Genomic DNA, 72,089 nt, shown 5'->3' with positions numbered 1-72,089 from the left:
TTTGTTTGTTTTTACTAGTTTGATAAAACCATATCTGACCAAAAATAGCAGGCCCAGTGTGAGATGGGGGTGACAGCATTTTATGGCATATAACATTCCACACACATGCTTTTCAGCTATGATATGACACAGGTTATGCCATATCACAGACTAGCAGTATCATGGAAAAGACCCAGCAAGTCCTTCAAGCTTGACAATCCCATGACTTCATTAGCCATTCTATTCATGAAGGGCTTTCAGGATTGCACCACAGTCAACATGCTCAGCAAAATTCATAGGTGTGACAGGTCTCTCACTTTCCTGTCTTGCATGATCTATAAAAACAAAATATTGTTGCAAAATGTTGTAATCCATAGCAGGGTTGATTATTTATGAGGCCATAGACAGAGTGATTTAGGTTTTCCCTTATGTATCCTTAAAAGGATTTATTCGTGCTTGTATGTAATTCAATCCAACTAAGAGTAAGTTTTGCTACATAGGGCACAACGCTGACTCCTCCAGTACACACATAGGCCTCTGTAACATCATGGAATTCTCATGCTACCGGTAAGAGTAAGGCTTTTTTCAGAGTGTAATTTTCTTTCTCCTCATCCACCAGTGTCTACTATTCCTCTGATCTAAATCCCTCCTTCTGGAGTGCCGCGTGTCAGCCTCATGAAGCTCCCATCTACTGCTAGCACGAGCAATGTGGAATAAAGCTGAAAACTCACCAATCACCAAATCATACTGAAACCCACCAACAATGTGGTGAACAACAATAAAGCATGAAGCTGTAGGTAACTATTATTTCTGTAAATATCTAGGTTTTTTTTTTTTCTTCTTCCAGGTTTTAACTCCACGGGGAGAGAGAGAGAGAAAAAGGCATGGGGTCTAATCCTGAGAAGTGTTGAGTACCCTGAGCTCCTCTCGACTTCTGCTCAGCATCTTGTATGGGTAGGCTCAAGAGAAATGTCCATGCACATAAAATAATACTTTCTAGGGTACAGATTCAAATACCCTTACTTAAAATGAGTAGCACCTTATTGTATGGCTTGTCCCACTGAAGTCAATGAGATTTCTTAAGGAGAAAGGTGCTACTTAACAAGAGCAAAGGTATCTGGCCCTAGGGTAACAAGAATATTATAGCTTACCAATACCTGTCATTTAAAATTATTTTGTAGCTAAAACAGAAAAATTTAGCAAGAGAGGAGTCTAAATATTTTATATTTACTTTTAACTGACCATTAGATATTACAGAGCCAAACATCATGCTGTCTTTACTTACAATTTCTTTGGAATTTCTTTGTAGTCATGAATTTGTTAGTCTAATGTTCATTCAGGGCTCAACATACCATCCTTTCTCACACTGAGTAAGATTTTTTAAAAGCTCTTAAGTGATTTAGGCGCATAACTCCCATTGAAAATCAATGGCACATATGCTCCTAAGGCACTTAGATGCTTCTGAAAATCCCAACCACTGAGTAGGATGTTACTCACATAAGTAATCCCATCAAAGTTCACAAAGTACCCAGTATGAGAGAGAAGAATTGTAGGAATTGGTCATTCAGTGAATTTAGAAGAATTGTAGGAATTGGTCATTCAGTGAATTTTTCAGCTAGGAAGAAAGTGAAATTTACAAGTCCTTTTTTGCTTTGAGTCTATATGACTCTTACAGTTTTTTCGTCATAACATATTTCATTCTTGATGTGTTATATCTTTTCTAGCTCAGTTACATTCAATATTTGCCCAACTATAGCAAACAGTTTGTGTTATAAATACAGCAAGAAAGAGAAGCATGTTGGACAGATGACGACAAGGGAATAATGCTGGACTCTGTGGCTTTACACATCACCAGATGTAAGTTAACATTTCATTTCAAAGGCTGCACTGATGTCAAATGTGAAAAACAATGTTTAAAAGTTAATTTCCAACTTTAACAACTGATAGAATGAAATGCTGATGTTTATGAAGATTTTGATTAAAGAGCAGCTCCTGTAAACAAAATCTGTCTGCTGGCAAATATCCTTTGATTGGTACAGGAATAGGAACCCACAGTATCAGTTTTTCTCTCTCTAATCTAGATAATGACCGTCTCTTTTTTTCCTTCATTCGCTGTCTAGCAGGACTTCAAAACGTAAAGCCCCAATTGTGCCTTAATATACACAGTTCTTATTGTATCTGGTATTTCCTAGGAATTTAAGCAAACAAATTGGGCAAATTGTATTTCTCAGTCAAATTGCAGTGTAATTAAGTTCTCTCAGATGAACTAATGTGCCAAATCATCCCAGGGTTAAAAGTACAGAAGGAAATCTCTTAATGGATTACAACATGAAGATCCACCATGTCACTCTGTCAGGGCACTGGGATGAGATTTTACTGAAAAAAGCCATGGAGTCTGCTTCCAAACCTGGCTGATCCCCAAAGATCTGCAAGGATTCTGGCCTCCCAGTTGCTCTCTCTGGCTCCAACTGAAACTCTCATGGACCCCTCCCAGCACAGCTGTCCCACTGGGGAAAATGTGGAAAAGATAAAACAAACACGAGCTGTATTCACTTTCCCAAGAAATCTCTATAGGTTTGAAGGATGTGTCTCTCCAGCCCCCCCATTCTCCCTCCCTTTCCCCAAGGATGGTGTCAGATCCACAGAGAGAATTCTATATGCTCCAGAGAGTGGGTGGAAAGATGCCCTGGAGGCAGATTAATTCCCCTTTTTGTCTGGGAAAAAATAGATCCACATGTGGGTACAATCCAGGCCATTTTCAGGGATTTGGGTTAAAAAAAAAAGTACAGACTACCAGATTTCCACAAGAGTCACAAATTTCCTTTTCTCCCAGAAAATATTCAGATAAAGGTCCAAATTCTACCTTAAAATTTTCACCACAGCATCTAGTCAAGAGGATGATTTGGGGGTGATTTTGCAGCTCACAACAGTCTATCAAAATCTTGATATGGCTACATTCTAACTGGCTGAATGATAATGGATCTCTGTCCTCCACATTTGTATTCTCCAATCCTTAAAAGGAGGTATGAGTTAGGAGAAAGGATTGCAAACTAAATGCACAACTTCCAATGCTATCTACCTTCAAAAAACACCGTTCTCTGCCTACTATTCAAGTATACCTTTTGGAACGGACAACTAGGTTTCTGTAGCCCCTTCTGCTGTGGAGCTACTGGGAGATGTGAAGTTAGTAATGTAAAATTTACCATGCAAGTTTCAATATTTAATAGTTTATGTTGGCATGGGACATTAGAGATTTTTGCTTCATCAGCGAAATGCTAGCTATTATGTATTGCAGAGGAAAGGGTAGATCAGCACTGTGCTACTGTCTTCCCTTCAAACCACCTTCATTTCCTATAGAGGGCTGTGTTCCTTAAGGTAATAGCTTCACTGTAGAGTTAACTTGGATGATTGGAACCTGGGTCTGAGCATCTAAGTTAGCCTAGCCCAGGTGTGAGCAGCCACACTGCAAAGCCCTGCCCGAATTACCAGGTCCTCACTGGTGCTGTGCTCATTAGGATTCTTGGGGGTATATCCTGTATTGCTTTTATGCTGCAGTAAACTGAATCACTCTATCATTTTTTCCCCAGTGAATTGTGAGAGAACTTGTCCAGATTTCATGTTGCACTGGGAGGAATTGTGAGAAGGTACTAGAAGACTATCAGCCTCTGAGCAGTTTAGCCTGCATCTTCACTACCACGAGGACAAGTTACCAGCCCACCTGAAAGTGGAACTCAAGTGGTTGCCTCCACTCTCAGCCAGGTAAGTTAGCCATTGTTGAAAGCACCATTTAACTTGAGTGAGACATGTCTGTGTGTGGAACAGAGGAGAGATAGGACTAACACCTGAGCAAGAGCCTAGGGAAATTGCAGTGAAGACATACCCTAAGAGTTCAAGCAACTCCTAGGATCATTCACTTGACACTAAGTGATAGCCCTCTCAAAATCTACACAACACTAGCACAGATTTCATCCTTGACAAAGCACTTGTTGTCACAGAGTTAAGAAGTGAGCAGCACTTCTATGTCTCATTCAGAAATATGCGTGATTTTCATGTAGTCTTACACCCAAGTGTCTTTCCCTTTTCCTCAGCTCTGTTGCAAGAACACCAACTCTCTAACCTTTTCATAACTTACACTTTTGTCTGTCTCTCCTCCCCTTTTCCAAACTTACTATACAGTGAAAATATCATTGCTTGTTTCTAACCCTTAGGCGTTTTTTTCTAATCGCTCTAGGTACAGTGAGGTTGTAGACCAAGCTGGATGAGCAAGCATCTCAGACAGGTGATTAAGAGAAACCAGAAAGCCTACAAGGAGAGGAAGATGGGAGGGATCAGTAAGAAAAACTACCTCTTGGAGGTCAGAACATGTAGGGATAAAGTGAGAAAAGCCAAAAGCCAAGTAGAGTTGGACCTTGCAAAGGGAATTAAAACCAATAATAAAAGGTTCTATAGCCATATAAATAGGAAGAAAACAAAGAAAGAACTGGGACCACTAAGCACTGAGGATGGGGTGGAGGTTAAGGATAATCTAGGCATGGCCCAATATCTAAACAAAAACTTTGCCTCAGTTTTAATGAGGCTAATGAAGAGCTTCGGGATAATGGCAGGGTGGCTAATGGGGATGAGGATATGGAGGTAGAAATTACCACATTCAAGGAAGAATCAAACTCGAACACCTTAATGGGACTAAATCGGGTGGACTGGATAATCTCCATCCAAGAATATTAAAGGAACTGGCACATGAAATTGCAAGCCCATTAACAAGGATTTTTAATTAATCTGTAAACTCAGGGGTTGAACCGTATGACTGGAGAATTGCTAACATAGTTCCTATTTTTAAGAAAGGGAAAAAAAGTGATCCGGGTAACTACAGGCCTGTTAGTTTGACCTCAATAGTATGAAAGGTCTTGGAAAAAAATTTGAAAGAGAAAGTAAAGGACATTGAGTCTCATGGTCATTGGGACAAATTACAACATCATTTTACAAAAGGCAGATTATGGCAGACCAACCTGATCTCCTCCTTAGAGAAGATAACAGATTTCTTAGACAAAGGGAATGCAGTGGATCTAATTTATCTAGATTTCAGTAAGGCATTTGATATGGTTCCACATGGGGAATTATTAGTTACATTGGAAAAGATGGGGATTAATATGAAAACTGAAAGGAGAATAAAGAACTGGTTAAAAGGGAGATTACAACAGGTCATACTGAAAGGTGTACTCTCAGGCTGGAGGAAGGTTACTAGTGACCTCAGGGATCGGTCTAGGGACCAGTCTTATTTAACCTTTTTTTACTGACCTTGGCACAAAAAGTGGGAATGTGCTAATAAAGTTTGCGGATAATAAAAGGTTGGGTGGTATTGCTAATAGAGAGAAGGACCGGGATATCATACAACAAGATATGGATAAATTTGTTAACTGGATTAATAGAAATAGGATGAAATTTAATAGTGGAAAGTACAAGGTCATGCATTTATGGACTAATAACAAAATTTTTTGCTGTAAACTGGGAACGCATCAGTTGGAAGTGATAGAGGAGGAGAAGGATCTGGGCATATTGGTTGATCACGGGATGACTATGAGCCGCCAATGTGACGTGACTGTGAAAAAGGCTAATGAGGTCCTTGGCTGCATCAGGCGAGGTATTTCCAGTAGAGATAGGAAGGTATTAGTATCGTTATACAAGGTGCTGGTGAGACCTTATCTGGAATACTGTGTGCAGTTCTGGTCTCCCATGTTTAAGAAAGATAAATTGAAACTGGAACAGGTGGAGAGAAGGGCTATTAGGATGATCCAAGGAATGGAAAACCTGTCTTACGAGAGGAGACTCAAAGAGCTTGGCTTGTTTAGCCTAACCAAAAGAAGGCTGAGTGGAGATATGATTGCTCTCTATAAATACATCAGGGGAATAAATACCAGGGAGGAAGAGGAATTATTTAAGTTCAGCACCAATGTGGACACAAGAACTAATAGATATAAACTTGCCATCAGGAGTTTAGACTTGAAATTAGACGAAGATTTCTAGCCATCAGAGGAGTGAAGTTCTGGAATGGTCTTCCAAAGGATGCACTGGGGACAAAATACCTAGCTGGCTTCAAGACTGAGCTTGATAAATTTATAGAGGGGATGATAGGATGGGACAACCTAATCTGGCAATTAACTGATCTTTGACTACTAGCGGTAAATATGCCCAATGGCCTGTGATGGGATGTTAGATGGGGTGGGTTCTGAGTTATTATAGAGAATTCTTTCTGGGTGTCTGGCTGGTGCGTCTTGCCCACATGCTCAGGGTTTAGCTGATCGCGATAGTTGCAGTTGGGAAGGAATTTTCCCCCAGAGCACATTGGCAGAGACCCTGGAGATTTTTCCCCTTCCTCCGTAGCATGGGGCACGGGTCACTTGCTGGTGGATTATATATGCCTTTAAACTATTATTTCAGGACTTCAGTAACTCAGTCATAGGTTAGGGGTCTATTACAGGAGAGGGTGGGTGAGGTTCCGTGGCCTGCATTGTGCAGGAGGTCAGACTAGATCAGGAGTGGACAAACTATGGCCTGCTGGCCGCATACAGCCCATCTGAGCTTTTCATCAGGCCCTCCAGTTCAATCGACGGTCTGCGGAAAGGTTGCGGAAGAAGCTGTGCGGCGCGGTGGCAGCCGCTCCTCCTCCCAACCCCGCACCTTCCCCCCACCCCTCTTGCACCACATGGGCCCAGCAGTGCCCTGACTGGAGCCGCTTCCAGCCCCAAGCAGCATCATACAGTGGCCGCTCCCCCCACAGCCCTCCCTCTTCCCCCCCGTCCCTCTATGTGGCCTTCCATATAATTTCTATACGCAGATGTGGCCCTCAGGCCAAAATGTCTGCCCACCCCTGGAGTAGATGATCATAATGGTCCCTTCTGACCATAAAGTCTCGGAGTCTGAGGTATTGCACTTTTTCAAGTCTCATGTCTTTGGCTAGGTATACACTAGAAAAGGATTTCTGATAAATCTATACTGGTATAATTATACCAGGAAACACTCAGTGTAAATACAGCTTATACTGGTAAATAAGTGTTTTAGGTAGTATAGCTTATACTGGTTCGGTGACTGAAACAAGATATACCAGGAAAAATATTTTTATATCAGCACAATAGTGTCTATCCTAGGGTGTTTGCCAGTGTAGAAATGTCACAGATTAATCACTCCCCAACCAATATTGCTATACTGGCAAAAGTTTCTAGCACAGACATGGCCTTTAGCACTGAGGGGGAAATTCTGCTGCAGTGGAATCAATAACCAAATTCCCACTGACTTCAATGAGAGCAGTAGTAATTTCCTCCCCAATTCAGGCTGCAGTTTGTTTGCAGAAGTTGTTTATTGAATAACTACAAAGAGAGAACTCATTTCTAAAAATCAAAACCTATTTGTGCATCATTCACAAACAGAGAAAAAGGGATCAATTCACAACAAGTATGTCTACCGATTGTGCTGCTGCATCTCAAGCGATAGCTTTAATTAAGCTTATTCCTTGTGATGACTGGCTATCTTCCCTGAGCTTGCCCAGAAAGAGTGTCACAGTGGTGACTTCATTGAAAGACATTTCAGATAACATACAAACCCATATCAAATGACCTGGGTTGTTGTGCAGCTTTAAAGAGCAAAATAATTGTTCTGGCACTCCCTTTTCTGTACAGTGTAAGCGCCTTTCTGTTTCAGAACTTTGGTATGCTGGCAGATACCAGTGTTAAAGGCAAGAATTTTGTCAGGTTTTAACAGCTCAGCCAAGAAAACAGGTCACTGTTCAACATGCTAACTAAATTGTGTAATTAGAACTCACAATTTAAATAAATTATAGTTAAGCGACTTTGCTGTAAAAGGGAACAATCAGTTATCTATTAACACCGCTACTGCACCCTGCCTTTTCTATGCCAACACTGTCCAAAAGCCTTATTCAAAATTCATGGGAATCTTTCTAGTGATTTCAGTGGGCTTTGGACTGAAAGCCAAGTTTTGCATTTGGCACCCTGCTCCCCTAGAGTGTCTCCCTACAGGTTCTCCTGAACTACAAGTAAAATTTTCTAGAATCAGCAGCAGCATTCCCTTTGCCGCCTGCAATCACAGAACACAGGATCAGATTACAGCACAGCAGCTGACGCCTAGCTACTTCACTCTATCCATTGGTGCCACAAAATACACAGCTGACTAAGTAAAGGGTGGAGAGACAGACAATAATTATGAGAGAGAATAGAATGAAAAGAAAGATAAGTGGGAAGGAAAAGAGACAGAGATTGAGTCTGAGAAGAGGTAGAACAGGAGGCAGGGGGAAATTATTCCAGCCAGTAAAAGGGAAATAAACACCCTAAATTTATTAAAAGAGCTGAACAGAGGAGACCCAGAAAGGATCGATCAAATATAGTTTATGAACACAGAAAAATCAGAAGCATTTCTGCATGTGTCCAACTATAGTCTGTTTACTAGAAAGTAATGACAATGACTCACTCTTCCCTCTCTGTACTTTCTACTTCTCAACCATACCCTCTTATGGGCCCCAGCCCTGTAAACACTTAAGCATAAGCATAACTTTGTAATTAATGGGGTTACTCACCTGCTTAGAATTACACATGCCTAAGAAACAGATCTGGATTCATCTCCTGGATCTGCCAGATGTACTATGTGAACTTGGGTAAGTTACTTCTATACAATTGGGATAATATTTCCCTATCTTAAAAGAAAGTTGCTGTACAGTTACATTCATAAAAATGTTTAGGTCAATAATGTTTAGTTACATTCATAAAAATGTTTAGGTCAATGATGAGTGCCATAAAAATGATCAACAAGAAATCAGGAAGCTCAGCATTGGTGGTAACTGAAAGTACTTGCAGGAGTTATGACTGACCTATGTGAATGTTATACGCATTACAAGAGCAGGTCCAGCAGACAGAAGTTTCCAAGGAGCAGAGCTTCTGAGCACTCCTTAGCTCTAATGGCTGATCCTTCTCTGGCTGGGCTTGGGGAGACAAGAGTCACTGCTGCTCCCTGTCAGCGCACTATTCCTGTATATGACCCTGCTCCTATAAATGCTTATGCGTGCGAAATCAATGAGATTACTCAAATGAGTAAAGTTACACACTTGCCTCAGTGTTTGCAGGATTGGGGCCTCAATACTACACATGGGTCTATTATTTAAATAATTTTAAATGGAAAGGAGGTTTTGCTTTATTTTAACTTAGAAATTATTTTGAGTAGTTGTAGAAATGTATTTCACTAACAAATGGCCCTAACAAATCATTAACAATTGCATCAAGGTTCTGCTTGGCCACATCACAGAGCGGGAAAAATCAGCAAAATGTTTTGTAGTAGTCTATAGTCAGGGCCCAAGCATAATTTTTTCAGGCCCAGTACGAACTTGCAACACGGACCCCCTTCCACATACATACAATCTCATGAGCCATGAAAAATGTTTTCCTCATGGTAATGGGGGTTGCAGCTTGGGCCAGACCCCTCAGGGTTTCTGGGCCCGGGTGAAGTGTACTCTTTTCCCCTCCCATGTGGAGGCCCTGTCTATAATTCAGCAATTGAAAAAGCTTTCTTTACGGATCTTTATCAACATGAGACACTTTCATTTACATTGTAATGATGCTGGAGCTCTCAGACTGTCAATCATAATATACCTAGAGCTTTGAATCTGTGTGTATCTCACCCATTTAAAAATACTGCATAGGCATACATATTATTATATACTGTAATATTATTAATATTAAGGGTTTAGGTCCTGCTCTCCAAAACATGCTATGCATCACTGCACACCTTAAAAATTATAATAATTTCACTTATATTGCTTCTTTCATTCAAGAATTACAAATGCCTAAAATTGAATCTCAGCACTTTCACTAACATTAGATAAGCCTCAAAGCATCCTTGTGAGGAACGAAAATATTACTACATCAATTCACAAGTAGCTACACTTTGGCACACAGAAGTTATATTCCTTGACCAGCGAGACTGTTACTCATTGGCAGAGCTAAGTACATAACATTGCAGCCACCGTAGACACATGTGGTGTCTATGATTTTTTCTAAGTAGCAATACGATGTGCATAGAAAGGCAACAGGAAATTTTATAACACTGTTTCCTAAATCAGCAAAAGCAAAGAAATAAGAGATAACGCTAGTTCCCTTGCCTCATTTTACCACTTTGTGTCTAGCTATTGCAGCTGTCTCAGATGAGTGTATGGAGTTATTTACTGTATGTGCATGTACAGTAGAACCTCAGAGTTACAAACACCTCGGGAATGGACGTTGTTCATAACTCTGAACAAAACATTACGGTTGTTCATTCAAAAGTTTACAACTGAACATTGATTTAATACAGCTTTGAAACTTTACTATGCAGAAGAAAAATGCTCCTTTTAACCATCTTAATTTCATAGAATCATAGAATATTAGAGTTGGAAGGGACCTCAGGAGGTCATCTAGTCAAACCCCCTGCTCAAAGCAGGACTAACTTCAGCTATATCATCCCAGCCAGGGCTTTGTCAAGCCTCAGCTTAAAAACCTCTAAAGATGGAGATTCTAGGTAACCCATTCCAGTGCTTCACCACCCTCCTAGTGAAAATCTTTTTCCTATTGTCCAACCTAGACCTCCCGCCCTGCAACTTGAGACTGTTGCTCTTTGTTCTGTCATCTGCCACCACCGAGAACAGCCTAGCCCCATCCTCCCTGGAACCCCCTTTCAGGTAGTTAAAGGCCGCTATCAAATCCCCCCTCACTCTTCTCTTTTGCAGACTAAACAAGCCCAGTTCCCTCAGCCTCTCCTCATAAGTCCTGTGCTCCAGCCCCCTAATCATTTTTGTTGCCCTCTGCTGGACTCTCTCCAACTTGTCCACATCCTTTTTGTAGTGGGGGGGGGCGCCCAAAACTGGACACAATATTCTAAATGCGGCCTCACCAATGCCGAATAGAGGGGAATAATCACTTCCCATGACCTGCTGGCAATGCCCCTCTTAATGCAGCCCAATATGCTATTAGCCTTCTTGAGAACCAGGGCACACTGCTGACTCATATCCAGCTTTTTATCCACTGTTACCCCCAGGTCCTTTTCTGCAGAGCTGCTGCCTAGCTCGTCGGTCCCCAGTCTATAGCTGTGCATGGAATTCTTCCTTCCTAAGTGGAGGACTCTGCACTTTTCTTTGTTGAACCTCATTAGATTTCTTTTGGCCCAATCCTCCAGTTTGTTTAGGTCCTTCTGTATCCTATTCCTACCTTCCAAGCACAGAAAGTTTACTTCCCTTCTCAAATCCTTTTTAAACTTTCCTTTCCTTTTTTTTTTTTTTTTTTTTAAGCAGTTTACATTTAACACAGCACTGTACTGTACAGTATTTGCTTTTGGTCTCTGCTGCTGCACTACCTGATTGCATACTGCCAGTTCCAAATGAGGTATGTGGTTCACCAGTCAGTTCGTAGCTCTGGTGTTTTACTGTATAATGCAAAATGCTCCCAGGTGGCTATGCTTCTCAGAGTCTTAATTTAGTTTGTGATATCACAACTGGTTGCTTCAGAAATGATGTGAAAAGATATTTACCACAGTTCAATCTGACCTGATCAATACTAATTACTCAGCATCTATTAGCATAAAGGTGTTCCAATCCTTGTAAAAGAATGTGTGTGTGTGTATAAATATAATCTTAATCTTCCCCCCTGCCTCCCATTGGTTATCATTAGATTCTGGCCTGGTCAGTGCTAATCAATCAACTGGTGTTAAGCAGAAAGCAGTACCAGAAATGGATACGAAGGAGACAGTTTTCAGGTTATGGAACACAGATTAGGAGTATCAACATTGGCAGGTTGTGTTGTAGCAATTCTTCCTTCTGCTTTCCCATGAGTCCCTGTTTTTCCTGTGCGTTACTCACTAATGAAGTATTAATTAATGCTGCCTCTTTGTGACAGGATTCTTTGTAAAGTACACTCTGCTTGCTATGACTTGTGGTATGGTGGGGAAAAAATGGAATGAGTCCTTCCTATATTTCAAATCCTCATAGAAACACATCTGCAGCCAAAACCTGCCCAGAGATTAAAGCATGACTATATTTGGAGCATTCTTTGTGAAAGATACCAGTAGGCCAAAAACTGGTGGGGTGTGAGAAACAGATACATGTAGCAATCAAAGATCAAAATAGAAAACACATAAGGGCGAGTTTTTTTATCCAAACTCAGTACTGACAATGGTGGCGGGTTTTCTCCTTGTGTTTTGTCCAGATCCTCAGGGGGAAAAGGAGCTGCAGCACAAAACCCACTTTCATTAAAAGTGCTCGCCTTAGGAAGTCCCAAGGAGCGAACAGACAGAGGCTAAAACAACCCCCCTGCTCCCTATCAATGGTCCCCCCAGGACTGGATGGAGACATTGCGGTTGTGTGAACGAGCAGAGTCGGTCAGTGTCCGGGGCTGGCTAATGCGGTTCCCTTCCACGAGCTCCGCGCCGAGTGAATTGTAAAAACAAAGGAGCAGCTGCCTGCAGCGCTGAAAACTTGCTGGGACGGCACGGCACGGCAGGGCCTCGCCAGGTAAGTGGCTGCGCTGCGTGTGTCGCTTCCATCCAGGCACGACACGTCTCCTCCTCCTCCGCTCAGTGTCTAGCGTGAGTGAGCCGGAGGGACCCGGGGGGAGGGGGGCAGTGCTTGAGTTCACAGGGGATCGCCGCCACCTGGCGCTGGGAGTTTCTCTCTCCTCGGCCCCGCGCTTTATTCGTGTCTTCCCCCGCTAGGGCTGGGCAGGCGCTTTCCCAAGGCTGTGCCCGCCGGGGGTGGGGGGAGGATCTCAGCCCCGCTCCGTCACCTCTCTCCCGGGGCGTGTCTGCAGCCCTGCCCCGCCGGGAAGGGGAAAGTTCCCACACGCTGCTGCTGCTGCTGCTGCCCCTTCAATCCGGGGCGGGGGCGGCAGCTTCGGGCCACCCCTCGCCTCTTCTTAGTCCGCAGCCGGAGAAGCGGGGCGGGCTGCTTCTGCTCCTCCCTTCCCTGGAGAGCCTGCCTGGGAGGGGAGATCTCGCCAGCGGAGGAAGGCGGGGATCACCTGCCCCGCCCAGGTGTACAAATGTCAGGCCAGCCTCCCTGCACTGTAATGCACGGCACTGCCCTCCACCCCACCCCTCTGGGCTGCCTTTTCCGTCCTTCCCTTCCCTTCCCAATCCCAGCCAGCCCCGCGCACGCCGCCGCCCCACCATCGGATCAGCTGCCCTCCGGCTGAGTCTCGCTTGCTGGCAGCGGAACCCTCCCGGACAGAGCCTCCCCGCCTAGCCAGTCACCGGAGCGGGGGCGGCGGCTGCTTTGGGCACAGGACAGCCAGGCAGCGGCGCGGGGGGAAGGCGGGAGAGTGACGCGGCCATGGCGCGGCTCCCTGGAGCCCGAGGGCTGGAGGCGCTGCTGCTGGTGACGGTGAGTGGCCGGCCGGGTTGACAGGAAGAGGGGCTGGAGCTCAGGTGGGTGGGCGAGGGCAGGGAGAGAGCGGCGCTTCCCCTGGGAAGGGGAACTGCCCCGTGCTATAATAGGCTCCAAGGAGCAGGGTCCCCCCATGGGGGGTGGAATCCCTGGAGGGGGGGAGCAGCCCAAACTGCAACCCCCCCCCCCTATGTGTGTGTGAGGGGGCCTGTGTTACAAGTTTGTACTGGGCCCGAAAACATTCTGCTTGGGCCCTGCCAAGGAATGCACGGCAGGGAGCGGGAAGGGCGCCTGGATGTGGATCTTTTTCCTCCCGCCATGCCTGGCAACCATAAACTGCCTAGCCCCGTCCGGCTGTTACCAGCCTGCCTGTTATCGGTGTTTCCTGGCCAGGTGGAGACAGCCCTGGAGGTCGTTGCCTAACCTTTTCCCTAATGGAGGATTGTGCAGGTGTGCTGCACTGGTTAAAAACCGGTGGCAGGGTGGGTGGCCTGGTGTGGGTTTGGGAATGTGCCTGATCGGCCAGAGCGGTTGTTTTATGCTGTGTTCCAACTGTTCGGTGTGAAAATTTACTGACACCAAACCTGGTGAATCCTACTTTCTGCTCTGGCTGGTGGCTGGCCTGCCTTTAGTGTTTTGATAGGAATAGCCACCCAAAGACGCGTCCATAACCTTGCCAGTCCTATTGATTAAGGCTTTGTTTTCACCTGTCTTGAAGGGGTACTGTTAGGTTAAACAAAGCTTTTTAAAAAAGGAATTCCTTTTACTGACATTATTAATTCTTAGATTTTTTTTTTAATTCTGTTTTAATAAGCTAACATACTTTCCAGTAGTTTTGCTGGTGTTCGTTTTTAGTGAGAGCTGGTTGGAAACATAATTCCCGTTGGATGAAAGCTGTTGAGTTTTTTTTGGGAGCGAGTGGGAAATAATCCTGAATTGGGATGAAAAGTAAAAATTTTAAAAAATTCATGTTGCCAATGCCTAGGCTTCCCAGCTGGCAACACAGGACCCTTGCTGGCTTCATGGTTGCCCAGGCTCGCTGGCTATCTGGACTGCCAACCTGCCCAACTGGTGACCAGGCTGGCCACCCTGCTTTCTAGGCTTTCAGACTCCCCGTCTTCTTGGCTGGCTGGCCCAGCAATCCAGTCCAGGCAAGGAACTGGGTAAACTGGCCAGCCTGCCTTGCTGCCTGGGTTCCACTGAAAGTTTTGATGGAATTGATCTGTTCCCATGGAACATTTCAATTCTACTGAAATCTCCATTTTCAAATGGAAAGCTGTTCAGCTGCAAATTTTTTGACCTGCTGCTCCATTTATAGTTTCCTAAGCTTCAGATGGTAACAGCAAACTATAGGGACACAATCAATTTAAAAGTCACATTTGTTGGGAAATGTTTTACTCGTTGTTGTAAGAATTGCAATGGATGAACTTACAAAATTGGACTGGTTTGGAGTTTTCACTAGTTTTACCAGTGTTTCTAGTGGTCCTTTCCTGTGGTGCACAGATCTTTTGGACTTGGCAAGACTAGGAAAAAGGTGCTTTTCTCAATTGAGTTAGCGCATGCCTAGGCAGGACCATAGACTAAAAAGCAATTTGTTAAAATCAATATAATGGTATCTACATTAGCATCAGATCAGATATTTAGTCAAATAAAGCTAGCTCAGTTGAAAAAAGCACCTTTTTTCTACTCTAGACATGGCCTGGATGCAAGCATAGTGGTTCATCTGAGTAGGTCAGATTAGAAGATCAGGGACATTTTATAACTTTTTTTTTTAAATTTATGATGTGTGAAGAAGGCATGGAAAGGTTTAAAAGCAATAATATCTTTTTGTAAAAAATTTTATACGTCTTCTACCTTAGAAATATCAGGCATGTCCTATCTTCTCTTCCATGTGTTTGTTGAAGATACTTTTGGAGAACTGGAAATAATAGGAGCTCTCTTGGCTCTGAGTTGAAGGAGTTGGTTTATTGAATCTTGTAACAAAGAAAGCTTTTCTTTCAACGTTTTGTCTCTCATCTGAGTCAGTGAGGACTAAACAAAAACAAAATATGAGTTTTAAGGAGTGGCTAAATTACTTGCCCAGAACTTCCTTGATACCTGTATTGTCATATTTCTAAGGGCGCCAGGTATCCACAGAGTGTTGTGTGGTTTCTTTTTTGTTTTTTGTTTTTGTTTTGGAAAAAAACAGGATAACAAGGTCTGAATTTCCAATGTGAAAAACATTTGCTGGGAGCAAACTTTCAGGCCTCCTTCATACATCGCAAGAAAGCAAATATAGGCCCTTTCCTTCCCCCTTTTTGTTTGTTTTAACTTTGCAGGGCAAAGCTAGTTTTGTAAAAGATAGCTCTTACAAATTTTAAATTTGGCCTCATGCAGTCTCTTTAGTTCCTGTCACATGGGCTTGTAATGGGAGTAAAACATGATGACCAGATTGTCCCCTTCTGTGATGAAAGCCATGGGAGGCAACTATTTGCAAAGAAATCCTTGAGAGTTCTGTAGCACTTTAAAGACTAACAAATTTAATTTCAGCAGGCATAAGCTTTCGTGAGCTTCAGCTCACTTCCTCAGATGTAGTTGGTAGAAATGATACAGCAAATAGGTAACATATATAGGAGGCAACATATACATATCCAAGGGCATAGATGACAATGGGGTAGGTGGATAAAAACCGGGTACTTGAGGCCTAATGACAACCATTGAGTAGGAGGTGAGAATGGGTGATCAGAGCAAATTACTTCTTGTAATGAGAGAGCCATTCCAAATCCCTGTTTAAACCCAGTTTGAATGTGTCAAATTTGCAGATAATTTCTAATTTTTCCCACAGCATCCTGCCGGGAGCAGTGTTTTCTCCCCTAACCAACAGAAAAGCATCACACAGCCTGATGAATTTTCCCAAGTTTTGCCCAGATGCAGGGTGATATGTGGAAGGGCAGGACTGCCTGGAGGTCCTGAACTGCTTTGGGAGCTCTGGTCCCTGGCAGCCTGCCCACCTCACTCCTTGTCCGTGCAGCTCCACTGGACTTCCTCTTTGGCCACAGTAGTTCCCAGAGACTACAGGAGGATCCACAGAAAAGTTAATACAGCCCTGATTACATCATGTCAGTCAACAGGATGTAAACAATAGTAAAATTTGGCCCCCGACTAAGGATTTCAGAATTTGACCTACTATAAGTGACTGGAGCTGTATTAACTTTTTGGGCATCTTCTGTGGGGTTGGATGAAGGATGATGTACATCAGTCCTCCACTGTGACCTTGGCTACTCTTGACTTTTCTTACCAGCAGGGTACGGTCCCTGCAATAACTATTGTGAACAGATAAGATAAACATCCATCCGGCCTGGCTGAGGTGTACTTCATTCTGCTTCAGTGCAGGGGGGTGGAGATGTTGAGATCTCTTCTAGCCCTGCATTTCTGTTAGTCTATTTCCCTGGCTATGCAGTGTCCCAAAGGATGGGGAGAAGAGGAGCGTAAGCAGAACCAAGGCTTCACACTCTGGTCAGCAGAGCAACCTCGCCATGCAGCCAGGGGGAGGAGTTTGCTGTAAGGATGTAGCAGAGAGAACATTCCACTTACACAGCATGGAGCTCGCTCTGGTTTGCACTGCATCATCTCAACCCCAGTAAAGGGCTGTGCCTAATTGGCCCTTTTTATGTCGTATCTGAGATCAGAAGCTAGCCCCAGCTTTCATCAGTGTGAATGGGGAGCAACTTCACCACAGTTAAGTATATCAGCACTTCAGAGCTAAAACTGAAAGTGCAGATGGAGAGGTGTGGGCAAAGAGATGGGCTAGCTGCCCAAATAAGTACAGAGGGTCCCATGCAAGATAGTACTCAGGGCAGCTAGTCCATTTTATCCCCTGCACCGCCATGGCTACACTTTTGTTTTAAGCATACTAGCATGATCAAAGCTAGTGTGCATACCTGCACCCTAGCTGTGCCAGCTCCAGTGGAGACATACTGTAAGTGAGAGCTGAATGTGACTCACAATGTTTAAATAAAGGGCTTTGTTACAAGGGTGGAGTGTACCCATTCTCATCCTCCTAGAAAGGTAATTTTTCTGTTAGCAATCCCCTGGAGAATAATTGAGTCATTTAAATGAAAAGCCTGTAGGGGTATACCTAGAAAATATGCTCATGTTAAAGAAATCCTAAATTAACATGATGTACTTTAATTTTAATTTTTGATGCTTACATAAAGTCAGAGCAGTACATTATATTTTTTACTACTGAAAAATCCTTACATTATATCATGTGATGTGTACAGTTTTTCTAATCCTACCAAACCCTTGCATGCAAAGCAATACATTGATGTGAAAACAGAAATTCAGAAATCAATACCTATTTGGAAACATCACTCTTCACTAACACTTGAATTTATAAACAAAGGAAGTGCCAGTATTAAGCTAACAGTCCTCTCAAACTTTCTACCAATTAAAAACAAACATGAACATCAGGCAACCAAATCAAATCTCTGGTTTGGGCTCTTTTAATGAAAAGATGTCAAATCCCACTTGGCATACTTAACTGGCTGATGTCCTGTTTCTATTTTACTGCTATGCATTGTTTTAAAACTATCCAGGGAGGGGATATGGTTATTCCCTGTGGTATATCTTGACTTTAGTAAGGCTTTTGATACTGTCTCATATGACTCTCATACACAAACTAGGGAAATAATACCTAGATGTAGCTACTATTGCTGGAAAGGCATATCGAGTGGAATCCTGCAGGGATCAGTTCTGGTCAATATCTTCATCAACGAGTTAGATAATGACATAGAGTGTACACTTAGAAAATTTGCAGATGATACCAAGCTGGGAGGGGTTGCAAGTGCTTTGGAGGATAGGATTAAAATTCAAAATGATCTGGACGAACTGGAGAAAGGGTCTGAAGTAAATAGAATGAAATTCAATAAGAACAAATTAATACTCAGGAAGGAACAATCAGTTGCACGCGTACAGAATGGGAAATGACTGCCTAGGAAGGAGTATTGTGGAAAAGGATCTGGGGGTCTTAGTTGATGACAAGTCAACGGTGAAACACTGTTGGGGGGGGGAAAAAGCAAACCTCATTCTGGAATGTATTAGCAGGAGTGTTGTAAGCAAGACACAAGTAATTCTTCCACACTACTTCCACGCTGATTAGGTCTCAGTTGGAGTATTGTGTCCAGTTCTGGGCACCACATTTCAGGAAAGATGTGGACAAATTGGAGAAAGTCCAGAGAAGAGCAACAAAAATGATTAAAGGTGTAGAAAACATAACCTATGAGGGAAGATTGAAAAAATTGGGGTTTTTTAGTCTGAGAAGAGAGAACTGAGGGAGAGGTGGGATATAAGTTTTCAAGTACATAAAAGGTTGTTACAATGAGGAGGAAAAAATGTTCTCATTAATCTCTGAGGATAGGACAAGAGACAATGGGCTTAAATTGCAGACAGGGTGGTTTAGGTTGAACATTCAGGGTAGTTAAGCACTAGAATAAATTGCCTAGGAAGGTTGTGGAATCTCTATCATTGGAGAGTTTTCAGAGTAGGTTGGACAGATGATGTCAGGGATGTTCTAGAAAGATAATGCTTCATTTCACTTCTGTTTAAAGACTAATTACTTTCCAGAAGGCTCTTAAACACAACATTACAGTGATTGAGTTGCAGTTCTCACAGGAGAATATTTAGAAACCAAACAACAAGAAAACTTAACATTTTAAAGTTGAGAGAAAAAAATCAGGGCCACTGCAGACAGGAAAGGAAAATAAACAGGCACATTAGCTCTGGGCAGCTCTTCCTCTTTTTTTTGGGAGGAGGGGGGAGTTGAAGGGTCAAATCTTCCAGTCCTTAAGATAAAACTTCTATTGCTATCAGCGCCTCCACTCATAGATATCTCACATCTCCCTCTTTTCTGAATGTAACCTTCCTTGGATCAGATGAGTTGGCTGTATTTCTTCAGTCTTTTGTTTTCTCCCTTCCCGCTCCCCAGAAGGGGGAGGAACTTCCAGATGCTTAATTTAATCACCAGTCCTTAATCTAATCACCAGCCCTTTCTTATCCTAGTCATCCTGCCTCTGTTTGTAAACAAAACACTGACTCCCTGCCCCAGGGGGCACAAGCTGGGAGCAGTCCCTCTCCTGTACAGAACTCACGTTCCACACTCAGGTTGCCTGGCACTTGCAATCAGACCTGTACAAAAAGGGTGGGAGAGGGGGGCTCCTGCTCCCCCTTCCCCTGGTAAATGGTGCCCCTGAATGCTGGGTTCTGCCTTGAGTGCAAGGGACTGGATAGAAGATCTTGAGGTCCCTTCCAGTTCTATGATTCATACACTTCAGACATTTTATATAATACAATGGTTTGCAAACTTTACATACCAAGGCACAATCTTCCCCAAACCTTCCTATCTAGTCAAAAACTAGACAGGAATCATCCCACTTCCCATTTAAAAATATGGTAAGGGCAGTGTAGTCTCCCTCTTGACACCTATCTGTGATTTCCCTGTAGGGTACAACCTTCAGGTGGAAAACCAATGACCACTGGCCAGATTCTGTTCTCAGTGACATCATTGTCACTAGTGTCACTGATCATATTTGCTGAGCCAAGATGCAAAAGGTTTAAGAAAACAAGTTTGTCATACAGTCTAAGATTCTGTAGCTTCCATAATACACGTCCTTCATAGAACTTATTCTCTCACTGATGTGCATAACGCCATTGGTATGAATGATAGTTGCACTGGCCTGTCAAAGTTTAGAATATGCCCTTTGAATATATGTTAATATAAATGAGCCATGACAGTGCACCTGAAATCAGAGTGACTAAATCATTTGTGAACTCAAGGCAGTAATGCCCTGTAGGAGTTCCTAGGGGGTCTTTGTTAAAATTCTGCCACCAAATGGAAGAAATTATTTGGGTGAGTTCCCTAGCTTTAATGAACTTCATTCACCTTCTCTTTAGTTACAGAAAAACTACTCCTGTCAGTGGGGTTCATAAAAATACAGAAGAGCAAAGATTTAGTCTCTGACATGACCCTAATAGCATCAAATTGGAGGTATATTCCTAAGATGTTCCCAGGAAAAGATGTATCCAAAAATATCCTCCTCCTTCGACCATTTCAAATTAAACACAATACAAATTAAACACTAACTTATAACATCAATATATTCATTAATTTTTCAGGTTCAAATATGAATTTCCAGCAAGCCAAATATATAGGTTTGTTTAGTGATGTTGCCCTCTTACTTATTAGCAGTTTTGAGAAAGTGATACTGTTTAAATGGAAATTAATAGTTTCTTCAATCCTGCAGCCCTAGGAAATGGGGTTAATCACAGTGAAATTTTCTGGGAGCCCTACGTTAAAATATCACTGACTCAAAATGGAAGTAACACAGGTATTTTAATATGATATGAAGAATGTCAGCATCGGCAAACAAGAATGTGCCATATATTTGGCTAGATTTCTAGCAAGAGATTTAATATTTTCACTACTTACAACAGGACAAGTTGCCTTTCTCTTTGAATTCTACTACAGTATCTAGTAGTGTGAATGGTAATGTTTGGATGTCATTCAAAGTAATATTGTGAAAAGTAAACTACAAACTAGGGCTCCAATCCAGCGTCAGGCATCATGCAGGTAGACCTCCTGAGCCCATGAAGATTCCAGTTGATTTGAAAGGGGATGCCCACAGACATAGGAATACATTTGTATAGCAGAGAATGCAGGATTGGGGCATAGAATGGTCAGTATGTTGATAAATTTCAAAGAAGTAGCAGTAAAAGAACATTGAGAGTTCTGGAGATTAATTTCAAATATAGAATTTGGTTTCATTTATTTTTTAATAAAACTTGGATTTATATGAGTGTTATTTGAAACAACACTTTTTCTGTTTGTGATTGTCAAACAAGCAAATGGTGTCTGTGGAGGATGGTGTTGAGAAGCAGATGTAAAATTTCCCTATGACAGACTATGACTAATATGGCTACTAGTATGTGTAGCTAACTAGTTCATTTTATCATCCATTTATCTTTGTATTATGTGATGTTATGGTCAAGTTTTGTGCCACTTCATATATAACCAATGTATACTAAATAAGTATAGAACTGAAGTATTTAGGAGTGATCAGTGTGTATTAGGTATAAAAGTAAAGCATGGTTGAAACGCAAGGCCTACAGGCTGAGACCTGTGAAATTTTTAGCTTAGCCTTCCTAGGTCATAGGTGTAAGAATGCAGGACATAAATGGATGACCTAGGAATAATCCTGTGCCAGCAAGGTCACCTTATTACTTCATAAGATGTGCCAACTGGTAATGTTATGAAAAACTAGATTGCAATAGACTGCAATGTGTTGTCCAAAACCACTAGACACCTGGTTGTAACGTCTGAATGTCTGTCTGACCACAAGGTTCATGTTGTGTATAGATGCTAATGAGAATTGGGAGCTATGAAAAATGCTGCCTCCCAGTATTCCTGGAGTATGGAAGTACAGATAAGGATGAGATGATTAACACCTTCATGCATATGCCTAAGGTGTTAGGTGCGGTAAGAACTACAATGTAAAAGAGGGTTCCCTGGTTTGGGTAAATGCAGGAAGACCCAAGGGATGACGCCACAGAAAACCCCAGCTGGAGCCATCCCTCTAGCAATTATTGTCATTCAAGGGTCCAATGGACCTCTCATATTAGTTCTAATTATTACATAGGTTTTTATAGGATTTCTATATGAATGGGTAGTTGTAACTAATTGCTTTCATAAAGCTTGTAGTACAGTACAGTACAGACTTTTGTATTTGTGATTGTCTGTGGTCATTATCCTTGGGCTTTATATGTTCCTAGAGCTTCCAAATTTGAAAAAAGCACCAGACGCAATTTTACTCTGTTGAGCTTGAAACTGTAGCAACCGGAGCCGAATGCCTGGTGGTGTCAGATAACATCGCTAAATTCACTTTAAATAAAATAAAAGGCTACAGTATTAAATAACTTTGTCAGATAGGGACATCCCTAGAAGCTCAGAAACATGATATACAGGAAATACAACATCAAATGAGCTCTATAACGTTGGAATGCATCCCATGCGAGAATGTTCCCCATAGAGAACACAGAGAAGAAGAACAACACCTTAGGTAACAAGGGAATGGTTTATGTACCCCTGCTTGTGAAAATCAACTGATCATTTCATGCAGCTAGGAGATTGTCATGCTCACAGTAACTAGTAGAGGGTTTTTCCTGTTTTTTGTATGCTTGCTTATTGCGTCATTGTGTGGTTTCACTTGTCTATGTGATGTTGCAAGAACTGAGCTCAAGGAAAAATGTAAAGGGAAGTATTCTCTCATTAAGCTACAGGCATTAAAACTAATTAAGACATCTTATCCTCCCATAGCAACTGTCCAGGAAGTCTCACTTAGACCTGTAGTCAAGGTAGAAGGCCCACAGAGCATGACTTAAGTCCAACAAACTAATTTTAAGAGGTTGTCAAGGCATCTAATAGAAGCTGACCATCAGATCCAAATGTGCTGTACTGTGTTGCCCCCAAACTCAATTTCAATGATATAACAATCCAAGAAACCCAAAGGAAAGAGTGCATGTCACTTCACACTCTTAACCATCTTCACCAGCTACAGTCAGGAGACAATTTGTATCTGAAATTAATTATTGTCTGTGCCCAAAAAGCCCAACCCATTGACTCCCTAATTCTAGATGGGACATGATTCGTCAGCTAGGGACATCCCTGGAAGCTCAGAAGCATGATATACAGGAAATGCAGCAACATATGAGTTCTATGATTTTTGTATTGCCAGCCTAACCCATTGGAGTAGTTACTGCCCTATTCTGGACTTTGAATCCAGCTGCTTCTACAGATCATACACCCTTTGAGATAATGGCTGTTGTACTGTGCGAATGCCAGAGCACCTTTTGTGATATACCAGTGGTACACTGCTTGAGGGAGTGAAACTGGAGACCCATCTGCAAGCATTAAAGAAACCTCTTAATCAGATTCACTTGCAGGTAGCTGTTAAATTGGGAAAGTCTAAGCAGAAGGCAAAAGCCTGTTTTAATTAATGCCAAAGAGAGAACGATTGGGAAATTGGAGATCAGGTTATGCTCCTTTCATGTGCTGCACAAGAACAATTTATGTGACTGATGGACTGATCCATACTATACTAGAGAAAGATTTAAAAATTGGAGGTCCAAAAACTGGAGGAAAGTATATGCACTATTTTCCAAAAATCCCAATAGGTCAAATAATTTTTCCAACAACTCCTAATAAGTTTAATCAAGTCATTAAAGGGAATTTATGATTTAGCAACTGAAGAATGATTTATGGTATGTAATATGCATGAAATAACCAAGTTATTTAATGAAACTCAGATTAAGATTAGTCAATTAATAAATTAATAATGATCAGGGGGGAAAAAAAAGCACTATGTAGGAAAATAAATTATTTTTTCAACAAATGGTGAATATGTGACAGATGCTATTGATGATACCTTACAATTCTTAGAATTGACAAAGGTTCCAGAATTAATTTGAGATAAACAGATCTTGAATTGGTATTGTCCACATTGTATTAAAAAACATGGAGGAGAGTGAGTCAAATGCCACACTAAATGTCAAAGAATATCATTTGGTGCAATTAGAAACTTGGGATCTGTGACACCACATCTGAATCGTGATGTTATTTAAGTAAGGATTTTGAAATGTCACATTACCCATGTTCAATCCAAATAAGGATGTATTTGATCAATTAGCTCTTGTTCTCTCCACAAGTCACCTAGAAGACAACATCTACAGGGAGCGAATGAAAGTACCTCTTCTGGTGGTGTATCATCAAAATGTCCAAACATGAAAGTCCCACTGATTGCTTGTTGCTCTCAAAAAGGACATCAATTGATCTGTAGTTGTAATGTGTTTAAGGTAACAACCCCACTATGTGATCAGCTAGGAAGGTACCAATGGAAGCTACTTAGCGTCAATGTAACACCAGTATCATGCTCAGTGTAACTAAGTAGATATCTCCTATGGAGCAGGTGATCTATGCTGGATAGGGACATTACTGTGTAGTAACTAATCACAAATAATTTTATTTTGGTCAAATTGGGGGTGTTGTGACAAGTCCATATTTCTGTTTTAAGCCACAAGTACCTACGGTTATCGGACATATGGCAATATCTCCTGTATCTGTTTTTTGAAAATGAAACTGCCATACTTAGTAACCCAGATTATCAAGATTTAATTAAGCAAAGTACTCCAGTTTTTCATCCATATATACCATTACATCTGCAGCTAAAACAGTTGCTAGAAAGGAAGTATTCACATTTAATTGAAGTTAGTAAGGACAAAAATAAGGCAGAACAAGCACTGTCTGAAATTTTAGATTGCAGCACCCCAGATTAAGTATTCACCACTCCCATGGGGATGGAAATTGGATGGAAGGGATGAATTGATATCCACTGTATCCTCAGTACATTTACTATTTTTGCCTCATGATAGATGGGAGGAAAGATGAGGATAATAACTAAAGAGAAGATAAGAACTCAGTCAATCCAATTTATTTCCATGCCCATTTTAGCTACAGACAACTCACCAATAGCTCCTAGAGCTACTGTCAGAGAGGAAGGTATTTATGAAGATAATATCGCATAAACCCACATTCAGTATCAGAACCTCCATATGCTTCTGTACCAAAGTCCATAAAAAACCAGTAGATCCACCACTTGATGGGACATCTGAAGAAACAACTAACCCTAATAAGTACAGAATAATTAAGTTGCAGGTATGTACCTAGATTTAAGATACATGTAAGTTTTAAGTACATAAGTGTTATACAACAAACATTACAATTTGTAATTTATTATCATGTAATATGTGTGTGACATGGTTCTTATTTTTCATAAGGGGGGAACTGTAGCCTGTTAGTTTATTTTTATCATCCATTTATTGTATTGTGATATAATCAATTCATATGCTATTTCATATATAATCAATGTATAATAAATAGATTTAAATTGTACGATTATAGAAGTATAGGATTGATAAGAATTTAGGAGTGATGTGTGTATTAGGAAGATAACTAAAGCATAGGTAAACTGCAATGCCTGCAGTCTGAGACCTGTAAGATTTTAGCTTAGCCATACTAGGCCATAGGTGTAAGAATTCGTGACATGAGTGGGTGACCTAGGAATAACTGTCTGCCAGCAAGGTCACATGACTACTTGATAAGATCTGTCAACAGTAATGTTACGAAAAACTAGACTGCAGTGTATTGTCCAAAACCATTAGACACCTGGTTGTAATTTTAACGTCTTTGAATGTCTGTCTGATCATGTACAGTACATGGTGTGTATCGATGCCAGTGATAATCAGATGAACTACAAGCAAGCTATGAAAAATGTGGCACCCCAGTATTCATGGGGTATGGAAGTGAAGGTAAAGACAGGAGGGTTAAAAGGTGTAGTCAGAACTATAATATAAAAGAGGGTTCCCTGACTGGGTAATTGCAGGAAGACTCAGGGATTACCCCACAGGAAACCCCAGCCAGAACCATCCCTCTAGAGATAATCATCTATTGAGAGATCCATCAGACCCTAGGGATGGCCAAATCACAGGTCGTGAGCTGCATGCGGCTCTTTTACAGTTGAAGTGCAGCTCATGGAGCCTTCTGTGTCCCCTGCCCTCCATTCTCTGCCTATCAGACTGGTGTGGGGAGCTTGGGGCTTCTGCCTATCGGTGGGGTGGTGGGGCAAGAGGCTTCTGCCCTGTAGGGGGAGGGGTCTCGGGGCTTCTGCCCCTGGGAGGCACCTGCCATGACTAGGGGCTTCAGCAGGAGCTCAGAGCCCCATGACCCTGCCACAGGGCTGAAGTCCTGAGGCCCAGCAGGTGCACACTGCTTCTCAGACTTCTGAAGATTGTTGTTTGCGGCTCGGAGGGTCAGTACATTTGGCCACTCCTACCCTAGAATATCGTTGAGGATGTGAGTATGACTCTACGGTTCTAATTATCGCATAGGTTTTTATAGGATTTCTATATGCAGGGGTAGTTGTAACTTTACATATTGCTTTAATAAAACTTGTAGTACGGCTAAGACTTCATACTTGTGATTGTGTCTGTGGTCATTATCCTTGGACATTGGGTGTTCCAAGAGCCTCCAAATTTGAGAGAAGCACCAGAGGCAATTTCATGCTTGAGCTTGAAACTGTAGCAGCCAGAGCTGAACCCATAGTGGTTGATCATTACTAAATTCTCTTTAAATAAAATAAAAGGCTACATTTGACTTTTACCTATTCTATAAATATTAATGGTTTTAGTATTTAGAGTCTTAAGTTATTCTGACTGACATAACTTGCTTGTAGTTGAGATGAAAGCACTAGTTCAAGGCAGCCAGTGCTCTAGACACTTTTACTGGACATCATTAAACTGAGCAAAAGACTTGAGTGGTTCTGCATGCAATGCCAGGAGTGAGGCTGTAGAGCTCCAGACTCCACTGAGGTCAATAGGAAAATTTGGATCAGGCCCTTAAAGAGGATATTTCCTCCTTCCTGTTGGGTCTGAGACGAGACACATGTATCAGACTAAAATGGTTGTGGGCAAGGTGATGAAACGGTTTGATTATATAAGGGTAGGCTTTGGGATAGACAAAACTGGTTTCCTGTAAAACCAAAAGACCCACCCTGGAATAGACACCTACATTGGGGTGGATATGCATCATCTTCAAACATGCTGAGGCTTGAGAGACACAATTGGTCTGTGGACACACTGATCATGGTACTCAGCGCAGGGAGATGACAAAGGAACATGCTTTTATGTAGGAGATCAGTTTTCTTAAACAATAACCTGTAATTAAGGCTTGGCCACTTTGGATATGTATACGCTGCATCTGGGCGCAAGCCTCTCGGACCATGTCCACAGACCTGTGCTCGTGGGGCTGTCACCAGTGTGCTAGAATTAGCTGAGTAGATGGCTCTCTGATGCTTTGGTTTGGGCTGGAGCTTGGGCTCCAAAGGCCTCCCCAACCCAGTCTTCAAAGTCTGAGAGACAATATCTACACAACTATTTTTAGCACTTGTGCTAATGGGGCTTGAGCTAGAGTCTGTGGATGTGGGTGGAAGGCTCACTCCCAGATGAAGTGTGGACATACCCATGAGGCATTTTATTTTTTGTAGTGACCTGCTAGATTTGATTTGAATTCTAATTTAATAAAATATTTTTTGGTTTATTTAACCAGCTGTGATTTTTCTTTTGTCTTCTATTCTGCCAATAAAACTTGATGTAATTTCTGGAATTGGGTGTGGTAACAAAATAAGACTGTCCTGGGTGAAGCACCTCAGAGCTAGAATGTGAAGTTTGACCACAAAGTAAGCTGAAGGCTTGTCTACATTTGAAGTACTACAGTGTCTAGACATACCAACTATAATATACAATATAGACATTACCTACACCAACAGGAGGTTTTTTTCCATTGTCATAGGTAATCCACCTCCCTGAGAGGCAGTAGCTTGGTTGAGAAAGAGTTCTTTTGTTGACCCAGTGCTAGCTATATGGGAATTTAGGTTGGCTTTACTACATTGCTCAAGGTTGTGGATTTTTCACACCTCTGAGCAATGTAGTTGGGTAAATCTAATTGTCTAGTGTAGATCAGCCTGGGTCAGGAGTGGCATAAGCTTTGAATAGGTGTATGCATTGTTGCAGGTTGTGATCTCTGTCACCCAACAGGGCCAAAAAGCAACTTGTGCAAACCATTGAATACACAAGGAGAGCTGAACATATCTCTGCATTCAGAAAACATCACAGAAACATTGAAAACAGTCACAAAACATGAAAAGATGTATGCTTTACTTTTAAACCTTTTAAAGAACCACAAAAATGAATTAAGATTCTTAAACATGATTGGCTTGATCCAGCCAGAGAGAGAGTACACCACAATTCTCAGGATCCATCCTTACACACGCAGGTGGGTAGATATAAACCTCACATTAAATGCAGTTTAAAACAATCTGTTTATTAGTATGAAAATTTAAGAACATTAAAAACTTTTTTAAAAATTAAATTTCATCTTTAAAAGTGTATTGTTTAAAAAAAGTCTGTCCTCCCTTCATCCTCCCATTCCAAAAACTTAAAAGCCAAACTTTTTTTTTAAAAAGAGGTCTGAGGCATGCCTATCATTATATACTTAGTTTGAATTTCCCTCTACTTGCACAAAACCCAAGTATTCAGGCTCTATGGAAGTAGAATATAAAGCAGTTGGGGAAAAATCACACCAAGAGCTCAGGTAGTGCTGCATATCATAGAGTTGGAAGGGACCTCAGGAGGTCATCTAGTCCAACCCCCTGCTTAGAGCAGGACTAACCTCAGCTAAATAATCCCAGCGAGGGTTTTGTCAAGCCTCAGCTTAAAAACCTCTAAAGATGGAGATTCCACCACCTCCCTGGGTAACCCATTCCAGTGCTTCACCACCCTCCTAGTGAAAAACATTTTCCTAATGTCCAACCTAGACCTCTCCCCCTGCAACTTGAGACCGTTGCTCCTTGTTCTCTCATCTGCCACCACTGAGAACAGCCTAGCTCCATCCTCCCTGGAACCCCCTTTCAGGTAGTTAAAGGCTGCTATCAAATCCCCCCTCATTCTTCTCTTCTGTAGACTGAACAAGTCTAGTTCCTTCAGCCTCTCCTAATCATTTTTGTTGCCCTCCGCTGGACTCTCTCTAACTTCTCCACATCCTTTTTGTAGTGGGGGGCCCAAAACTGGACACACTACTCCAAATGCGGCCTCAGCAATGCCGAATAGAGGGGAATGATCACTTCCCGTGATCTGCTGACAATGCTCCTATTAATGCAGCCCAATATGCTATTAGCCTTCTTGACAACCAGGGCACACTGCTGACTCATATCCAGCTTTTTGTCCACTGTGACCCCCAGGTCCTTTTCTGCAGAACTGCTGCCTAGCTCGTCGGTCCCGAGTCTGTAGCTGTGCATGGGATTCTTCCGTCCTAGGTGCAGGACTCTGCACTTGTCCTTGTTGAACCTCATCAGATTTCTTTTGGCCCAATCCTCCAGTTTGTTTAGGTCCTTCTGTATCCTATCCCTACCTTCCAGGGTCTCTACCACTCCCCCTAGCTTAGTGTCGTCTGCAAACTTGCGGAGGGTGCAATCTATCCCATCTTCCAGATCATTAATGAAGATGTTGAACAAAACCGACCCCTGGAGCACTCCGTTTGTGACCGGCTGCCAGCTAGACATGGAGCCATTGATCACTATTCATTGAGCCCTATGCTCTAGCCAGTTCTCTAACCATTTTATAGTCCATTCATCCAACCCATACTTCCTTAATTTGCTGATAAGAATACTGTGAGAGACCGTATCAAAAACTTTGCTAAAGTCAAGGTATATCACGTCCACCGCTTTCCCCACATCCACAGAGCCAGTCACCTCTTCATAGAAAGCAATCAAGTTGGTCAGGCATGACTTGCCCTTGGTGAATCCATGTTGACTGTTCCTGATCATCTTCCTCTCTTCCAAGTGCCTTAAAATGGATTCCTTGAGAACCTGTTCCATAATTTTTCCAGGGATTGAGGTGAGGCTGACCGGTCTGTAGTTCCCCGGATCCTCTTTCCTCCCTTTCTTGAAGATGGGCACTAATTTGCTTTTTTCCAGTCATCAGGGACCTCCCCCAATTGCCACGAGCTTTCAAAGATAATAGCCAATGGTTCTGAAATCACCTCGGCCAACTCCCTCAGCACCCTCGGGTGCATTGCATCCGGCCCCATGGACTTGTGTATGTCCAGTCTTTCTAAATAGTCTTGGACTTGTTCCTTTAGCACTGCGGGATGTTCACCTCCTTCCCATTCTGTGCCGTCAGATCAGCCATTCTATGTGGCAAGTATTCCATGTGGTTGAAGCCACTCTGTATCAGTTTTCCAGGGTCCTGGCGTCACTGGAACAGTATAAGCTCCCCTCCCTGGTCCATCCCCATTGTAGCCAGTGCAGAGACCCTTTGCAGTGTGTAGGAGATGCACTGAACCTAAGGACTTCTCACGCTGCTCCTAAAGGGGGTTTGGTGTTTAGAGGGCCTGGTACTGGCCCTAAGTTGCATTTGTCTGTTTCACTATTAGTTGTCATGATAGGATGAAAGCATCAGCAAATGGCTAGCTAGGCAGCTGATATGGAAATGTCCACAAAACCTTATAAGTGGACCTCGATCCTCCTTTTTTAAAAGGGAGGGAAAAAAAAGTGGATCCAAAAGACTTTTGTCCTGTTTGTTATGCATTGGACAAGAAGGCTAAATTTCTCACTTTAGTTCTTGAAGAATCTCTATGTATCCAAGATTTTTGCAGCCCCTTTTTGGCACCATCTAATAAACTGACACATGGAGCACAGACTTCACTGCACTAAGTAAAATCATACAAACACTTGATTAATTTTACATGGCTAAGTAATCCCATTGACTCTGACCCTGAGCTGAAACCCAGTGAAATCAAGTTAAGAGCATGTGTAAGTATTTGCCATTACAGTCAAAAATTTTGACACACATGAAAGAAAGGAAGAATTTTTGTATTTATGTTTGGAAAGTTTTGTAATCACAATGAGAATTAGTTTAATTGTCTGTGTCCCAAGCTTAATTTTTTTTAGTTATCCTTATAATGCAAAACAAATATGAAAAATCTAAATGTTAGAAATGTTGGACTTCTAGAATAATTTAATATATTTTTAGGGAAGCATATAAAACTAAATCTTAATCTGAATACTCAATGGGAATTTTGCCATTGAGACCTATAGGACCAGGTTCTCATTCGTAAAGCAGTCATATTCTTCCCTTCAAAATGCTTCCTCCACAAAAAGCCAGTGATATGGCCTTTGATAGTGGATGCTCTTTGTATTGGGATAGAGTCTAGGGGTGCCAGTTGAGGATCAAGATCCTATTGTGCCAGGCACTCTACATACATACAGAAAAAATACAGTTTGTAACTCAAAAAGTTTGCAGTCTAAACGCATGTGACAAAAAGGGGTGATAAACCCATGGATTTTTGGAGGCTTTTTATGCATTTTTTTTAATACAAGGAAAAGTCTGTCGTGATTGAGGCACAAATTTAATTTTACTTTGTAACAGCCTACCCATTAACTGTACATTAAGCCTTGAAAGTGTACATTTTCTACTCATTGGGAGAAATCATGACATCACTGAAACCTGTGGAAAAACTCCCACTGACTTCTCTGGGGTTAGGATTTCATCTATCAGGTTTGTATATATGTTCTATGTTCTGTCAGTGAAGAGTAATTTCAGTGGGCTACATTCTCATTTGTTCTGCAGCAGATTCTTTTGGTTTGCAAACTAAACTGAAATTAGCAGAGAGGGTAAAATATTCCGCTCTATTAAATATTGTCTTGGGTCACTAAGGGCCTGATCCAGCTCCCATTGAACCCACTGGAAAGACTTCAGTATAACTGGATCACGCCTTTATGGCGCCAATCAGCAGCTCTCTACACAACCAGAATGCTATGTGTCTGCTGTGTGTGGTGATCAGGGAGCAAAGAAGTTACCCAAAGAGGAACTGTACAGCTCTCTCTCTCTGCCATAGAACTGAAGTCCACAGCAACCTCTCTGTTGGAATAGGGGATTAGTTGGGATAATAGTAACATAGCCAATGTGTCCAGGAGCTGCTTGAACATGCTAGACTCTATATAGAGAGAGGTGCAGTAGGCCTTGGTAGTCTACTCTAGTGCATGGGCATTGTCATCCAGTCAGGGGAGAGAATGCCACTTTCTAACTCAGCTCAACACATGCATAGTTGCCAACTGATGTTCAGACTTTCAGTCTTTTGTTCCTGTATTTAAAGTTTTTGTGGGGTTTTTAAGTGTAGGGAGATGTTCAGCTCTCTCTCTAGTTCCTGCCAGGTTTTTGTCACTATTCAGGTATTGTAATAGCCTCTTCTATTATCCTTTAATAATTACATTAGTGGTTACGCTTGTCCTGACATCCGATTCAGGTTCTTTCTCAGAGTGTCCCACCTTAGTTTATATACTCAATTTATGTTTCCGCATCCAGTTCCAGTTGGCACAAATTAAATCAGATTTCACTGGCAGAATTATCCTTCAGGATACATTTGCCAGGAAAGACCACTTCAGGAATAGATTTTTTGTTCTCAACCTGAGACAACATTTAGTCCAATCTCCTGACACCATCCACTAAATACTGTGCAGAAAGAAATAAAGCCTCCTGAAAAAGCTGAAAGAATAGTTGTTGTAAAGAAACAGAGCAACTAAGTCTGAATTAGAGAAGTGACTTTCCAGAGCTCAGTCGCAATCTAGAGCCAAGTGGAAGAGAAAATAAAGAACTACTCACCAAATAACTTTAATCTGAAATCACCTCTGAGATTGTCATGTCATGGGTACTAACAAGCCAAAAAGTATTCCAGGATGCAAAATCTAGGGGTTTGGAGGAAAAGAGGGAGTTAAACTCCTCTCATCTGCCTCTAAAACACTAAAATTTTCAATTTCCAAAACCAAAACAATCTTACGGTCACCAATAATTTAACTCCCTTTCTTTTAATTTCCAAATGTCCCATGTTGTTGCACCTGTTGAGAAATTTTGATTTCAGAATCTTTGGGACAGTGAAATAAATCTGGACAATATGGTGAGGTGAACATAGGGTCTGTGGTCTTTTTTGACTCAATCTATTAACACCAGTAAAATACTCAGCTATTTTCTGAAATGAAAGAAAAAAGTTCAGCAAAGCAGCGGTTTTAACATGAGGGGCCACATCCACAGCTGATGTAAAACATTGTAGCTACACTGAAAACATAAGAATGGTCATACTGGGTCAGACCAATGGTTCATTTAGCCCAGTGTCTGGTCTTACAACAATGGTCAATGCCAGGTGCTTCAGAGAGAATGAATAGAACTGTTAATTATCAAGCGATCCATCCTGTTGGCCGTGCAGTCAATGGAGCTATGCCAGTTAACAGCATCTGAAAATTGGGCCTAAAGTTCCTGGTTATTGGAACACCTGCCATTCTAGATCTCGGAGCAGATTCTAGAAAGAAAATATTTCACTATTGGCAAGCGGATAATAATATAATACTGGGTAAGACTGATTTTGTTCTCTCTTCTATCTATTTAAATATGGCTGGTAATAGTATCACACATCTTCCCGTATTTTAACCCAGAACTCTCATTGACTTCAAGATGAGGTTTTGCAGATAGTAGAATAGCTCTTACTGGATTTCAAGTGGGTGCAGGATCTTATTTATCTTTACCTAGACAAGTTTGTGAGGTGGATTTAAAACCAGAAAAGAAACTACATTATATCACTGTTAAAAAAACGTAACTTCAGAGATACTTAAGACCTTAGAATCTGTTGAATAATTGAAAGGGAAGAATGTGTGTGGACATCATTGCCCTTTCCATGTCCTTTGGGTAAACTTGATCTTCACGTCTGTGACAGATGTGGTAATTTCCTGCAAATAGCTTTGAAAAACCTTATTGTATTAAGTGGAAAGTTTGTGTAGTATTGTCTACCAGGATTGTTTGTAACCAGGGAGATGTGATATGAGGCCTTGGAGTTCAAAGGAGTGTATTGAAAATGTGCCAGACAAGACTTTGGGACAATAAAGTGTGAAGTGGATGGATGTCCTGTGAAATACCTAGTAAGAAGTGAATGCAAATTCTCTGGTAATGGAAAAATGCAGTCTTTTGAAGCTACACCCTGAGGAGTGAGTCATTGTCTGCTGGTTACCTGTTTCCAGAAATGAGATCAAAGACTCAAGTTGTATAAAGAAGCAGCTGAACTTTCTGGCCTGGGTTCTGAGACAGTTGTAACCAGTTGTGGATTTTGGAGAACTGACATGTACCAGAGCCTGAGATTGGAGATGGGGTGACCTTTGATAAGCTTTGCAGTGTGTGTGTGTGTGTAGTTTCTTTTTTGTTTGTTTGTTTGTTTCTCTGCAATGCTTTCACCTTAAGAATAATGTGTTTGCTTAGAAAGAGCTGTGTTGTGACTTGTATCTACGGGCAATTATGCTGTTCATAGCCTTCAGAGGAAAAGCAAAAATGCTGGGCTGTTTAGGGAGTCCGGCTTGCTAGAAATACCACAGTGTAATGCAGGAAGCTGTGCAACCTTTTAAAAAAAAAAAAAAAAAAAAAAAAAAAAAAAAGGGGGGGGGGGAGGTTGGGGTCTCAGCCCAAGAGTGAAGCCAGAGAGTCTAGAGTGGGACCACAGAGGGGGGAATACAGGTGCAGTTATCCTGCACTGTGACACACAGTATTGACATATGTGTTGGGAAAAAATATCTAATACATTTTAGAATGTATGATATGAAGCTGAAGGCTATTGCCATGAAGGTTTCTAGGTACTTTCACTTCATAAGTATAAATGAAGAAGTTGTTCTGATACATCCTTGCTTTCAGACAGTACTTGAAACCTCTTTGATGCTCATACATGATCCGTGGCCTAACAGGGCATAGGTACTCCAGGAGAGAAAGGTTCACCCTAATACTGCTGGCTTCAGTATTATGGGCCTGATCCTATACCCATCTGAGTCAATGGAAGGCTCTCATTGACTTACTGTTGAACCAAGAGATGATCACTTATTCGTAATGAAGAAAGAATGAATGAATTCTTGGCTGCTTACTGTTTCTCTTAAAGGGAAAGCATGCAAAAATCCTAACTTTATTTAATTTTATAATTATAAAATATTATGGATAAAAATTTATGGATTAAAATTTTCAAAAGCACCTAAATGAGTTGCAATATCAGACCCTTACTTCTTGTTTATATCTGAAGTTTATTTTGGGTGTGGTTGTATAAGATGTACCTTAAAGCCACTAAACTGATGCAGAATGAATAATGTTGACTATATCATTTATTTGACAGATCTTTTTGAACTTTGGAAATGGACTTCACATAGAGGTAGGCAATGGTGGGGCATTGTAGTTATTTCTCAATGTGTAAAAGAAGGGTTCTCTGAGCAAACAGTAAACAAAAACAGAACACTTTTTACTTGTAAATATGTTGGGTTGCTTTGATGTAGACACAATACAAAAGTCACATAGTATCTACTGCTTACCACAGAAATATAAGTGAATAGACCCAGTCCTAAACATATCAAAATTGACGCCATTTTCCACTGGGAGAAAACTCCCCTAAAATATTAGGGCTGTGATGAATCTACTTTGAGATTCTCTGAGTTAATTATGGTGACTGTTACTTTCTGGCAGATACCAAAGTGAGATTCACAAGGGGGACTTAGGCATTGCACCTCCACCATCTTCTGTGCAGTTTTAGGCATTCACAGCGCATTCCTACTGCACTGGGCCCTGAAAGCAAGATAGTGGAGGAACACCTAGTCTGTGAATTCCGCTGGGGCTTAGGCATAAGTGAGGCACCAAGCTGCTCAGTGGTGTCGAATTAGGGAGCTGCCGTCATGCTCCGCAACCAAAATTTAGGCACCTCTGGGACCTTAATGGAGCCAACTTAAGTGCCTGGGGAGTTTAAGCACCTACAGGGAGAGGCAGCAGCTAAGCAGTGGTTTTGTGAATGCCAGTGGTGCCTAAATGTTTGACTTAGACATCTAACTACCACTTCAGTCTCCATCATGAATCCCACCCCAAATCTGAATCTTGATACTGAGAGGCACTGCGTTGAGTAAGCCAGACAGTGGGAGAGAACAGGTGGGTCTCCATGGGAAAGAGGATAAAGTAGTGGAAACAAGCAATTTGGAAGTGTCTGGGGTTGACAAGACTATGGAGCAAGGGTGGATGAAAGGAGCCAGTGAGAGGGAGGAAATGGAGGACTCTCGTTCTATGGGCAGGGTGGAAGGAGCAGCAAAAGAGAGCAGATGGAGGTCGTTTGAGGTGAGGGAGTTGTTTGAAGTAAGGCAAATGGGACTAGGAGATATTTAAAACAGACTGCAAAGATAACTTTCTGCTCCTGTCTGATAGCCATCACTTAAAAAAATTCACGTTCATTCTGAGAGATTTGACTAATTCCCAGTTGTCCTATAATTTTCATTAATTAATTAATTTATTTTAAATCTGGCCTTTATAAATCTGTCTTTAAAAGAAATAGACACATTTCCTTCTTCCATGGGTTTTCGGGGAAGCATATGACCCTTACTATTAAAATAAACCATATTTATTAGAAAAAACATCTATAGTAAAATCAGAGTGTAAATTTAAACAGTCAGCTTGTTTAATTAAAATTACATGCAGAAAATGGCATTCAGACATTCTGGGCATAGCGGTGGTAAATTGAGAAAAGTATTACTGTTTAATGGCCAAAATATAATGTTTGATTTAAACCTGGTTTTTCATAGGTTTTTAATCAAGTTGGCAGAAATGAACATCTGTCTAATCAGAACAGTAAAGTTAGACAAAAGCGAGAATGGATTGTTCCACCTGCTATAATTCCAGAAGAGGATGACAGTTTGAAGATTAATCCAGTTGCTATAGTAAGTCAGAGAACAAGATGAAATGCAGTAAGATGGGTAACATTACTGAAAGTACATTGTAGCATGTAAAATATGGCTGGGTCCTGCTCTAAACACACAAACTATTAAGAACACCCTCCAATTCTTGAAGCCAGAAATGTAAAGAAAATGTTATTTTTGCAATGGAATGTTATTCTTACAATGGAATTTTGAGCATGAATGCTTTGCAGGATTAGGCAAACAGTAACTGTTGCTTTTATTATGCCTTACAAAATGGGGTTTTCTTCACCAGCATATCTGTTCAACACTGAATAATATGTAATAACTAAAAATCAAATTAATGCAATAGTTGCTCTAGGTCCTGTACAACACATGAACAACTTTCTTTCTGCATTACAGTACTTAGTATATATGTTGAGTTCCTGTATTTTACCATCTTTTTTTTTAAGAGTTGTCTTTTATAAAAGTGTCAGTGGACATGATTTAATGCTGGTTGCCCTCAATCTTTACCTATTTTTTTCTTTTTGCTTCATAAAGTTGATACTCCTGTTACCTATTTAAAAAAAAAAACTATGTTAAAAGTATATTAAGATTGCAAAGTCAAGCACTCCATAGTTAGGAAATGCCAGAATTGAGGTTGCATATGCCACCTTAATTTGCCCCTCCCCCCTTGTGTGTATGTATTATGATACCGTGTTTAATTACTGGATCACATAGTATTTTTTTCTACATGATTCCTGCATAGGAAGAGTAGTGCTCTATTAATGAACAGCTATTTGTGTATTATCTTCATTATTAAATGTGTGGCTTCAGGCCTTATTTGCTGCACATTGTTCAAACTCTGATCTGAAGAAGGAATTTTTAATTTCCGCCTGGACTTTTATATGGTGTTCATCACTAGAGTATCTCAGAGCTTCACAAACATTAATTAATCTATCTTCACTTTTCTGTGAGGTGTATGTGTGGAGGGGTGATATCCCCATTTTACAGGGGTACAGAGGCACAGAAAGATTAAAATCGAAAGTGTCCATTAATTTGGGTGCCCCACTTTAAGATGCTTAAGACCTAATTTTTCAGAGTACTTCATATTCGTTTTCTATAGCAACCAACTCCCATTGTCTTCACTTGCAACTGTGAGCGCTCAGCACTTCTCAGAACCCAGGGTGTCAAGTTGGGCACCCAGGAAACGAGGAATGCATGATTAGCGACTATGAGTGAAAATCTTGTTTTAAGTGACTTGCTTAGCATCACATAGGAAGTCTGTGGGAAAAGGAAGAGCAAAATCCTCTTCTCCAAGGCAGCATCCAGCTGCCTTAACCATGAAATCCTCAATTCTCTTCTTGCAGTTCCCTGCCTCATTCACTACACACTTTTCAATTTCTGCAACTTATGAGTCAGGGATTCTGCGTCCTCCTTCTCTACACCCAACCCTGAATTATCCTTGGAGAAGGTCTGGCCTATTCATTGAATGAGGTAGTGTTCCTATGATTAAAAAAAAAAATCATGTAATGAAATACTATCATAATGCATGCATCCAGGGGGAGCAAATTAAAATTGCACAGGTAACCTTTATTCTGCCATTTCTTGACTTCTGAGTGCTTGGCTTTGCATCCTTCATGTTCTTTTAACACAGTTTTCCGTGTAATTTCCTAGGATTTTATAAAGAGCAAACTTCAAAACCAGGAATTCCATCATGTGGCATCATAATGACAACCACATGGTTCATCAGCCCGGTTGGCATCTTTAGATCCACGGCACAGTTCTCTGGTGCTTGAGCTAAATGAGTAACTGATAACAGTGATAGTTTTTCATCCTCTGTGTGGCTCAGAACTAGAAGGGAATGAACACACGATTGAGAGTGGCGTTCACAGATATTTGCAGACAACAGAGGACTGGTCAGACTCAAGAATCTTGCATTCCATTCCGGTCTCTGGAGGGAAGTAGACCCTGCTGCTTGTTTTCCTTGCTCCCCTTCTGTCTTGTCTAGTCCAAACTGTCTCTCTTCCCCACCCCAAACCTGTCCTTATCCCAGTCTCCACTTATCACATTTTTCATCCCATTCTCCTTGCTCAGCCAGTTCTTGTCTCCCACTCCAGGCTCCCCATCTGAGTCCCAGTCTCCCTCTCCTTCCGGTCTCGGTCTTCTTACCCAGCCAGTCCCAGACCTTCCACTGCTCCCCCGCTTTTCATCTGACCTTAGTGTTCCCCTATCACTACCAACTGGCTTCTAAGCATCCCATCACCAGCTCCCAGTCTCCTTCATCAAGCAGTTCCCACACCCTGGCTCCCTGAGCCCAGGCTCCCTGCCCAGGCAATCCTCCCCTTCCTCATAACTCCTAGTCAGAGTTTCTTTCCCTCACCCGTGCCAGTCTCATCATTTCCTTGTTCTGATCTATTCCATTCCCTCCCCACTGGGTCTGGCTTTTGTCCCCTCTGCATTTGAGTTAAGGACTTTCTTCCACCATGGTGCCACAGTACCAGCAGGAGGGCTGGTCATGGAAACACAGGAAAGCCAGGCTCCCTCTTCTCAGTTACAGTGCCTGACATGATCCCAGCCCAATGGTTACAAGGGAAGTCTGGCTTTGCCCGGGTAGCGCTGGGCTACCAGAGCATGCTCAGTCATTCAGTAGTGATGGCACATGACAACGCTTCATCGTATGTAGGAGCCGTGAGGGGAAGAAGCATGCTTATTAAGGCTGGAATCTTCAGAAGGTTCATCTGTTAAACTCGAAGAACTGTCACCTGAGACTGGGCATGAACCGATCTTTTTCAAAGGCTTTTAACTTGGCCAAATTTGGGCCGATTTTCATAGGAACTGTAAAAGGCACATTCCTGACATAAACACAACACCCCTCCCCCGCCCTGCTAAATTTTATGCCTTTGTTGTAAAGCATGAGGGCACTAGATCTATTCAAAAATAGGTCTATGGAATTTTTTTTTAATATTACAAAATATTTTTCCAACCTTGTTCTCAGAAATGGCTGATCTGTTTTGGCTGAAACTTTCCACACAAAAAAAAAAATCAGCTGTTTGCAGACAGCCAACACGGAGAATTTCAGCCAAATGGTTAAAGTTTGCAAAGCTATAAGCCAGCGGTTCTCAACTTTTTTTTCCCCCGAGTACCACTCAGGTCAGGTACAGGCAGATCAAGTATCACTTGACCTGACTGTACCTGACCCGAGTACCACTCAGGAAAAAAAGTGGGGGGACTTTCGGCGGCGGCGGGGTTACATGGGGGGAACAATGCCCTCTGCCAAAACCCTGCCGCCGTTTGCCCCTTTTCAGCGGCAGGGTTGTGGGGGAGCGGGGGGGACTTGCGGCGGCGGGGTTTCGCGGCAGCGGGGGGGATCTTTCGGCGGCGGATTCGGCAGCGCGGTACAGCTTGTGTACCACCCAGCTTTCTTCGAAGTACCACCACCGGTTGAGAACCGCTGCTATAAGCAATTGAAAAGAGGAAGTGTTGGGCAATCTTAATAATAGTATGTGCTGTCAGCGCTGTCTATAATGACATAAAGCAAATATTTTAGGGTCAGATTGTATCATTTGAGTTGTAGGGGCAGCTCTTAGAAAGCTTGTGTCTCAGAAAGCTCCCAGAGGCACAGCAGAGTGCACAAGTTGCTACGTTCCTAATGATAGTACAGTACAATCACTGTGACATACCCAGTTAGCTCTCTAAGGACCTGCACAGCGTGTGGGAGGCCATGATTCTCTTCCACACCTATTTGGGGTGATTTGTGCTTCTCAGGTTTCGTAGGAGGGAATAGTACCTGCACTCCGTCCTTGCACAGGGCATGTAAGGTCCAGCTCCTTGCAGCATCTTTGCACCCAAACAAGTGCCAAACAAAAGCTAGCCCTTAATTTTTATTTATTTAGTTAGTTAGTTGTAAAAAATATGAATAACATCTTTTTTTGTCCTTTTTAAACTAGCATTTTTTCCTGAAAATTAAAGAGACAGCACCGTAGCTTCCTCTACATAATTAGGGCAAATACTACTACATAAAGATATATCTTGCTTGTTGACCGTGGTGTGTTTTTTATACATTTTTTTTAAAGGAAATTTTGTTTGCTGAGTGCAATTAACTCTGTTGTGTTCTTGTTAGATAAGTTCTGATCATAGAGATGATCCAGGGGTGGTAATTACTTACACAATTTCTGGCGAAGGAGTGACAGAGCCACCTTATGGATTGTTTGTCATCAATGGAAAAACTGGAGAACTGAACATAACAAGAAAAGTTGACCGAGAAAAAACTACAATTTTCCATGTAAGTTGAATTACCAACTATAACTTTCTTTTTTTCTATGTGTTCTCTCTTTAACTTTTCAAATTAATTGCCATCTGTTTTGCTTTAATATCTTCAAACTTATTCTCCAATGCAAAGTGATTAATTGACAATTTCTATCAATGTGGATATACCTATTTTCCTGTTTTTTATTTGTCTATTTCAGCTTAGAGCTCATGCACTTGATCAGAAAGGGAAAAAATTGGAAGAACCACTAGATCTGAGAATTAAAGTTAAGGATATAAATGACAATTACCCAGTGTTTTCAGAGGAGGTTTTTTTTGGGTTTGTTGAAGAGTCAAATGAAAAAGGTAAAATACTATTTTTCTAATTGTATTAACATATTAAATAATGGTGCTATGTGGTCACTTAACCTTTCCTGCCATTGCTTTTTTATAACAGTCCTGTCTGGTCTGCTTTTCACCACTTCCTAACTCAAGCAGTGATATCTTCTATATTGGATTTTACTTATTCTCTCAGGAAAAAGACGCTTGAAAGTAAAGGAACACAAACTTTTTTAGTGACAGTTAAAGCTGCATTACGACACACTCCATCAGCTCAAAACATGAAAAGCATGGAAATAAAGGAAAAGTCTCCTGTATTCCTTACCACTTTCATATAACCCATAGTACCATCAATAGTGCACTCTTCACACTACATAAGATTTTCATATCCATCTCCAAAAGATACTGAAAAACAATAGGGACTCTTGCTTCATTATGCCTGCAGTATCGCACAAAACCTTTACAGTGACCCCAGACACTTTTGTATCAGCAGATCAGCACTGTCATGCTGTCTGGAGTGCTTCAGGACCGGGAGGGCCAACCTCAGGGCAGACTGTCAAAAAGCAGAGTAGACACCCCAAATGGGTGCTGGTACCTCCCACCCACCTAACCACACTATGACCTATGAGTTGGAAGTATTAATAAATGACATTTCTATAAGTCTTAATAAAAGCAATAATTAGAAATATGACACAACAGTGCAATGCATCTGAAAACTCTCCATTTTGTATTCTATAAATGATACTTGCCAATACATGACAAAGGGCAATGTAAATCAATGTATGTATTTTTTTTTTATTTCTAAGTTACACTTGTGATGAAGATAAATGCAACAGATGCAGATGAGCCGAATAATCTAAATTCCAAAATTGCTTTCAAGATTATTTCTGCAAACTCTGGTCAGCAGACTCCATTCCAAATTAATAAAGGCACAGGCGAGATTCGAACAGCATTGTTAAACCTTGACAGAGAGGTAAACTATGTTCTTATATTAGTTCTTGCCCAGAATTTCAACACCATTTCAACCCTCTTCCCTCACTGCTGCTTCATCCTGTTCAATAGACGAGAGCTGGATGCATAGATCTGCTGCCCCCCACTTCCCTGCTCCTTCTGGAACTGAAGCCATAGCCCTTTTCCGAGCTCAGCATACTTTCTCCCTTTGTGTCTGCTCAGCTGTTCTGGCTGGTGCATTTTGTTTGGGGGGAGAGTTCAGGCTTTGCTCACCCAGTTGTCTTCACCTGCACAGGAGGAGGGTAGTGGCCCATTGACAACTTGTCTGCCCACAATATGAGTAGTAATCACAGGGGAATAAGGGGTGTCCTCATTGCACTATGTGAGTATACAGGAAAGATCATGATTTGGCTCTGTATGACTACTGATACATAGAGCTGACCCTAGATTTTGTGGGTTTATATTGCAAATTAAGATGTGAATTGCAACAGGCAGACTTCTGTAACCCACTGTTAAATGCTGCACGTGGGGTGCTAACAACAACAACTTTATTGAACCTACTAACTTATATGTAATGCTGTGTATTCTTATTGGCCAGCAGATTGTGCTGCTTCTATTAACTAGCTACATATATGCAGGCCTGCCACTTTTATAGAGCACCCTCATAACACCCACATTAGCATTCTGGTGGTGGGAGGGTTTAACAGCCAGGTATGTCTGGAAAGTTTGTCATTAAGGGAGTACACCTGTTGCAATGTTTTCAGCAGTTATGGAGGGTGCTTATTGTTACTTGTCAGGAGTGTCACAGGGGATTCCTCCGCTATGACGGATGGAGAATCTACAGTTCATCTTTCAAGATACATTGCTGGGGTAGTGTTGGGTCAGTTGGTAGAAGTAGTCCTGGGTGATACTGGGAATTGATGCTGACAGAGTGACACTAACAGCTACACCACAGGAAATGTTACCCCGTCTGCCATTCCACGTGACCTCCAGGGGTGATAGAAAGAGTGTGCATATTAGCTATTGCACTCTTTTCTCAGTGGATATGTTATTACAAAAATACAGTACCACAAAGTACAGTTGTGAAAGCTGCCCTGCAGTTGGTTGGGCCCAGATCCATAACATGGACATAGGCATTGTGATGCTGAGTATCACAGTGCCTAAGTTTTAGGCATCTAGAAAATCGCAGGGACAACGCTGAGATCCACAATGCTAGTTAGGTGTTTAGACTCCTACACAATAAATGGAGGGAGTGAGGTGCCTTAGGATGTGATCCGCAAAGCCAGCATGGGAGGTGGGCAGCCCCGTAAGCTAGCCAATGGAAGATGCTAAGCCCTGCCCCTTTCTGAGCTCAGCACCCAAGTCCAGGCTGTAGAGGCCCTCCCCATCTCTGCTTGTGATTCACAAATTGGTGGCTGATTGGCATTTGGCTGCCTAAGTCATGAGTAGGAGGAGGACCTCCCTTATAACCTTTAACCCAGTGGTTAGGGTACCCGGGCTGTAGGAGCCCCCCCTCCCCCCCCCAGTTAAGTCCCCTGATGAGGGGAAAGCATATGAACAGGAATTTGCCATGTCTCTTGAGTGCCCTAACCACTAGCATGTAAAGTGATTCTAACTCTCTCTGACTTATTCAATAAGAGAGTTTAAATGAGTTAAATATTAAAGTTGTTCCACTCTGAAGGTGGCCTACATCAGAATATCCCATAGGCCAGTGGTTAGAGCACACCCCGCAAATGGGGAGACCCTTGTTCTATAATCTGTTCACCTCATCACGCGGAAGGGGGCTTGAATGGACAGCCTCTCACATGCTGGCTGAGTACTTTAACCACTGGGCTAAAGGTTATAAAGGAGGTGGTCCTCTTTTTCCAAGAGATTTTAGGTGCCGCCAGAGTTAGACAGCAGCTGAGTAGGAGTTTTGTAGCTTACAGTGGCACCTGAAATGGGATTTAGGCACCTAAGTCCCTTTGCGGATTCCATCTTTAGAGCAGCTCTAGCCATTACTATCAGTCTGTCATTTTCATGGGTACTATAGTCTTGAAGTTCTCTAAAAACAGAAGGGAAATAACTAAATGATTAGTATAAACCTTTACTAATTACATAGATCATATCTGTGTAATATTTTAACAATAATTATTTTATCAAATATAGTATTCACTGTAACTTTCCTCCAGCTATGGAGTGACTATTTCCTAGTCTCAGATAAAGGATGATGAGAAAATGCCTAAAGCCCTTTATGCTGAGGTTATTATTTGTGTCTCTTTTCTCTCTCTCAAATTCCTTCCACCCTCCATTTACCAACAGCCGAAGTTCTTTGGGAAAATCCTAAGTACATTCCTGAGCTCAGGACTCCAATAGAACAACTCAGCTATCAGAATGGTTATGATGAATGAAATTTAATATTAATTAAACATGCTGCCATACTCAGTCATTACACAGGAGCAATTATCAAAGAGATAATGTAGTGGAGCAAAAATGTTTCATATGATTTTGTAATTTGGTTTCTGTGTGGAGTTAAACACTTATTTTTGAATATGACGCAGGAACAAAGTAGCTACACTTTGATTGTAGAAGCAAGAGACAGAAATGGAGATGAACATGGGCTAGCTACTACCTGTACGGTAAAAATCAAGATTTTGGATGTCAATGACAATCTGCCTGTTCTTGAAAAGGAGACGGTAAGTATGTTTGTTAATCCGTCTTTGTGTGTTCCTGTGTCTGGTAGTAACAATTAATTTACGCAAAGGACTCATTCTTCCATAATGAAATGGGGTAGACTTAACATTTTTTAAAAGACATATTGTTTGATTGCAGTATGAAGGCAGTGTCGAGGAAAATAGAGCAAATGTGGAAATTATACGACTGAAAGTATTTGATAAAGATGAAGAATTCTCTGATAATTGGCTGGCAAACTTTACAATTGTCTCTGGGAATGAAAAGGATTATTTCCGTATAGAGACAGACACTCGAACAAATGAAGGAGTTTTAATTCTTGTGAAGGTAAGTGTATGCTATGGAGTGTCTTTTTTTTTTTTTTTTTTTTTTTTTTTTTTTTTATTTCTTAGGGAGACTTCTTTTTATATATTAAAATAAATTACATAGAATAATAATTTAAACTAAAATTATTTGCATTCTACCAGCATGTGAATAGCAAATAATTTACAGATGGAACACTCCTCCATTTCTATATTTTACATAGACATACTGAGTAATTGTATTGAAAAACAAAGGAAAGCATGTTCCACTTCAGTTTAGGAGACCTGGGTCCCATTCTTGGCTCTGCCACTGATTCTGTGTGTGACATCAGGTAAATCATTTAGAGCCTGGTTTTGCAAGCTGCTGAGCATCCTCAATTTCCCCTGAAGTTAACATGAGTTGATGTTCAGCAGCTCCCAGCATCAGGTCTTATATCTTGGTTTCCCTTCCTGTAATTTGTGGATAACAATGCTTAACTACATTTATAAAGTGATTTAAGCCTTACAGATGAAAAGCACTTTCAGAGCTAGATATGATCATGATGAGAGGGCGAAAACTAGAATGTACAAAAGCTAGTATGGAATACATTCTGCTTCCTTTTTCCAATTGTGATGCATGGAGTGAGATTCCATGCGCAAGGCCAGGAGATGGTATTCTTTCCAAAGTCAGTGGCCTGAAGCTATTACTTTGAATTTACTCCTACAAATAACAAGATATTGTATTCTTATCATGCATACTGTTTGATATACAGGACATATGTTGAAAGGCAACTTGACAAGTTTTTTTTTTCCCCTAATGCTGTCAATCTAGCACCTTTTGCTAGCCTTAACTCATTCACTTTTAACAAAGAAAATGTTTTTAAAGATTGAACATTTAAACATTATCTGGGTATCAAATTTTGTGTTTACTTTTTGAGTGAAGTTTTCATTTGTTGGGCTTTTTGCATTTGTTGTAGGACGTCAATTATGAGGAAATTCAAAGCATGAACTTAAGTGTTGTCGTTACAAATAAAGCAGCATTTCACAAATCAATTAGTCATACCTACAAAGCAAAACCAATTCCAGTGACAATTAAGGTGAAAAATGTGCCAGAAGGCCCTGTATTCAAACCCAGAACAATGGTGATTAAAGCAAGTGAGACTATGACTATAAACCGGATTATTGGGAAATTTCTAGCCTATGATGAAGACACTGCAAAAGTAGCAGAACATATCAAGTAAGCATCATATTTTTATTAATTAGCCATGTTGTCATTTATAGAGTGTTATATTAAATCTTTGTATCAAACAAACACTAGGTTGAAATTCTTTTATAGTCATGCTTGTTGATACCCATCTCATTTATACTGTAATAATTAGAATATATTTTATCGGGTCATATGTAGAATTTATGGACTTGTTATTCTGTTATTTCATATGATAGATAAGTGCATCTCTCTACAGAAATAGTCTGTACTGATGTATCCACTTAGTAAATCTACAGGGATACCAGTGCATGACACTTTTGATTTAATACTGTGCACTGAGATTTAGGATGAAACATGTAAAAATCCCATGAAAATGAAGATACAGTGGTGTAGAGCAAATATTCAATGTGTGTGTACGCATATGTGCATGAGCAAAGCAGCTTTCCCCTGCAATGATTGTCTGTCTTATTATAATTTTTTTTATTTCAAACAGATATTTCAAAAACTATGATGCAGATAATTGGATCACGATAAATTCTACTACAGCAGAAATCAAGCTGATAAAAATACCTGATTATGAGTCATTTCATGTAATTAATGGTACCTATACTGTCACCATTCTGGCCATAACTGATCGTAAGTTGTGAGGTATTAGGTTTCTTTAGAAACTGTCCGTATTTTGCTGAACCTAATGTTGCGTAGCAAGAGAGCAGTCTTACCATCTGATCAGTGCACTTGAGGGCTAGATATTACAGCCCTTCTATTGATGAACACTCCCATCAAAGCAAATCACTAACATGAGCAAGGGCTATATGCTCTAATCCTTAGTAGTGTAAGGGTCAGCTTCTCTGGCATAAGCAGGCAGGGCTCCTCTGGCTGCAATGTCTATGTATATTATGGTCACTTCCTTGTTCAGTTCGAAGTCCTTATGCACTCTGGAAATGTATCTGTAAGAAGTTTTTGTGGCCATTTTTAACACCACATATAAATATTAAAAGGGTTCTAAATGCTGTACGTTGTTTTATTTCAAAATTTTGATTGTTTCCTTTTTGTAGCTGTTCTGCAAGATGATAAAATTGAAGGGTGAGTTTCCCACCCCACTCTGACCCCTGCATGCTAGATAAAAGGACAGGTGCAGCATAAAGGGGCTACTTCCAACTGGGGAGAATTCTGCTGGCCCAAAAACTGTGGAAGACAGCTGTAGGCTGTCCTCCCAAGACTCCCTTGCAAGCACTGGACTGAGGCGCATGCCATTGGTGTGGCCACAGCACATAACACTGGAATGCTTCTATGCAGTGTTGCTGCCTGTAGGCAGCCAAGGACAGGAACAGCTCCCCAAGACTGTCTCAATGGTGCTGGGGGCTGCTCTGGCCCCCAGAGCAGTCCAGAATCCAGGAGGGGTATAAAAGTGGCTTAAAGCCAATACAAAATTTCCTTCCACTGGGGGTGCAAGTTTGTCCTTTGCCTCTAAAAGATCTGACTAAACACAAATGAAGGTGTGATTGTTGCACAGGTAGGCATACCCACACCAGTTTTTAATCTAGCTAGCACAGATAACAATAGCAGTGAAGCTAAGCTATGGCAGCATGGACCCTGGTTCAGGTTAGCAATGCAAGTACAACTTGCAAGCAACTTTGGCATGAGCTAGTACAATGCAAGCAACTTTGGCATGAGCTAGTCACCCCAAGCTCACCTAGTTATGTACTTGCATAACTAGGTGAGCTTGGGGTGACTAGCTCATGCCAAAGTTCATGTTGCCATGTCCTCACTACCACTGTTACCCCCATCAGTTAGATTAAAAATAGCGGAGGTATGCCTACCATGCTGCAATCACACCTTTATCTGCAATATCGACATATCCACAGAGTTGCCGCCATCTCACCCAAACGCTTTGTTGACAGTGTAGAATTTAGTTTTTTGGGATTTCTTTTGTTTTGGTTGGTTGGTTGGTTGGTTGGTTTTTTTAATCTGTCTCTTGATCCTGAACTCTTTTTGCTTGGGTGGCTATTATCCATTTATTGATAGGACTACATTGCAAGAAATGTTTGTATTCAGAACAAGCTCAGTTGAAATACTGCTTATCAAAGTGGAAGTGTTGAAATCTCTCAGTATTATGAAGAGCAGGTTTGAAAAATCTCAGTAGTCCTGTGTTGTTTGAATACAGTAGAAAAGAACTCTCATATGCATGGTGTTTGTCTTTTAAAGTATGTGATTAGTGTTCTTTGTATCTCATTTGTTGTTTATAACGATTCTTTTGCACTGTAGTTCTGTTTTACTTATTTTTAAAAATGTTTTGTATTTAGAATGCATAACCTTGCAGATATGCCTGTAAATATTAAGAGTTAAATCCTGGCCCCATTAAAGTCAAAGGCAAAGCTACCATTGACTTCAATAGGTGCCAGGAGCAGGTCCTAAATTTCTGTTACTGCTTTTTGTACTAAAAAAAATTCCATTTTTTTTTTTTTTTTTAAAGCAAAAATTTGTACACAGCCACTAAGAATATTTAAGCTTTGATATTTTTATTTGCAGATTATCCTAAGAAAACAGCCACTGGTACCATTGTATTTAACATTTCGGATGCCAATGATAATTGTCCAACCATTGTGACTCCAGCACAGACTGTGTGTTCAGATGCAAAGTTCTTCAGTTTTACAGCTGAGGATCGAGATGCTTATCCAAATGGTGCTCCCTTCGCTTTTATTGTCGTTGATGAGCCTGAAGGGATGGCAAAGAAATGGGTGATTGGAGACGTAAATGGTAAGAAAGTATCAATTTGACTTATAATAAACCTTTAAGTAAAATCATTTTCAGTTCTTTACAGTTCTGCATTTATATCGCATTTTATCAACTCTGGTCAGATCAGAATCTTAGGGCTTGATCCAGCCAAAAAGCACCTCCACGTAGAATCATAGAAGATGAGGGTTGGAAGGCATCTCAGGTGGTCATCTAGTCCAACCCCCTGCTCAAAGCAGGGCCAACCCCAACTGTGCCACATGAGGAGATGCATCAGGAGTTTGAAGTTTCTACTTTCCCCTTCATTTCTAATGGCCATAGCGTACAGAATTATGTATTTGGAGTTAAAATGGTTCTGCCCAACCAGATCACCTGTATTGTAATGATTGGGCTCTTGAGAGTGATATTGGGACTAAGCCCCTTTTCCTCTCTCTAGCCCCGTGGCATTCAGGTGATAGAAGTTCCTCTCTGGGTGACTGAATTTGCAGCCATGTAACAGCAGCCAGCTGCAGGGCTCACATTCCTGAATTGCAGTTCAGTTCAGGAGCTGAGCCATGGAGAAAAAGGAAACTGCCATGCAGCAGACACATCAGCTGGTTTCTTAATCAGTTGTCCAAGACGCTCCAGTACTTTAGGGGAAGGAAGAGGACCCTCACAACAATGTCCGTCTGGTTGGGGAGGCCTACTCTGCAAGAATGTAGTTGCAATATGCGGTCATGTCTGTACTCTGATTTGTGAGAAGCAGGAGCTCTTCCGTTCACAGGTTATTTTCTTTGATCAGTATTGCAGAGTGTGATGAGTAGGGCAGTGCCCCACTGCACACTGCTCCCCCTCCCCCCCACACACACACCTGTGCAGGTATTTAGAAGAAGTGCACCAGGTAAATCAAGAGTACCAAGGAGCTCTTTTGCTCATCTACTGATCCTCCGCTTCCCAGGTGGCTCTACAACTCACCACTGCAGAGCATTGCCAGAGGGCTGCCACAGCCAGCTAGCACCTTTCAGGATAGATTATTTTGCTTGCTGCCAAACTGGCATTTGCAGCCTCCCGGTTTGCTGCAGCCCAGATAGTTGCAGCTACATTGTTCTGGATGGTATGTTAAACCTGTCCGTATTTCCCAGAATCAACCCTGCAGTGCCAAGCCCAGATAATACCCAATTCCCCAGGAGAACATGGCTCGGGAGAAACCTTCCAAGCCATTTGTGCTCTCGTCTCAACAGAGAAGGAGGGAAAATCCTTTGACCCCATATCCACCCCAAAGAATCAATGTACACAGACATGTTGCAGAGCTGTTCTTCATGATATGCATGATATCTGTAGGGATACTCCTAGCAACCTGCTCCCACCTTCTCAGCACAAATTGCAGTCTTTCCATTATGTCAGGGCCCTTCTTACTTGCTGAAAATAGGAGAGGACTAGACAACTGTAACCCATCATAAACAAATGCTATTTTGGGGGCTTCATACAAACAATTAAACTTTTAACCAGACTTTTCCACAGTCTCTAGAAACTAGAAATAAACATGGGTTATAGTTTGTCACAGAGTGTGAATTATATGATGAATGTAGCAATTAGTATGAATTAAAGTCAATTCTTATTGCATTGGTAGAATTTTGTTTAATTTTTCTTTAGTAAGAGACAATGATTTCTAACTTTCTCTCCACCCAGTTCTTGTTTCACTGATTTGGCTTTTCTTTCACCCCATCCTTTTTCCATAAAGATACAAGCATGAAGCTGTTACTACCAGAAGATGCAAAGCCCAGCACATATCAAGTTCAAATTTTAGTGAAAGATAAGCAAGGTTTCAGCTGTGCTGAAAAGCAGACGCTTTCATTGAGAGTTTGTACGTGTGTGGATGGGGATGCGTGCCAAGACAAAATAACCGACTCCTCAATTGGGCTAGGAGCTGGAGCCGTTGCACTAATTATCTTGGCAATTTTATTATTGCTACGTAAGTAAATGTTCTTTATTATATCTTAAGCACTGACTGCATATTCTATGCAGTACAAGACACGAAAGAAGAAACCCTACCTCCCAAGGGGTTTATAATCTAAGGGTCCGTCTATACTGCTGGCGGCTCTGGTGGCGCTGCCGATCTATCAATCCCAGAAGTGCTCTCCGTTCAATGCTGTAAATCCACCCACATGAAAAGCATAAGGCTGCATTGACTGGAGGGCATCTCCCATCAGCGCACCAAAGTGGAGAAGCCACGATAAGTCAAAGTTAGTAAGTCGACGGGAGATACGCAAGACACGAAGTGTAGCTTGTGTATCTCCCATCGACTGCCACCGGCAGTGTAGACCCAGGCCTAAGAATTATACATGGGTGAAATCCTGAGCCCCCTGAAGTCAAGGGCACCATTCCCACTGACTTTCAATGGGGCCAGGATTTCATTCTGTAAGTGTTTGTTTGAAGCAGTTTCCTGTTACCACATATTACTTCTATCTTTTCAGTGGCTTTTAAACATTAACATTTGCATATGATATACCAAAGGACAGATGATAAAGCATTGAGAAATCCTTTTGTTTTTTCTTAGGGCTCCTCTTATGGTCCACTGAATCACCATCAGACCCTTCCCACTCCCTTCAAATAATGTCACCATGGCTTTCCCCTATCCACTACTCTGGCCCCTCTCCAGAATATCAAGTCTGTTTCCTTACTCCTGTAACCTGGCTCAAAACACAAACAGGCTGGGCTGGACCCTCTACTTTGGGAGTGGCAAGGCGTTGTAGATATTGAGTCCACTATTTAGAGCAAAAAAACTGGAGGAGGTGGACTTAATGGTACTTAGGGCTCAGTTTGGCAAGATGGTGACTTTAATGGGACTGTTTACATGTTCATAGTTAAGCAGGTGCATGAGTGTTTGCAGGATCAGGACCTTAGTACAAATGAATTATCTACTGACCATAACTAAATAACCTGTGCATTACATTGCTGAATTTCTAGAAAAGGTGCCTGTGCATGTGTGTGCACAGTTCAGATGTTTATTACCCAATTAACTACAGCCAATTACCTAAACATGATTTGAACTTTAATTGATCAGACATTTAATGATACGTTGTGTTCCCCTCCAGTTATACCACTCTTACTGCTGTTGTGCCGCTGGGGATCAGGCGCTAAAGGATTCACAGCAATACCTGACAGTAGTGAAGAGATGTTACGTAAGTGGAACAGTGAAGGGGCAGCACCTGAAGGCAAGGCAAGTTTACCGTAGTCCAGTATCCTCTTTGTTTTCCTTTAATCTAAGTATTTTAATTTTTGCTTGGCGTCGGTTTTAGATTATGGGTTGAGATTTCCAAGCAGTGCAGAGGATTTAGCACTCCATTAACATTCATTAATTTTTTTAAAAAGGGAATGTGTGTGGCTAAATTCCATATGCCGCTCTAGAAGTATCAACCAAATTGTTTAAATTCCAAAGGAAAAGAAGAGTGAAATAATCAAGCAAATAGTGATTTTCACAGTTCAGGGCAATTGCACCTGTATGTCCCCCTCGTGGTCCATCAAGGGCACCCACCCTTAGGCTTCTGGTTCCTCAGCCATCACCTCTCCTGGAGGGGGACACAAGTCTCCACCCTTCCAGGCTGCATAGTTCTCCTCTTCCTACGGTGTAAGTTCCCCAGCAAGCCACACTGCCTAAACAGGATTGTGTCTGTGCTTTGCTTTCTCCCCAAGGGCTATGACCAGGTGCAGTGCTCACAGTTACAGGTTACCACCTGTTTTTTCCCAAGCAAGCACAGTTATTCTTAAGGTGAAAGCATTCCAGAGAAAACCTAGCACGTTTTTAGGTTCTTTTTATTGTTTTTACTAATAAGCTTACCAGAGTTCACCAGTCCCTCCATCCAACAGCTCCAGCAGTGGCTCTGGTAGAAGTCACTCCTTCAAACCCTTCCTCAATGATTGGATGCCCTCACCCTCCCACCTGCCCATCTTGGACAGATGGTCCTGCCCCTTTGCTGGATCAGAAAGAAGGCTCCAAGAGTCAGTTTAAACTCAGGCTATTTATCCAAAAGCCCTTTCTCTGTCTGTTGGTCTTTGGAGAATCCAATTTGAACCAGTATATGCCAGCCTCTCCAGGTGATAGTACCTCTAAGGAGGTGTTACAACCTGAGTGAATTTGCCTAATCATCCCCCACTGTTTTTAATTCCTGGAGGAGCTGTGGTCACTCTACCCTCAGAATTACATACAGTCCCTAGTCCACAATGACACCTGTGGGAGATTTAAATTTATTTATTACAGAAATTGCCATATCTGCCATGATGGTACCATCTTTCTGAGTGGAAAGTGAGGAGGGGGAGCATGGGAGTAATACTGGTGTGTCCAGTAACTTAACCACAAAAGAGTTAAATATTTGCATTTACAAGGGGAGAAGTTTCAGTTCCAATCTGTGGATATGCTAATGCAGCAGCAAAAATGATGTAATGAGATGCTTCCTAGCCTCTTAGTTTGGATACAGCCCTCAGACTTTCAATTAAGTGCCCAGTGTTCCCTTCCAGCGAAGTATGAGGAGGAGCAAATGTGATTTAACTAGGTCAGAAATAGCTGGAAAGGAGGTGAAAATATGGGGAACAGTGAATGTGGCATGCTGGCTCCCTGTCTGCCACTCCACAAAGCTCCAGTGTCAACTGCATAAGGCTGAGGCTTAGGTGGGGTCTGTGCAGGACCGGTGAGTAATTACTAACATTGGCATACTCTCTCCTGACACTGGTAAATATCCAGGTGGAATCAGTGGGGCATTAACTTTTGCTTAAAGCCTGCATTCCCCATTGGAAAAGGTGCTGGTGAAAGAGAAAGTGGCAACATGACCAAGCTGCCATGAAAGAGAGAAGAAAGCCAGGCAGCACCACAGAAGGGCCAGCAGACTCTGCAGAGGCCCCAGGATCTTAAAGTTTAGGGTGCTGCATGAGATCACATGCCTTTCTCACTGAAAGACGCATTGGGAAAATTTTGCCAACTCGCTGGAGTTTCCTGATTTTTCTTACCTCTCTCTCATTGGTGTTGACAGGAGATGACACACAATATCCCTGAAATGGCTTTTGTGAGCTTCCTTGGCTACACAGTCATAAAGGCTGCACCCTTTTTCATGGGGCACTTTGCCCTTTGTAACAGCGTATCTAACGCCAAATCAAACAATCATGCCAACCACCGCCCTCCTGGACTCCACCCAGCCCAATTGCTTAGGGAATTCCATGTGCAGCACAGAGTACGTTTCATATTCTTCTTCAAGCACTTGCTCATGTCCATTACATGTCAGGTGTGTGTGCGCGTGCCACATCCACTGGGACCGGAGATTTTTCTCCCAGTGGTATCTGTAGGGCCAGCTTTAGCGCCCTCTGCCAGTGATGCACATATGAGCTGATATAAGGGCGCTGCTGACCCCTCTCCCCCTCAGTCCTTTTTTACCAACAGTGACGGTGCTGGAATATTCTTGCCTCAGCAAGCTTTCTACCAGTGGTCTCATCTGTAGATTTAGTTTACATAGTTTGTTGGATAAGTTTAATTAGTCCATGACCCACCCTCCTTCCCCTCTGTCAGAGTTCTGGCAAGAAGGAATTGAGAGGGAGGCGGGGCCGGCAGCACCCTTATCCCGGTGCATATGCGCACCACTGCAGAGGGTGCTAAAGCCAGCCCTACAGATACCACTGAAGGAAAAATCTCCAGCACTGGTACATGTGGCACGCGCGCACACACACACCTGACATGGAATGGACATGAGCAACACATCTCGAAGAACAACAGTTACGGAAGGTTAGTAACCGGTTTTTATATTTTCATTGTTGTTTTAGGCAATCCTAAACCTCATCGCTCCCACTGCATTGGACAGCTCCGCAACAAATATGCGCAGTGGAGCAGGAGCAGCAGCAATGGGTGCAAGTGCAACTGCTACAGGAGGAGGCAGTTCTGCATCCTATATCAAAGAAAGCCATGGTAATGTTAACGTGGGCAACAGCAGATGGGAAGAACAAAGACATCTTCTTTCTGGTGCAGAATATGGGATCATGGCTGCTGGTGGGGCTAGGGCAGCTGGCAACATGATGACAATGGGAGCAGGAGGCACCTTGGCGGCGGGAGCAGGAGGCACCTTGGCGGCGGGAGCAGGAGGCACCATAAATGAAGAATTTTTGGGAGACTACTTCAGTGATGTAAGAGTCCTGTTTGGGAATATCTGTCTGTCCTATTTATTTATTTTAATAAGTAAATCTTGTGGAAACAAGTTGTTAAACACCATTTAATTCTATTTCAAACATAAAACAATTTATCAGGATTGTTTGTATGAAATAATTTTTTTTTAAAAAAAGGAATTTTGTGTTCACAGTCTGCCTGCCATTTTTTCCTTAGGCCCAGTCGTAGGCAAAAGACATAATCATGTGCGTAACTTTATTTAAGCTTCAATAGTATGATTGCCATGAGTAAAGTTACACACATCAAGTCTTCTTGGGTTCGGGACTGTTAAGCAAGAGGAATTCTTCTTCAGAAAATCCAGCTACGCAGATAGTTCCAAGCAATTTATTTAGCAACGCGTTGGGAAGAGCTTAACAAGCAGCTTCAAAGTACAATTATTACAGCACTTTTTAAAATACATTTCACTTATTAAGATAGACTAAACCGATTTAAACTAATCACCAAAACCAGTTCTCTGTTTCTTGGGGAAAACAACTCCATATATGGTGGGGAGAGGAGGGTTTGGGGGAAGTGGTCTCAACGAATAAGGAGGATAGGTTGTGAGGGGCATGAACACGTAATACGTGATGGAGTGCAGGGGCACAGTGAGGAGAATGTGATAACATGCAGGAACAGTACAAAAAATATCTAGTTCGCTGCTTATCTAGGGTCCTCTCTGTGCTTGCAGTCCTTGGTGTGTTCTGCATAGAGGCCTTACCACAACAGGACCTTAGTGTTACACAAATGCTAAACATTTAAACCAGAATGCAATATTTTCCAGTTACAGCTACTACACTTTGTATGAACGGAATGATTTGAATACATCATAGAAATTAGTGATGAAGAATACCAGTTACGTTTTCTAGCCCATCTCCAAAAGAATGAAGGGATATGTCTTTGGGGAGATGAGGGAAGGAAGGGCAGAAATGCCCACCAATGTAATAATCGTTGATTTGCTTCCAAAAAGTGAAATATTTTAAGGGCACTGTCAAATTTTAAATCACGCTGTAGTGAGTACAAACTGGTTTCTGCTACTGTCTCTGAATCCTGCTAACAATTTTTGTGGGTTTAGTCAAATTTTCCTATTTGCTCTCCATTTTTTCCTCCCTCCCGTTCTGCTGCTCTGTGAAATACCTACTTACAAAGAGGAATCCGCAAACTGACTGACATCAACTGCTGCTGTCTATACAAACTGAGCGAGACCGAAATCTTCTTTTCTTCTATTGGTTTTCAGTTAGTGTGTTGAGGATATTTCTGTACTATTAGCTAGGGCTGTGATTCCCCTGCTCACACACATGCAGTTGTGCTAACTCTCCCTGAGCTAGGATGAAAATAAATAGCAGTGTAAGCTGTGGTAGCGTGGGTAGCAGCAATGGAGGCTTGGCTTAGCTGTGCCAAGTACATATCCATCAGTTTCAGGTGGGTTTGTAGTCGGCACAGCTAAGCCATGATTCTGTGGTCGCTACCCACGCTGCCACAGCTACACTGCTACTTACGTTCCTCCTAAAACAATGAGAGCTAGTGCAAATATGTGCACATGGGCAGCGCAATCACACCCCGAGCTCAGAGTCTAGACGTAGCGCTGGATGTCATTTATAACCGTGAGTAAAAATTGTTCCAACAAAAATGCGGTTGCTTTTTAAAGTTGGTAACGTCCCTTTGAAGTTTTGAAGCAACATTTATTCAACAGTTTGTTTGCTTTTTCTTCCTTTATTTTAGAAAGCTGTCTCTTTTGCTGATGCAGATGAAGCTCAACTCGCAAACGACTGTCTCATGCTTTACTGTCAGGAAGAAGCGGGCTCCCCGCATGGTTCCATTGGCTGCTGCAGCTTTATTGAGGATGACTTGGATGACCGTTTTCTGGATGATTTAGGAGATAAATTTAAAACCCTAGCAGATATCTGCATGGGCAAACATGCAGAAGTGAAAGTCAGCCAACATAGTTCCCGTGTGCTGAAAGACAGGCATGCTAGTCCAGCAGTGAATGAGTCAGGTTTGCGTCTTAATGATGCATTGCCACAGTTCTTCGATCAGCAAAATGCTTTCAGTTCAGAACATACCTATTCTTCAGGCACTGGCTTCCAGACATCTGTGCCTGTGCATAGAGGCTTAGGTTCAGAATCTGTGACACAGGAGATGGTCACTGAAACATCCTTTGCTTCTAGGTCTGGCCTGCAAGAAGCTAGGCCTATTCCTGATACTTTGGCTAATAGCAATGTGATAATGACACAAACATCCTATGCAGCTGGCCCCAGTGTGCGACCCACTACCGTTGTTCTTGATCCTCAGTTTAAGGAGAACATCCTTGTAACAGAAAGAGTGCTTACCCCTGCTTCTGGTTTGCAGGACATGTTAGAAATCCCTGACTTGCCAAATGGACATAACGTTATGGTAACAGAAAGGCTGATTAGGTCGGATGACACTTTGTCTGAAGTCTTAAAAGTTCACGACCTCCCTGACTCACAGTATGTTGTTGTGAGGGAAAGGGAGACACTGCTTGTACCTAGTTCAGATCTAAAGGCCTCGCTAAGCATTCCCAATCTATTAGAAGGGCAGAATATGGTGGTAACTGAAAGGGTGGTGACACCCACCTCAGGGCTGCACGCTAATTACACCACTGCAGATGAGGTTTCAGGGATACAAAGCATAAAAGGGCAGACTACCATTTCTGGACCTGGGAGGCAGGAACGTATACTAATCACAGACCCCCTACTTAACCAAACAGGCTTAGGTTTGGAGGATTCTTCTATCCTGAGTAAGTCTTCAAAGGTCACAAAATACAGCACTGTACAGTATACGCGCTCATAAAATACATCTCTCTCAGACAGTTCTGCTGGGCATCATTTACCGTATTTCCCCATGTATAAGATGCACCTTAATTTTGGGGCCTGAAATTTGAAAATAAATGTATTACGGTACATCACCGGTAAGTACCACTGTATAAGATGCACCCAATTTTTAGACCCCAAATTTTTTGAAAAAAGGTGCGTCTTATACATGGGGAAATACGGTATATCTACCAGCAGTACTGCCAGTTTTTCCTTTTTCAGTTTCTCGAGATCTGAACTTTCTTGTGCTTTTAAAAATGGCATGAATTTTCTTACAATAGTTTCTGTAAATAAGTAATAAGACCAGGGAAAAAAGCAGTTGACTTCATTGTGTTTTGTAGTAATTCTTCCAAAAGGGACAGTAATAGGAATAATGTTTCCTTGTTTGTTTCTTCTACTGTATTCAGCACATGCAAGCTAATGCTGGTGAAGGCTAAGCCCATCACCCACACTCAGAGAACGATATAATTAGAAAGCCAGAAAAGTCTTTACCAATGTTTTTTGTTGTTACTATAATTTTTTTAAACTATATTTCTGGAACAGTTTAAGGTCTCCTATGTTCTAAAGTGTCTTGCTGGAGCTCTGGAACTTAGTCATCAGTTTCATTCCCTGTCATCTAAAAAGGCCAGAAACAACTTTTCCCCAAAGAGATTGGGGCTGCATATGTAATATTCCAGGCGCCAGCAGATTTACAAATGGAAGAATTTGTAAAAATTTTCAGAAGCAGTTTGAGCAGATACTGATCTCTAGCTGTGAGGTGCAACTGCCTCAGACATAGGAAAATCTGTTCCTGGGAATGTACCTGTGTTTGGCACGTGTTTGGCACATGACACACACAAGACTAGATTTTAGACATCTAACATGAATTTTGATCACTCCCCTATCTTCTCTTTACATATTTACCTTTTAAGGAACATTTTAATACCATAGCCTTGAAAATAACCAACTTGAAAAGATACAACTAATCAGCATGTTACCTTGAAAAAGTTATTTCCATCCCTTCTCTGTGACTTTTGGTTGTAGTTAGGGTTGAATGCTTACATAATACAATTAAAAGGAAATTTTTCCCTGCAGTGATTCCAGTCCAGGTACCAAGAAACGTGCCTTTCTCTATGAGAATTTGTGTAGCAATATTTCCTCAAGCCACCTAAAAAATTTTCAGATCTTGTTTTGTGGAGATCTTCTGTTACTTTTTGACATATTGCACCAGCTTAGATGTAATGCATATAAGCATTTTAATCTTTTATATTTTTGCTTACTTTTATTGGTCATTAAATAACATGAGAAGTAAACAAAGCTCTCCCTCTTCTTCTGCCGCTGTGAGAACAGATGTAGGGCCAGAGATTCAGGGATGCTTGAAATCACTTAGACATATATAGAACCTGATTTGCAGGTGCGGTCAGATAAGTGACCTACGTTGTGTTGTAAAATTGCAGGCACAAAACTGGAGGTGCAGGTTAAAATTTGACATCAAGACCCTGATGCTGCTGCCAAAATCCCTGCTGCCTTCAGTGCTGCATGACTGGGGGCTGGCTTTAGATTTGGTGGGAAATGAGATTGCTCACTACAGTTTTTACAGAACTTGCAATTAGTCCATTTTTTCCCCTTGATATTTAAATGTTGAAAAAAGGGAAACACATTCCCTCCTAAAAGAGGGATGAAAGTAATGTAGTATGTATATATCTGACTGTAAATAATTTTTATTTGGAAGACAAAGTGAATTTTGTTTAAAATCTAAGCTAGAAGTTGCTGTGAATAGGATAATGCTTTTTGCCACTGTAATGCCACAGTAAAAATACTACAAGTGCTTTTAATTACTGTTTGGTACCTATATATTAAGGCCTGAGCTTGCATACACTATGCATGTGAAATATAAATGTGCATCACTTACTTATGGTAAAGTTAAGGACTGGGGCCTTAGATTGTAGAGAGAGACATTCAGTGATTATTTTTATTACTTTCAGTTTCACTCCATTTCTAATCAAATTTTCATACAATTCCATTGCTATGGTATCACCATATTATTTTCTGTCTGAAATTTGTTTGAACAGAGATACGTTTGATTGTATTTGATTTGAGACGAGGGTGGGGGAAAGGTGAGGAATACCAAGAAACTTATGGAAAGCAATTTAAAATAGAAATATGTATTATATTTAAATTGCGGGGAGGGAATGAAAATGAGACCTATGGTCTGTTCAGCAAGGGCTATTTAAGCACATGAGTAGTTCCATATAAGTCAGTCAGAATACTTCCATGTGCTTAAAAAGCTTAAAACATGCTTAAATACCTTAGTAAATTGGGCCCTGTATCTTTGGTTTTAGTTTTTAAAGTATATGGCATAGACTTGTATTTCATTCCAAGCATGAATTCTGACTGGATGGCTGCTTTTTTTCCTACATATACAATGGATTTATACTGGTTTTATACATGATCTCCTTTTTATTGCAGTGATTTCTATATTTTTATGGAATTTCAAATAAAGAAAAATGCTGATATACTCTCTGTCATTTAGTTTAAAATACACTCGAAATAAAAATAGGTACTTCTTATTAACCTGTTTTTGTTTTTGTGTTTTAAATTCTTTCAACTTGTAGTAATGAATGCTGGGATTTTCAATAGAGGTGAAAAGTGGTCGGTGCCCAAGTCTCAGTGAAACTCAATAGGAGCTGGGGGTCCTACTCACTTGGATACTTTTGAAAATCTCATTCCACCTAGTTATTAATAATGCTATGGAGTACTGATGAGTTTGCTGAAGGCAACAGAACACTGCATCCTGACTTCAGTGGGCTTTGGCTTAAGATCACATAGAAGTTTTACATCTTCATCACACTTTACAAACATTCACTTTTCATCACACCTGCTGAGGTGGGCATTATCGCCCAGTTTACTGCTGGGGAAACTAAGCCGAGAAACTTGAAGTAACAGTCAGGACGACAACACAGAAGATCCTGATTCCCAGTACATTTTTTTTTTAAATTCTGAATTGCAGCTAGTCATGGGTTTGTCAACAATCATTGTACAAGATCTTGTGACAAATGCGACGAAAAGCTCATTGACTTTTAAATTAAAAATCAACTTGTTGCTCGCATTGGTTTAGAGCGGCGGTTCTCAACCAGAGGTCTGCAACCCTGCACGAGAAGGCTTCAGAGGGCCTGTCCAGTAGGGTCAGCATTAGGTTTGCTGGGGCAGAAATCTGAAGCCCCGGTGCATGGGGCTGAAGCCTGGGGCTCTGAGCTCTGCCATGTGGGGTTGAAGCCAAAGCCTAAGCAATTTATGCCATGGGAGGGTTTGAGAAGCTGGAGCGTAAGGCAATTGTCCTGCTTGCTGCCCCCTAACACCGGCCCTGGCTTTTATATTCAGACAAATGGTTGTGGCACAGGTGGGCCATGGAGGTTTTTATAGCATATTGTGGGGGCGGGTCTCAGAAAAAATAAAAAAAGTTGCGAACCCCTGGTTTAGATAATCAGAAATTAGGGATTGAAAAGGACTGCTGACAAACTTCCAGAAGTTTGCAATCACATCTAGCTAAAATTCTGTCTTTTGTGTTCTCAGGGTTCTATGGGTAATTATTAATGTACTCAGTTTTCTATTAAAGTTTATTGACATAATAAATGCACACATCTGGAGTGTAGAAAAGTAACCATTCAGAGATTAGCAGGGAAAGCCTGATAGCTCCCAAATTGAATCAAAGTTCTGTATCATCAAAATAATAAAGATATTTACTACTAATATACTGCATGTCATCCAAGGATCTCAAATTACTTCACAAAGAAACTTAGAGTTTTTACCTTCAGTACAGAGAGTAAAAATAGGATTTCCTACCACTTCTACTACTCTTTGAATAAGAGATACTTTAGCCAACATTTTACATAATCTCTGCAAACTCTAATGCAAGCAGAACATCTACCAGATATAGCACTGATTCTGATGGATATTTGTGTATCGGGTTATACTGAGGGAAGAATTTACAGATCTAGATTAATGGAAGCATATGATCACTGTTAACCCTTTAGTTAACTGTATCTGGGACAAGATACAGACATTTAGCTTTATTCAAGATGCCTCATTCAGTCTTCAAAGGATAATACAAGACACCTAGTTTTGTTATCTAAAAATAAGCCAATAGTCTTCAGAACAAATGTATGTTGATGAAGAAATACCAGAGTGTCAGAGGCTGTAAACCAAATTACTGTTCAATGGTTTAGTTTTCTGACCTGTATTGACCAAGTATGTCATATTTCACAAATGTAACAGGAAATCTACTGTAATAGCACAAATTAGCAGTGTGTGCCTAGGAATTCAAGAAGCTTGAACAGACTCTGTTCAGACAACAGACACAGATCTTTAAGCCAATATTTTGTGTATTAGTTTACCATCACATGTTCAAAACAAGCTCAATCTGACCCAATCTTTCCTTCTCAAATTCCTTTATTTATCAATACCAGGATGGCTACTATCTTCCTTGTTTTTTGCACTCACAACTTTGGTGTCATCCAGTTCGCTGTCCCTTTCTTCCACATTTCTGACATTGTCAGTAAGTCCTCCTGGTTTTCCCTATATGTCTCCAAAATCTACCCCTCTTTCTGTTTCTATTGCACAAACCCTCTCTTGTTGGCTACTACAACCTACTCACTGTGACCTTGTCACCTTCCTTCTTCAATCCATTCAAAATGCAGCTGCAAAAATCAACTGCTTCATCTGCCTTTGACAGGACGGTCATCATATCCTGCCCCTCTTCAAGTACTTTCTCTGGCTTTCTGTCATCTTCCTCATCAAATTTGGACTCAGTGAAATCTGGGGACTCCTATTAAACGCAAAAACTCCCATTGCCTTTAATAAAGCCAGGATTTTTATCTTTTGTACTCACCATTAAAGCGCTACACACATCTTGACATTACGGTACAAGAGAGATGGCTGGGGGAGGTGTAGTGGGGCATATGAGTATACACACTTGATAGCTGTGTTGGTGTCTAATAGCTGTAATGCAGGTTTTTGAACTGTCATCTCTTGAACTACAGTACTGTTAGTGAAACTCAGTGAGGTGGAATTTTGCTTTGTATATATGGTCCTCCTTTTTCCCTTTACTTATTAGAACAAATTTGTAGAGTAATTTTAACATCCTTAAAATAAATGATCTCACATTAAAATAGCTATGTTGTTTGAAACTTGCAAGAGAAAACTTCATGTGAATAGTGGGATGTCACTAGACTACTGCAGTAGGCAGTGAGTGATTTTGGAAAAAGTAGTTGAAAAATAGACATTTTCTTGTGCAGTGTGCTCTCGAGCTGTTATAATCCCCAAGACTTCCTTGTGAGCTGTTCTGTGACCTAGTATTTAGTGAGTCCCCCCTTTTAAAAAAAAAAAAAAAAAAAAAGACTTATCTTTAGTAAACAAAACCCAAAGTTAAGCTATGAAATATCCTGGTGATGAAGCAACTAAAATAACTGATTCCTTGGTTAATTATTCATAAAAGGTGTTTGGACCATGGATGAAATTTAAACTCCCTGTGAGTAGTGGAATGTTAAGAGGACAGTATCTATATCTATTTATAGGGCCCTGTCTTATCTGAGCACCTCATCAACATTAAATGAATTCATTCTTGCGCCACTCCTTTGAAGTAGGACAGTATTATTACTGACAGCAATTTTACATTGGTCCCTCTCTGCAAGTATTGCCAACTATATTTTAACCATTTCGCCCAAAGTTTTAATGGAAACTAAAGTCAGATCTACTAAACGTATGGAATTACATTGTCAGGGCTTTATCTTTCAGACTGAGCCGAATGATGGCTCCCAGATAACACTTCATGCCAGATGGAAATTTGAAATGAAAGTGTTCTACCTTTAGACATATGGACTACAGTGATTACAGGCACTCAGAAGGGTTCTGCTCCATAATTTTCCTACTGTTGCCATTTATCACCAGAGACACACTCAACATTTTGTCCATGAGCCAAGAAGCTTAACTTTCTGCTAAAAGAAGCATAGAACTGTTGATGCAGATAGTTAAAAAGTATCTCAACCGCCTCCTTAAAACAGTATCCCTGACAGATCCTGCCAAGACAACATGAGTGTGAAATCTGCTTACCTGCTGCCTGTACTGCCTTTTCTTGGGTTTCTATAAGAAAGATAAAGGAACGTTCATAAAGACTGGTCTAAAAGAAGAAAGAGGAAATGTGCCATTGTTGCACACATAGCTAAAGGAGGGGGCAACATACAACCCATACTTCTTGCAGTTGAGAGAATTTCAGGAGTATAATCCACTCAAACTATGCCAAGTCAATAGTGAAGCGTAGTTAGTTATTCACAGATTAGGAAGAGCTTTTAAATGAGCGCTCCATATACAAACATACAAGTGCTGCTGACTGAAGCATTATGTGCTAAATGACACCAATAAACCAGAGTAAGAAAGGCATTCAATGCATAAACTGCCAAAGAGCTCACCCTTTTAATGCTAGTCTCATAGTGAAAAATCTCACTGGTCAACTCAATGACATCCCAGGAAGCACCTAGGCTGCCACAACTAGCAGAAAACTGCTGGGGTATGGGAGTGAGGGGGGCCTCATGCAACTGGGATTTTTTTTAACTCGATGGTTTCCTTTGAAAGTTTCTCTTTTAAACATTATGTCTATGAGATGGCTCAGTGCTCTAGCTGAGTTTGCTGACAAATAAGACAGGACAAAATATTGTGATTGGGGATGACATGACAGAATGAAGTGGAGTTTATAAAAAGTTGTTTCAACTGGTGTATGTGCTGTATGTCCCTCTTTGCCTCAGTTTCTAAAGTTTATTTTGTACATAATGTGGAAAAACCATCTGCTGGGAAGGGTTCCAGCACTGCCTGTTCAGTTTATGAAAGCACTGGAATTAGGCCTTATCACAATTAGGCCATGCCCCCAGATTCCGGCCTGTTGTGGTTGGGGGGGGGGGGGGGGGAGACACCGGCGAGGCCTTCCTCTGAGGAGGCCCCCCCCCCGTCACAGGCATCCAGGGAAATCCCCTGCAGCCATGCTGACCCCAGTTCAGGCCTGCCAGCCGCCAAGGCCTCCTGCTGCAGGGGGAGTAAGCGACCTCCTGGCCCCTTCGCCCCCCAAGCTGGGGGCAATAAGGGAGCCACGGGGACCAGGGCCTGTCATCCCACCCGCCGCCAAGTGGCCTGGGGTCATCTGCCTCTGTCACTTCCACGCCCAGCTGCAGCTACGGCCCCCATAACCAGGGCAGTGGAGTAGTTGGGGAGAGCGGGACATGGCCCCGCAGCCCCCCCCGCAGGGCCTGCCACCACTGCCGCCAATGGGCAGGGCCCCCACATTGGGGTGGGGAAGGGTACACTTTACAAGGCCCCAGAGGCCCTGGCGGGGCCCAGCCAGGCTGCAACCCCCCACTACCATGAAGAAAAAAATGTTCATGGCTCATGAGATTGTATGGGATGAGGAATTGTGGCCTGTGTGTGGAAGGGGGCTCGTGTTACAAGGTTGTACTGGGCCTGAAAAATTATGCTTGGGCCCTGCCAATGGGTGGGGGTGGCAAATGCAAGTATTGGCCCCCCGGGCACTGGAGACCCACGGTACACCACTGAGAACAGGCCACCTATACTACTGCTGTTCTAAACCAGCACCCCTCAAAAGCAGAGGTTATAAGGCATCCTGTTAAACTGGGTGCTGGTTTTGTAACATGCACACATATTCAAGCTCTGGCTGGACTGGTTCAGGGAATGCTGTCAAATCTGCAGCCCTCAGGCTATAGGGTTCCCCCTTCCTGCCTCACACCAGCAGCAATATGAAGTATTCGCCGTTTCATGCTCCAGGGGCACCTGATGTGGGCTACAAACTCCTTTGTGCTGAATGAGAGATTTGTGGTTTTAATAATCTGAATCACCTGTGGAAATCAGGACATCTCAAATTCTATCCCAACCCTGTCTAGGTCACATGGGGTCTCTGCTCCCCACTGGAAAGCACTCCCATCAGCAGGCCTGGCAGAGCAGTTTGCGGCAGATGGGTGGTAGAAGGCTCGTCACTGAAGCTTGGGCACGCTAGCTGAGTGTCCCATAAAATGGTTTTGCAGATGGTCCCAGCTCTGTTAGAACCAGTTCTATCCACTGGAGACTAGCATGAGAAACAATCCTTTGTATTTTCAGATTCTGAATTACATCACCACTAGTAATGTAAATCAACATGTAAAGTCAGATCATCTCCTGAAGTGAATAGCATTTGAGATAAGTGCATCCTGACTTTACACCACCAGATGGCACCCTGTTATTGCACTTAAAGAAGACAGACATTCTGTAATTGCAAATAATTTACAACGTAAGTAAATCGCATACTGGCTTGTACATATTACAGAAGGTAAGAAGCCTGTCGCAGTTTGCATCACATGCAGCTACATATACATGAAGTCATTCAAAAATATCAGCAAAGCAACCGGGGGGGGGGGAGAGGGGGGGCGAAGAAACCCGCTCTGAACCGACAATACATGATGAGAAGGTGAACACTAGACAGGAGAATTCACCAGATTCTCTCCACTGTGGTTACACCAGCAGAGATTTTTGACCAAACTTCTTAGAATTTCCTTACTGATATTACAACACTCAATTTACAGAAAAGTAACGAAGTGTGGCCAATCAGCACATGTACACACACACATAAAATAAAAGCAAAGTCTGGGGCTGCTAACCCCCTCCCACTGATCTCATGTACTTCTCAGCTGCAGAGTTGTCTTTCATTTAAGTGATAAATTCCTCCCACATCACATTACATTTTTCAGTACCCAGGTGCAGCAACGCCTGCCATGTCAATAAATAAGAGCTCCTCCCATGTCAAAGGCGGAATCCCTTGGCACAGCCTCGGGCAATGATGATCATTTCTGTAAAAGACTTTGTGGCCCCATATAATGAAGAAAACTCATTATAGTATAGTTAGTATAATTTCCATTTGTCTGGTTATTAATGAATATTCCCGTCATTAAGGGAATGATTTTAATATTGTGCCTGTTGTCTAGTCAGGCGGGTGATAATGTCACAACTAGTAACCTAACAGCTACTATTGTCACTTTCTTTTCATTTAGTCTCTCACTCCTTTATTTTGCTGTCTTTCTACTTTGTGTTTGCTTATTACCTGGATAGCATCATTAGCATATGCAGCAATGTATGATAGGTGAAATGAGCCAAGCAAATGAGTCCCAGCCACAAGGCGCTTACAAGACAACACAAAAATGACATCCATGTAGAAGAGTTCCAGAGGGGTAGCTGTGTTAGTCTGTATACAGCAAAAACAACGAGAGTTCTGTAGCACTTTAAAGACTAACAAATTTAATTTCAGCAGGCATAAACTTTTGTGGGCTTAAGCCCACTTCCTCAGATGCAGTTGGTAGCATCTGAGGAAGTGGGCTGAAGTCCACGAAAGTTTATGCCTGCTGAAATTAAATTTGTTAGTCTTTAAAGTGCTACAGAACTCTCGTTGTTTTTACAAAAATGACACCAGCCTTTTTTTACCACTTTTAATCTCTAGCGCCTCTTCCCACTCTGCTTTTTTAGGAAATGCTAATTCCTCTCACTGCTTTTCTCTCTCATTATCTTTGCACCACGACTTTCTTTTCCTTTCCATTAGCACTGGAAATTTAACAGGACGTTTATGTGCAAGAACACTTTTCTGCATTACATTTTGTATGGGCTACACCGCAAGCAAGTGGTCACTTGGTACTTTCAAAGCTAGGTCGACCAGAGCACCATTTCCTGGTGTGCTATTTTCACTCCATGATCAGAGGAGAGGGAGTGACAGTTCAAATCAGAATTATTTAGACACCTCTAATCGTGACAAACATAGGGGAAATATATGTAATTATGCAGGCAGAGTCAAATTAGTTACTCAGTCACAATTGTGCTATTCCGGCACTAGCTATGGTGCTATAGTTCTGTCATCTGGTTTTAACGCTTTCATTGCTCTCACATTCTGACTGCTCTTGCAGAAGATGGAGCGTAGTCCTCTCATGCCTAAGCAGCGACAACGTCCTATCTATGACGATATTCCTGTGTCTAAGACTGGAAACAGTTAGCTTTCAAAGGGCTCCATTCCTTCTCCAGTGGCACCTCTACATCAGACCACCCCAAGTAAACTGCCTTGCCAAAAGCAAAGTTTCCCTTGGAGGCAGTCACTAAAGGGCAGTGGCTGTGAATATCACCAGCTGGAGGCACAGATTGGACCCTGGGCCCACGCTCGTCACAACTCTCAGTTCTCTATCTTCTATACTCCCCCTGGGCCCCCCTGATCATTGCAGTACATGGATTTTGTAATTCTACACTGCCTCAGCATTCCCTGGGACATTGTTATAACACCTGCTAAGGCTAAAAGTCCAGCAATCTGGATATTTTATGCAAGTCGTGTAACCCCTTCATTTGTATATGCAGTATGCATTACCTCAACTCATCATTAGTCTGTCTTCCAAAAAAATAAAATAAAGATCAGTTGCTTTTATTTTCTACTCCTACTCCCAGTTCTCACCACAGGAAAAGCAAATGTGATTGGCATGCTAGTGCAGTCAGTGGACACACACACACACAATTCCCATAACTAATCCCTCCCACAACTTAGACGGAGTGTTTTCTCTTTCCCCAACATTTGGGGCATTGCCACACCCTTTCCACACTTTGGGGGAAATAGTCTTCTCCCTGGAGGAAATTCCTTATGCCTCCCTTTTTAGTATATTTCCTCTCTGGAACGGTGGGGTAGAGAAGGACACATGCCATTTACCCCATGGGCAGGGAGAAAGAGGTTGTCAGAAGTGGAAAGGGAAGAAGGAAAGAGAAGAAGCCACAATCCTTCTCTCAGGGTGCTCAGCTGAGGCAGGAAAGTGGATGTAATAGTAACATAGGCACCCCCTGAGCCTGATGCTGTGGAAGGGGGGAAAAGAACCTCCTCTTCAGGCTCTAGTGTAGGCACTGTGGGGCGGTGGTTGAGGAAAGCTGTTGCATGGTAGGCAGCACAGAGGGCTCATTTGCCTGTGTAGAGTTAGGCATGTGCTCCCGCCTTAGCTCCTAGTCTTTATGGTCTCAACTAAGAGGCTGTAGTCAAGGGCTGTGGCAATTTAACTGAAACCATAGAGATTAGGAAGCTAGATGGACCCAACCCTCCTTCTTGTTGAGTCTTCCTGGGAGATTCAGGCACCTGGTCAGGAACTGAGAAGACGACCCCTGAAATCATGAATCTCCAGGCAAAACTGCAGACAGATGAAGTTCTGAGTGCTGACCAACACAGCTCTGCACACTCACACAGCACTAAACTGCTGCTGCATTTTAGCCTGTTTTCATATCCTGACTGCCACATTCTCCCTGTTCCCTTTCCTCCCTCACCTAATTGCTCTGACCAACCCATGTCCTCCATACTCCCTGTTGCTGCTTCTGCTACCTTCACTTGCTTATTCCCCGTTTGTCTGCAGTTCTTCTCTCAGCTGTCCTTCCTGGTCCATTCACACCCATTCTACCTGTTCTGCTTACTTCATCCAAGCTCTTCTCCTTCCCGTTTCGCGGCCCTTCGTAAGTCAGCTGCTCACATTCCCCTCCTTCCCCTCACTCCTAGTGACATGTCCTAAGGCAGCCCTGCCCTTTAGTTCCATCGTCTCTTCTTCTACTGATTCTCCCCAGCACAGCCTTTCTGCTCTAAACCTGCTCAACTGATTGCTGACTGCTATTCTAGCTCTTCCTTCCTTACCTTCGACTCCCTGTGGAGCTTTAAACATCCTGTCCCACGAACACTGTTTGTGAGCCCTTTTTATTCTGCTTCACTGACATACTTGCCATGAATAAGCCTCTGATTCTATTTCTATTTCTGCATCTGCCCGCTCTCGCGTGCACTCTCCACATTCAGCTACTCTCACTCCACTGCTTCTTAAGCTATTGAGTTGCTGTGTTGTTTTTCCTCTACTTTTCACACTGCTAATCATTCCTCATCCAGCATTATCTCCTCTCTACTCTATCCAACATGTCTTTATGGGTCATCTGCCCTTTGGAAATTTCACCCTTAGTATCTGATATTTGCCTTGGGAGGAAGAGTTGGTTCTTCATCCATCTCCAAGTCCTTAGTCTGTTGATTGAGCATGTGTCTACACAGCAGACTGAAGTCTATTTACTTTAAATTGCCTTTCACCCGCTGAATTTTAGACGTCACAGACGCATGACCACACCACGCTTCTTGCGCGAGGTTCTTGCGGTCCCACTGCCCATGCTTGGGTTGATAGTCAAAGCAGTGCACTGTGGAATTCGAATTCAGCGCTACTCCACTTGCAGAGGTGGTTTTATTAGGTCGACTTTTACCGTTCTTTAAATCGAAGGAGCTCATGTGCCAGTGGAGACACATACTTTGGGGGGTCGATGTAAGTGGTGTTACGTCAACCTCCATTGCCAATGTAGACAAGGCCTGAGTCAGTTGGCTTGTTCCTCTGGAATATGGGGAAAACTGAGGTGGGGAATTTGCTGATGGAGAGAGACTGCACATGGGGACCTGAGAAGAGTTCAACATTCCATAACATTTTCCCAGAGGACTATCATCCTCATGAAATAGACCTAAAGCTGATCATGTATTGAGCTCCAGAGACCCTAAAAGCATAAACATCCTATGTATGTCCATCAGAGCAGTTTGTACATGAAGTCCAGAGCTAACAGTGAACCGTAAAGGCAGGATGAGTGCCAGGTGATTAGGGTCACTAATCAATCCCAGTTGATAACAGCGAGATTTATGCCAGGAGGGAAAATAACTGCAAGTACTTATCATTTTCCAAATAAAATAACAAAATGTATAATTATTCAAAAGTTCTGAAGAGAGCTTATGAGCCATTAATCTTCTTTAGTTGTTACTTAGCAACAGAACCACAAACTGAGGTCAGCAACCCAGGAATTCTTTTTGGTGGGGTGGAGGGTTATAAAACCCATGTTGTTGTTTTAAGTGATTGCTGAATGCCCTTTGCTGCTAAGGGTTGATTTGAAAAATATTGCAATGTGGGTGCAAAGTCATAATAAAATTATCTCTGCAACTAATACAGTATTACAAAGTGCAACTACTTCTATAGAAATCTAGTTTAAAAAGTGACACCGATTTACCCACAATGCTATTACTTATACCGTGCAGACATAATGTCCAGTTTGGGGCCACACTGCACTTTTCAGCACAGACCTGACATGGAGCAGTGCAACGTTTCTTTACCCCAGCAGGAGCATTGGAAGGATGGGGCGTCTCTGAGCAACCTGATTACAGTACCTAGTGGTAGCATGCCATGCCATAGGCTGTCCTTAGGAGGCTGTACTTTACACATCCTGACTGGTGTGAGTAGGTCATGGCCCTACCACTCCACTACTTTTGGGGTGTCTTGCGCCTGAAAAAGAGTTAGCAAAAAGAAAACCCTGGTTTCAGGAGAGGTCAGGGACTGCAGTTGTGGGGAGCCCAGGCATGGTTGAGGAGAGGGGGCCCAAAGCACTTTGTGAGACTGCCATTTACTCATAATACAGTCACCACCCCTAACTAGTACATGAGGTAAAGTATTATGGGCTAAAAAGGCATAATGATAACCAATGTGACTCTGAAACCATGATGATTCGAGAGGGTCCCACGCAGGAGCCAACTTTTCTAACATTTCAGGGGCGTTCAAGAAAGAAAGGCAAAAAAAGGTGGTTTAAAAGAAAAGGTGCAGCTAGAAAGTGAGAGTTGTGTGATGCAGTAAGGGTAGCTGAAAGGCTTTCAGCCCGGAAAGGCGGGAAAGTACTCCATGTTACTTTTTTTTGTGTGGGTGCTCCTGACTATGCTGACTCTGCATGCCTTAAGGCAGGTTCGTCTGTATAATGCTGATTGAAAACAATTCTCTACAGTGCAATTTGTGGACATCTTTGCTAATGGTCCTATGTTGTTGTTGTTGGGGGTCTAAGACTGAGATTGTTTGAGCATTTCT

General features: G+C 41.9%; 1 protein-coding gene across 1 annotated transcript; it reads left to right on the top strand.

The window, feature by feature from the left end:
• The first annotated feature begins 12,799 nt into the window (after positions 1–12,799).
• DSG2 (desmoglein 2) lies at positions 12,800–60,588 on the top strand. The gene is made up of 15 exons (XM_067546221.1): positions 12,800–13,381; positions 35,217–35,252; positions 36,658–36,792; positions 40,871–41,032; positions 41,217–41,361; positions 42,141–42,307; positions 44,826–44,960; positions 45,097–45,282; positions 46,214–46,473; positions 46,937–47,079; positions 48,973–49,200; positions 50,897–51,127; positions 52,251–52,375; positions 54,961–55,317; positions 57,056–60,588. Exons 1-15 carry the CDS (start codon positions 13,331–13,333, stop codon positions 58,142–58,144), a joined length of 3,450 nt encoding a protein of 1,149 aa, XP_067402322.1. The 5' UTR covers positions 12,800–13,330; the 3' UTR covers positions 58,145–60,588.
• The last annotated feature ends 11,501 nt before the right edge of the window (positions 60,589–72,089 follow it).

Source organism: Emydura macquarii, unplaced genomic scaffold (genome assembly GCF_026122565.2).
Source record: "Emydura macquarii macquarii isolate MOO-44397 ecotype Brisbane River unplaced genomic scaffold, CSIRO-AGI_Emac_v2 contig_212, whole genome shotgun sequence".
Lineage (NCBI taxonomy): Eukaryota > Metazoa > Chordata > Testudines > Chelidae > Emydura > Emydura macquarii.
The sequence above is the reverse complement of the archived record's forward strand: the minus strand, read 5'-3'. Positions and strand labels throughout refer to the sequence as shown.

What these genes read in the sequence shown, in the direction of transcription:
- DSG2 (XM_067546221.1), top strand. Translation starts at nt 13,331, where the DNA reads ATGGCGCGGCTCCCTGGAGCCCGAGGGCTGGAGGCGCTGCTGCTGGTG. An exon ending in GAGTTTTAATTCTTGTGAAG is followed by an intron (nt 45,283 to 46,213) that starts GTAAGTGTATGC and finishes CATTTGTTGTAG; the next exon opens with GACGTCAATTATGAGGAAAT. An exon ending in CATTCTGGCCATAACTGATC is followed by an intron (nt 47,080 to 48,972) that starts GTAAGTTGTGAG and finishes TTTTATTTGCAG; the next exon opens with ATTATCCTAAGAAAACAGCC.